The following is a 71,496-nucleotide window of genomic DNA, read 5'->3' on the forward strand; positions in this document are numbered from 1 at the left end:
GCTGGCACAGCTGTGGATGCATATAAGGCAAAACACAGAGCCTGTTTCTGTGACATGGGAACATCAAGAGATGTCAACCAAAACACCAGGAAAAGAACTGTGGAGCTCCATAAATGTGGCTCAAGTTTGAATACAATTTGGTGCCATTTGCAATTAAGAAATACAGATAGTTTCTCTCTTTACTCTTAAAGTTAACAAATATGTTTTTATATTTATCAATCTAAAAAAATAAACATTTAGTCTGATTTGATGTTACAATTAAAAAAGTGTTTTTATCTGAAGAGTAAATATCTGGTTTCAACTGTATATTTGATGATTGTCAGCACAAAGAGGGAGAGAGAGGAACAGAGATGAACAAGAGCAGGTGAGACACACATGTTAGTCAAATGGTTGTTTACCAAAAGTATCACCGTATCACAGGTCCTCATGTATCTCCTACCTAGTGTTTCTTTTTAGGTTTGTTATTTTTCAAATTCTATATTTATTAAGTTATGCAGGCTTGTTTGCACAACAAGGCTAAATAATTATATAAACTTTTCTCAATCTAAATAGTGTACTTTGGTAGAATTAAACAAGTGTAGTGCAGGTCTATGATGATTTTTAGTGCTATCATCTAGTTCTGATTCTGGTTCTGTCTTGGTTAAGTCCTCAGTAGTCCTGATTTTGAACTGTTGTAGTCCTGTTTTAATTCTGGATCAGTTCTGGGTCTGGTTGAATTGGGGTTTAGTCCTCATGTCTTGATACAGCCCTGACCTTGTTCTGCCTTGCTGCTTAATTAAAAAACTAGTTTAAGGTGTCCTGCACATGTGATATATATTTTTCCCTATATGAAGTCATTCTTTTTTGAACAGAGCCTATTAATCTTTCAGTCATTTCTACACCCCCCCCCCCAAAAAAAAAAAAAAAAAAAAAAAATCCCACATGCATACTACTCTTTGGGCTAAGCCCCGGGTGTTTCAAATGTCTGGCTCCGCCTCTGACGTAGATGCTGATAACTGAGTCTGAATTCTTACTTTACTGTTTCTCCAGAACTGAGGGGGGTCAGGAGCGGCGAGCACGAGTTTTCCAGAAGGCTGATGCGGTTGAAGGCGAGCAGGCAGATACGTTTTGATACATCTCTTTGGTTTTTTACAGAAACAGAGCAGCTCCACAATTCAGCTCACCAAGAATTTCACCTGGCAGAGAGAGGAGAGAAAACCTGCCCCCAACTTTTAACTCATTTACTCTTAGTTACAAAAAACAGTGAAGAAGGCCAGAAACAAACATCTGAAGCTCCGTGCTAAGATTTAGGATTATGTAAGCGCACATTTAAACCACAAGATGGCAGCACTCTGACGTCCTTCACTCTGATGCTCCTCAGACAGCACAGGTCACTGTCTTTACCTGTGAGATGCATTTGACATCACTGAGTAGTTTTCTTATCTCAGCATGTTTCACTTTACAGTCCAGAGAATAATCAGCCTTATTTCTCTTTTCTACAGTCTCTTATGTGTCAGCTGCTGCAGGTCAGTCGTGTTTGACAAAATGAGTCTAAATGATAAAGTTTGGTGTAAATAACACGACATAAATACTGTGCACGCTCTTCTCTCTTCTGTTAGGTGGTCAGATCAGATTAGCTGGGTCTGGGTCGACTCGCTGCTCTGGAAGAGTTGAAATCTATCACAATGGCTCCTGGGGAACAATCTGTGACGATGCCTGGGACTTAAAAGATGCTGAGGTGGTCTGCAGACAGTTAGACTGTGGAACAGCACTGAGAGCCACTACAAAAGCTCACTTTGGTGAAGGAACTGGGCCGATCTGGCTTCATTATTTGGGCTGCGCAGGAACTGAAACATCTCTACGTAAGTACGATCATGGAGGCTTTCGGTAACAAGACTGGACATCATGAGGACGCTGGTGTCATCTGTTTAGGTGAGAGATGTTTGGATTACGCACGGTGTGTCAGATACTGTAAACACATGTTTTTGGCTGCACTGTACATTAAACAAATCTGTTTTATTATCCAGCAGTTCAGGTATGAAATGTTTCCTATTCAATATGAATGCAGCTGTAATCCACAGAGAAAAACATCCACTGTTCTCTAAGCTATAAAACTGAAAACAACTTTGTCCACACAGCTATGTTATAATTATGTGACACCTGTCTCTACTGAGAGGGGCCCTGGGTTCCTGTTGTTACTTAGTGCTGATTCCCCCTTTCTGATGCTTGTGAAATGAAATATGCACTAAACTACACTATATGGAAACAAACCACACACTAGCAGGTTAATAAAGTTAACACTGCTTTAGTGACTGATTAGTTCCAAAAACACAAAAGAAAAGAAGTAAAATTAATAAAGTTGGTTGAGCAATGGTAAAGTATTTAACATCAACTGAAACCAAATAATTAAATAATAGTGTGGGCCCACTCTGTCACGGCTGTGGCAGCAGTCATGTGGTGTAGTGAAGGAAGGACCCAAACTGCACTGGCTGTGATGCGAGTGAGCTTTATTACAGAAGGTGAACATAACAAAGTGAGGGCAAAACTAAAACACAACCTAAACTGGGAACAACTAAAGAACAAACCTGAAACCACAGAAACACGGGATGAAGAGCAAAAATGGCACGGAGAATGTTGGGCAGAGAGACGCAGAAATTACACCAGGTTACACAGACGACGCGACAAGGAACACAGGCAGGCACACACTATAAATACACACAAGGTAAGGAGGGAATGACACACCACAGGGGAACACAGCTGAACCTAATTAGACAAGACAAGGAAGTAAAACAGAATACAGGACCTTCAAAGTAAAACAGGAAACACAGGGAAGTGTCCAAAACTCAAAAACACTGGGTCACCGACACAGGGCCATGACACACACACTCTCACTGACACACACACCTTAACTGCAACAGTCTTTCTGTTAGCAAACACCTCGTTGCAGGCCTGAGTTGTGGCTCGGGTGCGTTGGGACTAGGGATGGGTATCGTTTAGGTTTTATCCGATACTGGTGCCAAACCGGTACTTTTGAAATGGCGCTTGAACCGGTGCTTAAACAATGGAAAAAACACAAACTTTGTCCAAAAACCTCTCATGTTTAGCTGTTTTCCACTTTTTCTTTGGTCATTTTAGCCTTTTTGGCCAGGGTGAAGGGAGTATCTGCCATCAAACAAGAAGACAGCTGCATGTAGCTATGATGATGTTTGCTAGTTCACCTTACATGCATTAATGTAATAACGTGGTTAGCCTACTCAACGTAAATTACACTCGAACAACATTAAGCTACTCACGCAGAGAAGAACGGCTGCTGCTGCATCATCATCCTCATCATTTCTGCTACACTGGCAGGGCTAGGGGCCAGGACTCTCCTCTTCGGGTTCTTGGGGGATGTTGCTAACTCCGGGTTGATAACAGGCACCACACCCACAGTAGATGTGCTCGGTGTGAGGTCTTGCAGCAAGCTATCAAATACGGCGCATTTCTCGGCTTTTAAAAAACGCTATGCGTTGCCAGGTGTTTCATCGGATTCGAGGTGTTACCTCCTTTGACAGTATCACAGTATCAGCTTAAAGCACTTGTTGCTGCTGAGTTTGCATCTTTTGCTGTGAAGTACAGCCAGACTTTTGACCGCTTCGCCTTGGGCATTTTTAATCTGTAGCTCTGCTCTAAAAGAACGTACGTACCTGGGCCCGCCCACTATCCTTGGAAAGGTAAAATGATTGGCTAGAATCCAAAGTGTCTGACATCTCAGGAAAATAAAGCACCGAAACGTGCGCTGCTTTTCGGTCTGGTTACTACCGTTTATGTCAGAACCGGTGCCACCCATCCCTAGTTGGGACCTAAAACAACATGGTAAATGGTCTGATTCTTATACATTCTTATACTCTCCCGGAGTACTCAAAGTACTGCATACAACATGCTACATTCACACAAGCACTTTCTCTAACCACATTCACACACATTCATACTCCGATGGATGCATCTGAGCAACTTGGGGTTAGTATCTTGCCCAAGGATACTTGGCATGCAGACTGGAGAAGCCAGGAATCGAACCACCAACCTTCCCATCAGTAGGCGCTTTGCTCTACCTCCTGAGCTACAGCCACCCATAATGACAACAATGACATACACACATGTTCGTTGTGTTTTGTGTTCAGGGGTCAGGCTAGCTGGGTCGATTCTGTGTTCTGGAAGAGTTGAAATCTACCACAGAAACTCGTGGAGAACAGTCTCTGATGATGGCTGGGACTTCACTGACGCTCAGGTAGTCTGTAATGAGCTGGACTATGGAACACCAGTTAATGTCACGCACTTTGGTGAAGGATCCGGAGAAATCTGGTTTGATAATGTGACGTGTTCAGGAAATGAAACATCTCTAACTGAGTGCAGAAGATCTGAGATAAAAAGCAGCAGACTCCATAAATATGCTGGTGTTATCTGTTCAGGTGAGTTACATTAAATATAGTTACTCTGTTATATACATGTTTGCAGAGTGATACTAACTTCTGTGAGATTATATCTACAGCGCTCCCTCGTTTATTGCGGGAGTTACGTTCTAAAAATAACCTGCGATAGGTGAAATCTGCGAAGTAGTCAACTTTATTTTTTACAATGATTATAGATGTTTTAAGGCTGTAAAACCCCTCACTACAACCTTTATACGCTTTTCTCAGACAGGCGTGAACATTTTCACACTTTTCTCTCTTGTTTAAACTCTCAAAGTTCAAACCTTTGTAGAAAAACACGCCCAGTGTTATAGAATGAAAGCAAAGATCAAACCCTGCTTTCAGGTTCAGAACATGAAACAACTGAATTATGCTCTTTGACAAATTTTGGCTCGTTTACAACTCCACTTTTCCACCTTATCTATCCCCTCTTGAAGTTTCTTAAAAAGATAGACAACAATCCTCCCCCTTACCCATACCGCTCCGTTATCAGCGAAAAGTGATTTACCATAACTATCAGATATATCTTTAAAAATATCATTAATCATAACAGAAAACAACGTTGGACTTTCTACACTTCTCTGCGAGGTTCCATTTTTTGTTTTGCATGGCTTTGACACGTGTCCCTATCTTAACTTGAATGATTCTGCCATATAAGAAAGCCCATATCCAATTAAACATCCTTTTTCCTATTCCTACACCATACAATTTAATCATTAAACCCTCTCTCCTGAGCATATCACATGCCTTTCTACATCAAAGAACACAGCAACTTCTTTATTATCCCTGTGTTCCTAATTTCACCCACCAGGCGTAAACCGGATCCATAACCCCTCTTCCCCTACCAATCCCCGTTTCCTTACAGCTCTGAAGATAATACTCAGCCAGATTTCTGCGCACCACTGTTGAAAGTAGCTTTGAAAAATCCCAGGGTTTAACAAGCAGGTATTAAACTAAATAAAGCTTAAACTAATTTTCCTAATTTTAAACTGCAGCGTTTTGCTATAAAAAACAAAAAGCTAACCAGCACAATTTGCTTCTACAACCGGACTGTTTGGTCGCATGGCAATGATGTAAATCGCGACCTCTTCCATTTAAGGATTCACTGCTCAGTTCTGACACTGTAAACTACTTAACAATATATCAGGAGTCCCTTTACCACTAAGAGACAAATCCTAAACAGTTTATGTGTATACATGTTTGTTTTATTTACAATAACAGGTGTACTTCCAATATAATCACCGCTGTATAAGGAAACCGGAGACAGAATGAGTCGTAAATTTTAGCTGAGGAAACCTTAAAGCATTAGGTGTATGGGATGCACATTTTTAATGCCAGAATAAAAATGATCACTTACAAGAATGAAAAAAAAGTTTTTAAAAATTAGCTGTTTCCATTTTAATAAACATGAAAAGATTTTTATTTCGTTTACTGTCAGAGCCATAAGGAACCCTGTAAAAAAGGTGTGGTTGGGACGTTTTATAGGAGTGGTTCTCAAACTTTTTCTGACATGCCAGGGTTCACACACAGAGCCACCTGAACACAGCTTAAACTAGAATATTTGGTTAATAACTGACAACAGTTGAGAACAGCGTGATGATCATATTATTTGAAATGAGTAAATGTGTCTGTATATTAGTGTATTATGCATTTACCTTTTAGTTTTTGTAAAATATGAAAGCCATCACAAAGAGTCGTTAATGGACTCTTCACCCTCCTGCCCTCTGGGAGGCGCTACAGGAGCCTCCGGACTAAGACCACCAGGTACCGGAACAGCTTCTTCCCCACAGCTGTCAGACTCCTGAACTCTGCCTCCTGACATCTGACCCACGTTAAACTCATGGACTGAACATACACACACCCACAATGGACAACTGTACCCTCAAACACAATAATAACATGGACTGAACCACCACTGACAACCACTAGCACTTTATACAGCCTCTGTAGAAACTATCTACACCCTCACTTATCTTAACTGCACTACTGTATAGCTCTGTGTAAATAATCATTCTGTACATACGATAATTTTCAACCCTACAACTGTTTACAACTTGCACAGTTCCCATTTCTGTATAGCTGTATATCCCAGATTCCTGTGAAGTTATTTATTTCATATTCTGTATAGTTTTTCATATTTATATCCTGTTCATAGCCTGTACATAGCTTGTACTCACTACAGCCTGTACATACTTATAGTTATAGAATATTCACAACATACTTCATACCGTGTACATTATAACATAATAGACCCATTTCTGTAATATACTTACATATCTATACTATTGCTAATATATATTGTAATATATCTATATCACTAAAGCACTTCTGAATGGATGCAAACTGCATTTCATTGCCCTGTACCTGTGCATGTGCAATGACAATAAAGTTGAATTCTATTCTATTCTATTCTAATGCGTTAATTAGAGAAATTTGGTGGAATTTGTTGATTGAAAATTAGACTTGTTTTGAGATAAAACTTACTTCATTGTTATGATTTTAGCACAGATTGATATTAATCACTGGATCGAAAGCATCGAACAACACAGTGATTACAAATACGCTTATCCCAACAACGGGAATTTAACCCTAAAAGTCTTGTAAACAACCTTACTCGTCAGTTAAAATGTGAGCAGCTAACAAGCCAATCTTTACCTCGTGTCCTTATTCAAGTCCTTTCACCACAGAGATCAGCCACAGCTTCATCCTTTTTTAAAAAATAATATCCATTTTACATGCAAACCTTATAATAAAACTGTTTTCTTTCACTCTCTCACATGTCGTTTCTCGTCTCTGAATAATTTTAACCGCCTCTTGAAGAACTGGAGCGTCTTCTCAGCAGGTTTGAATCGCTCCTTCTTCTTCTTTGAGTTTGGTTGACAAACCAGCTTCCCAGTGCATTAGCGCCACCTATCGCTATGTGAAATGGCCTGTATCCCTAAGGACCCCAAAGCGCTTTACACATTCAGTCATCCACCCATTCACACACTGGTGATGGCAAGCTTTATTGTAGCCACAGCTGCCCTGGGGCGCACTGACAGAGGCGACGCTGTCGGACACTGGCGCACCCGGGCCCTCTGACCATGTGGTGTGTTTTTGTTTTCTCTGTCACTCTCCTCTCCACTCCACTCACTCTCCACTGTGTGCCTGGGTTGCTATTTAAGTTTGCGAAATGTGAACAGGCTAGTTTGTCTAAGTAACTGGCTGAATGAGATGGACAGTAAATAAGCATGCACAAACACAGAAATGGAAATGAAAAAGAGAGTAGCATGACAATGCAGCGTGTGATCTGGACACAAGCGATGGAGGCACAACTTGTAGAGCTTTGGCAAGCTCATCCTAGCCTTTTCAATCTGGCCTCACAAAATGATCACGACTGCACCAAATGTGAAAAGAGCTGGATGGACATTGCTGCTCAATTATGTTTTTCATCAGCAATTTAGCAAAGTTGATGGTTATGATGGTGTGTGTGTGTGTGTTAGTGAAAGACAGAGAGGGAGAGCGAGAGACAGATTTTGTGTTACATATTAGCTTTGTAATATAAGTTTTGGTAACACTTTATCACCAAGTTCAAATTTGGATGCAAAATGTGAGCACTCTGTGATTCTGTTGTACAGTTTGAGCAGGAGCTGAATAACGCAACTGGGGAAAAATAAATAAATAAATAAATAAATCGCAGTGTATGCCCAGCTTAGCTCCACAAAGAAAATGAGCTAATAGGAAATACCATTTTTTATCAATACATCTGGAATTTAAGAATACCCTGAAATATTTGGTTATATATGATGGATAATATTTCATAATGATCTTTTTGGAGGGAAAGAGGTTAAATGATTTAAATGAACAAAAGATAAAAAGGAAATTCACTCTTCTGCACTGTTTGTGTAGAATGCAAACTTGTTGACTGTGACTGTATATGTTGTTGACAATTTGTAAGGAGGAAATAAAGATCCCAGTTGTTCACTTCCGAGACAACCCCCTTTTGTAAATCTCTAAATCAAAACCACCTCAATGTCTAGGATCTCTACTGAAATTGATATTGTACTGGTCTTGACTAGAGGCACTACATATACCAGATATTATTTTGTGTATGAAATCAGTCAATAGAGGATAAGAGTCCTGGGTTTATATGTTTTATTAAAATGGTTTCCTGGCCTCAAAATGTCTTTTATCAAAGCACAGCTGCTTCAAAATAAGAATTTTTTTGAAATTTGACTAAGACATTAATACATTTCCTCTCTTTATGAATCTTTAAAGAAACACATACACCAAAAACAAAATAGTAGACACAGAAGTTTGTTGTTTCATCTCTTATTCAGACTTGTACACCCTTAAGCGCTCTCTGAAATGGCATGAATATAAAAAAAATCTGCCAACAATTAACAGCATAAATAGAACTTGTAAAAAAATAAATAAATAAAAAAAATTCAACGGAGCCAACAACAACATACTACAGCACACGTGTACCTGACAGACCTGCTTGGCAAACAGAAATATTTTTATATAATAATAATGACAATAATGTATTCTTAATTGTTCCCTGTGGGGAAATTCCTCCCTGCATTTTACCCATCCACTCAGTGAAGCAGTGGGCAGCCACTGGGCGCTGGGGGAGCAGTGTGTAGGGACGGTACCTTGTGCTCAGGGATACCACACAGGAGCCGTTCAGTGGATTTGAATCCACGACCTTCCGATCATGGGGCCACCACTCTACCTACTGAACTATCCCTGCCACTGCAAAATACTCACATTGATTTACAAGAGAAGTGCTGCGGGTCCAGTTTAATCAAGTATTCCAACATGAGTACACATGTTTAACTAACCTGAGTTAAATATGAGTTTATATTCTTCACCATCTGTATGACAGCTTTGGACTGACAAACCTGATATTTTAACATCTCAAGTCTTAACATTATGGGTCCCTTTTATCTTAGGTAAATTTAATTTTGCATTTCTTATTATTTATCAATTTTTGTTAGAGCTACAATTATCTTAATCTGTTATGATGAAAACAAACCATCACTGTCCGTATTAATAACATAAATGTCAGAGAAATCTCCAAAAGTTGATTCTGTTCATCTGGACGTTTTCAGTGGGAGAAACATTTCGTCACTCATCCAAGTGACGTCTTCAGTCTCAGCTGACTGCAGGTTTCAATTTTATAAACAGTACATTTGCATAATGACTGAAACCAGCCCACTGAAGGAACAATGGGCTGGGAGGTCAGCATGTGTCAAGAAATGTCAGAGAAAATTTGGTCAGCAAATTATTTATAGAGCTGCACACTTTTATGTAAGAACACATATCACAATGACATGAAGTCATTTTGCCATTTTGACAAAAGTCAAAATGTGTTCTTCTAACAATATCTGAGTAAGACAGTATAATTACTGTTTGGAAGCACGCTTTGATTACTTTAAGCTTAAAGTTAGGCAACTACAGTAAAACCTTGTACTTTGGTGCATTTAAAAGAGGATTTCTTGAAACATCTTCATGTCATTAGCAAAGCTTTCAAATGCAGCTCAGATCTGTGCTGAAAATGGGAAAGTAGTCAGGAGTCAGGAGGAGCAATGTCCTGAGCCAAGACGAAGAAGAGTTAACTCAAACCAACTTGTTCACCTGTCCTGATTAAAATCTCAGATGTATCAAAGGGGGGAAAAACAGATTTAAAGTACCACCACTTCACACTTTTGAAGGTTGTTTAGAATCAAGAGCACTTTACACCACACCAAGTTGTCCGTTCTCTCTTCTTTGTGAACCTGCAGGAAGGAAATCAAAATATTCAAGAAGCACACAACTACACTGGTCACCCACTGAATGGAGCAAACAAAGTATTTATCTTCTTTGACATAAATCAAAAGGTTAAGACCTAACATCAGGGAGTCATGAAGAATTTGTGATATTATAGTACAGTAGTAAAACTCACCTTTCTTCACACAGTGTTTTTTAAATGTAAGCCCAGCCACAACACCAACAATAACACCAACAATAACACCGATGAGTGCAGCAGCCCATACGGGGAACCCTGAAGAAGAAGAGAAAAAAAATTCCAACTGTGACTACATGTCAGCAACAAACAGCAGGTTTAAACAGCGACCTGAGTGATGTCAGCATAGATAATTCTGTGAAGGAGATGTTCTCACGTCTTAGTGGGTGATGCCATTGACTAGCCAATCAGTGGCATCCAGTCTGTTGACATCACATTTTCAACACTTGCTTGGAATCTTAACCAAGTAGGTACGAGAAAAAAAACAACAACCCTTAAATCTCTGTGTGGCGGGGGCGTGGTCTCTGACCTGCTGCAGAGGAGGGGTGATGCAGTGTGCTCACGGGGTGGAGCGAAGAGCATGTGTGCCTGGGCAGGGGATTAACGTGGACTTGTGTTTTTTGTTGTCAGTGAGAAGCAGAGAGGCAGAAGGCAGCAGTGAGCCACCAGGGGAGTTTCTGTGTCCCAGGCTGAATGAGCAAAAACCACAGTGTATTTGTGTGTGGCAAGTAAAAGGGCTGCTACCCAAATTAACCATCTTGTGTGGCGTATGCTTTGGAGAAGAGTTACGTGTGACACTCTAACTTTGTCTTAGTTGCATTTTCATGGAAGCTTCATCTGGACAAACATATTTATCACCTCACTGAAACGTGTAAAATGAATAATTACAGGTTTATATTATCCTGCAATCCAAAATCTTCAAATAGGATTAATATCATTTGACTCTAATAATTTGTTATGATGAAGACAGTGTCCTATCTTTTAGCTTCATTATAATTTTAATTGAAAAATAAAAACAGTAGAACCAAAGTTGTATTAGTGCCCTTATTTTCTTCCACATGTGTGACTGTAACATTGCTGGGTTTTTACATTTTTTCCCTCCATCTAATCTGCCGAGTTATCACTAAAACACTCAGTGGTACATTTGGCTCAATGAGTTTGTTTTCTTTTCACTTGTGGTTTAGAACATATAATTGTTTGTCATGATCTTATTTCCTAAGGATGTCTTTTTATGTCTTTAACAATTGTGTCACACCAGCTTTTTCTAAATTCATCACTAAATTATTGTGAAGTGTATGAGATTACTGTGAGTGTGTTTGAGTGATTTCACAGAAGAAATGTCTTTCATGTCACTTCATACTGACTCATTCCTCCTCTTACAACCGCATCATTAAAACAGAGTCTGTTTTTTTGTTTTAAATTAAGTGAATTTCTTTGAAGGTTAACCCTAAAAAGTCTCAGTCGTCATCAGTGACCTTAACCCTCAGACTATTAGAATGTGATTTAAAACAACACCAACAACAACAACAACAACTAATTAAATACCACCAAAATAATCACAGATCGGGCTGCCTGGCATTAATGTCATCCCCTCCCTCCAACCAGAGGCTGTTCTGTTGCCCCCTTGTGTCTCTCCCCATTTCTCCCCTGCTTCTCTCTCCTCCTTCTGTGCTCACTGGATCTGGTTGTCTGTGGTTCTCGGTGGTGGGGGCTCGCCCAGTGTGCCTCTCCTGGTGGCTCCATGGGAAATGGTATGCCAAGGTCTGATGGCTTTGGGAACTTCCTCTTCTTTCTTTTCCTTTCCCCTTGATCTAACCCCCTGTGCTATGCCCAGTCCTCTAGAGTTGGGTGGAAACCTTCCACTCTCTCAGGAGGTGGCGAGCTGGATGGGCACTCTGTGGGCTGGGTCATTCTGTGACACTTGTGCCTTGGTTGCACCTGTTGGATCTTGGGAGGTGCCTTGAACACTGGTGAGGCCTTCTTGCATGTTTCTAGCTTGGCATGCTGGTGCCCACAGCGGCTTGGTCTTTGCTGTAGGTTGCAGCTACTTGGAGTTTCTGCTTGTGTGGGTTTCTGTCACAATTCTGTGTGTTTGTGTTCAGGCTCTGATAATTTGGAATGCAACAAACATGAGCCACCAAACTACTTGCTGTTTTGTCTGTCCTTGCTACGGTGTTTGGTTTCTGGATTTCATGGTGGTGTATTTTGCCCTCTTTGATGGTAGATGGTTTTTCAGGATATTGGGGGTGAGATGTTTGTGAGGACCTGCGCACATATTCACGGGGGACAGACGGGGTGACTGATGTCTCACGCTTTACCAGCTGGCTTATATGACATTTCAGTTTGCTAATACTTTCTTTCTTCCTTGCTTAACACTTAAGCCCCCTCCCCCTCGGCCCCATGATGCTGCCATCACCATGCTTCACTATAGAGATGGTGTTGGTCAGGTGATGAGTGATGCCTGGTTTCCTCAAAACATTATTTTTGGCATTCAGGCCAAAGGGTTTAATCTTGTTTCATCAGACCAGAGAATTTTGTTTCTCGTGGTCTGAGAGTCCTTCAGATGCCTTTTGGCAAACTCCAGGCAGGCTGTCATGTGACTTTTACAGGGCTTCTGTCTGGCCATTCTACCACATAGGCAATGTTCCCTCTAATTTTTCATGTGTTTGAGCAAACACACAAACTCCCTGAGCGGTCCCTTGGACCACTGTGAGCGACATCAAACGTGTGCACTGTGGTCACGCCAGCATCCAATCCATCCAAGTCACATGGTTTATTAAAATAATCAAATTACAGCATTTACATTTATGTTAGACTACTTTTAATTGACTGCTTTAGCCCACTTACAATGAAAATGTGAAAAAAAAAAAATTCTTGTTCATGACCTGTGTAGTATGTTAACACTATTGGAAGTAAAAATAACTTGAACTCCAATTTTAAAAACACAACTTTTTTTTTTTATAAAGCCGGCACAAGGGGCCGCTCAGGGAGTTTGTATGTTCGCTCAGACACATGAAAAACTAGAGGAAACATTGATAAGGACGCTTTCATGGCCTGTCAACGACGTTGATTAGCTGCGTATATACGAATGTGAATCGCATTATTGGCTGAACTATGGGATAAGGTGGCATCGTTTTAAGATTTTTTTTGTGCGCAACGCAGATTTTCTGTGCGCAGAGACCGTGCCAGCAGTGTGCAATTGCGCATGCAGCTTAGAGGGAACATTGCTTATAGATGTGATTGATGAAGTGCTGCAGAAATGTTTCTTCTTGAAGAGTTTCCTCTCCACAGAGCAATGCTGAAGCGCTGCCACTGACAGATGACTGATGCCTCTGTGCTCACTGGGTCCTTCAGTGTTGCAGTCACTTTTTTCTACCCTTCTACCAAATTTTCATTTTTCTTATTGAATTGAAAAATTAATTTAATCCATTTTGGAATAAAGCTGTAACAGGACAAAATTTGGAACAAGTGAAGTGAGACAAAGTTTTTAGAATCACTTCATTTATAACTCAGCACCATAAAGTCTCATCTGTTATAAAGTTTAAATTACATTTAAATTAAATGTTAAGGTTTTTCTGACATTGTTATAAAGGTATTTGAGGCTGAGTAAATGTTGATATATCATACAGCATTAAATTATAATGACTGGTACTCCTAATGTTGTGACCCACACAACACACAAAGTTACTGAAATCTATTAACTCCTTTGCACAATATAAATATGGCATTCTGAACAAATCCAACAAATTATAATATGATAAATGGTAAACCTGCACTGTGATTTCTGTAAAGGGATCGATATCTGATTTTACACATGGAAATATGCAGGTCCTGAGCAGTGTCACTCTGCCTGTAAAAACTGCTGTAGAACATATTCTGTCGCTCAGGAGAAGCTATGTATAATCTTTAAATAAAGTCAGAATAAAGCCATCAGTGTTTTGTCTCCTTCTGAAGAAGTCAGTGAAGCAAATCAAATATAAAACTGACAGTTGCAAATTCCATTTTTTAACGTCATTCCTCTTTGACTTTATAATTTCTGCTCACTTTGCACTCCTCCCTATTTCTCTTTTTACATTTCTAGCCTTCATTAATCTAAAAGCCTGTGCCTGCATAACTTGTAATTTCAACTGCTGAAGTAAATTAAATATTTTTAAACAACAAATATTTCTCCTGTACTTCTAAAAAATTAAACATTACATTATTCGATTTTTTTTTTAAACTTTACCATGACTTCTTTATGTTCCTAACAGATCTTTTTGTGTGACTTATTGTGCTGGTTCCTGGAGTTGGGTTTTTTTTTGTCATTTACCTTGCTGACTGGCTGGTATTTTGGACTTTACCTGAGGGTGGTTGATCCATCTTGTCAATGGAAAATTGTATTTAGTAGTCAGTATAATCTTTTAGTGATATAAGTTTGCATATGGTAGAATACTGCATGTAGTTATTTGTATTAGAAAATATTCAACCATGTATACTTAGAGGCATATAATTAATTGTGTGTGATCTCTAACAGGCTGCAGGCTTGGGGTGCATCCCAGGAATGCACCCCCACGTCTGGGAGCATGAGAGCTCATACCTTGTTTTATTGTTTTACGGCAGGATTAACGTAGCTATGTCTGTTTTAGTTTAAGTGCTTCTTTACATATAGATGAACTGCTGGACTTCCTCACCATGTTATCTAGGGTGGGGGAGACTACCCCCTTTCCTGACCAAGGATGTACCTTTTGTGCTCTCATGACCCTTTGATCAGCAGGACACACACACACACACACACACACACACACACACACACACACACACCTACTGAAGTATAAATAAAGATTGGGGCAGTTTCTTAGTGCGAGTCTCAGTCTGGAGGCTGCCCTTGCTAGCAAGAAGTTCTGTGTGTTTCTCTTCTCTGAGTCTTTACTGAAGAAGTGTTTTAGAATATTTTCCCTAACACATCTTTTCTGTGGAAACAGTACAAAAAGTTTCTCATTAGACAAGTGTAACAGACAATGATGCATACACATCAGAAAACAACATGAATTTGAGAAAACAAATTGTGTAAAATGGTGACCAAACCTTTCCAACATAAATGTTCATGATCAAATAGATGAGGTGGCTCATAAAAATACTTTTCATTTACTACACTTACTCCAAATAGTAGCAATTATTTCAGTTTAGGTAACAAGCTCCATGTAAAGTTTGGCTACAATAGGTGACACCGGGAGCCCATGGCACATCCATGTTTTTCTCTGTAGAAACCTTGTTGTATTTAAAATATGTGGTGGTAAGGCAGAGGTCTAACAGTGTGCAAATCTGATCAGACGTGAAGCTGGTTCTGTTTTCTAAAAAGCTGTCTTGTTGTAGTCATTTTCTGACAGTCTCCACTGCCTCAGTTGTAGTTATGTATGTGAAGAGAGAGACTACATCACAGGAGATTAGTTTCATCATGATCCATCATCTCGAGTTTTTAATGTGATGGGGCATGTTCCTCATGAGGGGAGCTAGGATAGTGGTGAGGTCCTTGGAAATTTTGCAGTTAGCTGAGTTAATATTGCTAACAATGGGGCAACACTGGCCAGAAAAAATCCCTCCAAATTGGAGTCTATTAGATAGATATGATACAAACCACTGCATGCACAGTAAAGAAGGTCAGAGATCAACTAGGGAGAAAGACAAAGTCAGCCCTTATGTTGCAGGTTTATCAGAGAAACTCCGGAGATTCTTCTCCAAGCACGACATCCCAGTGTACTTCAGACTCAGCCACACACTCAGACAAAAACTGGTTCATCCAAAAGACAAAACTCCTAAACACAAACTTAAGAACGTAGTGTATGGTGTACAGTTTAGCAAGGAGTACTCAGATCTCTAGACTGGGGAAACCAAACAGCCACTCCATAAATGTATGGCACAACATAGAAGAGCCACCTGGACAGAACAAGAATCGGCTGTACATCTGCATCTAAAGATCAAAGCATCTACATGGATGTTAAAATCACCCACAATAATTATTTTATCTGAGCTCAGAACTAAATCAGATAAAAAGTCTGAGAAATCAGACAGAAACTCTGTGTTAGGCCCAGGTGGACGATAGATGATAACAAGTAAGACTGGTTTCTGAGGCTAAGCTTTCAGGCTTTCAAGTGAATTAAAAGTCTGTCTTGGTCTTTCATTAATTAACAGGCTGGTGTGAAAAATTGCTGCCACACCTCCCCCTCGGCCTTCGAGGTTTCTGGTAGTTAGAATGACTCGGGGGTGTTGATTCATTTAAACTAACATAATCATCCTGCTGCAACCAGGTTTCTCTAAGACAGAGTAAATCAATTTGTTGATCAATTATTAAGTCATGTACTAACAGAGACTTGGAGGAGAGAGACCTAATATTTAATAATCCACATTTCACTGTTTTACTTGTTGGTGCAGTTTTCTTATGTTTAAGTTGGTTTGTGCAGATTTTTATTTTTATTTTGTCTGTTTGGAAGCTGACACAGTCTCTATGGAGATGGGTTTTTGGGGGGGTAGCAGGAGGAGAGAAGCTGCAGAGAGGCGTGCAAGACTGCAACTCTGCTTCCTGGTCCCAACTCTGGATAGTCATATTTTGGGGGGTTTAATAAATTTGTCCATATTTCTAGAAATGAGAGCTGCTCCATCCAAAGTGGGATGATGCCGTCTGTCCTAACAAGACCAGGTTTCCTCCAGAAGGTTTGCCAATTAAATCCCACAACGCTTTTTGGACACCACTCAGACAGACAGCAATTTAAGGAGAACATGCGGCTAAACATGCGAGTCATGGTCTGACTAGGGAGGAGACCAGAGAAAACTACAGAGTCTGAAATTGTTTAAATTTCCATCAATGTTGCCTGCTCTGACCCCTGGAAGACAATTGACTATGGGTGCTGTTGTCTTTACCTCAGGGCTGAGACAGATTTTGGTAGCCCGACTGGAGAAATTTTGCGAGCCCTGTACCTTCATATGTCTCAGAACAGAATCACCAATTACCAGAGTTTGATCCCTGGCAGGTGTGTCGCCAAGTGGGGAAAACAGTTAGATACATGAATGAGTTGGTGGTGTACCTGGAGCTTCTGTTTAAGACTGTGCTTCCTCCTCACCGTCACCCAGCCATCCTGTTTACCTGGCTGCTCAGGACAATATGCTGGGGCTTATGCTACCTTCGGCTGCACCGGCTACAGGGGCCTGGCTAGCTTCGGTTGTTCAAAGCCGTGATGTTAAGTCTCCAATTCAGTAATCCTCCTGCAAAGCTGCAGAGCTGCGGCTACATTTATTACAAGTATCATTATTACTAAAGGAGGCCGAGGAGTAACCAGATGTCTCACACACTGAGCAGGAAAGTGCAGAGGTACAAGTGAAGAGGACACACTGCTAGTGAGTCAGCTACGAGTCAAGCTAGCAAATCCCTAAAGAGATAGTGAGTGAATACTAGGACTATAATTAGCGAGTGAACAAACAGAGTGCTTCAGACAGGGCATACGAAGATTATACTATGAAATAAGACAATAAGACAAGTTTTTAATTAAACTGGGTACACAGATAAGTTACACAAAAACACCACTGTGTCCTAACAGCAACACAAAATGATACTCTAGAGAGAGCCAACACCAAGTAATAGCACCACCCAGAGTGTGAATATGATGCCATTAATGTTTAAAAATGAAAAATAAAGCAGAGTGAGATTTACCATGGAAGTGTTATTTCAAGAGTCTGCAAGCATGCTCAGGTTTAAAAAACACCAATATTTTGATAGAGAAATTAGCTTGGGGCATCATGTAAGAGTTCATAAACAAATCAGTCACAACAGCAAGTTCATCTTCTATAATATACAGTATGTGTTTGCGAGTTTAGTTTTTCAACATTCAGTTAGAAACTGACAGCTTTTTTCCAGCATGCACATCGTCTTTTATGTTCATGTCTTTCCTCCCCGACCACATTCTTAGTGTTCAGTCTAAGCACATATTCACATTTTAGTGTTCACACTTATTTGAAGAATTATATCCCACTCACCATGATGCACACAGATCTCTGAAGAAATCCGATGCCATTTTTCCATCTGTGTGGCTACACAGTGATAACAGCCAGGCTCAGTTACAGTAGTCTGGACGGTGACGTGGAAGCGACCTTGTTGTTCTTCATCCTGCACCGTCTTAAAAGGAAGTGTTTTGTTGTCACTGTCCCACCACTCAACTGTAGGTTTAGGAGAAGCACCTGGAACTTGACACTGCAGCAGCCCCTTTTCTTTAAGTATTGTGACATACGGTTTTGGAGCTGCGCCTGTGAGCACATCATAGACAACAAACAACAGTGTTAACAATGTAACAATATGACATGTTGTCATCAATTGTTTCTACTGTTTCTGCATAAAGGAGTTAGTTTGATAAAGAAAAAGCAAAGCAGAGTACCACCTTAATCCTCCAGCATTGTTAACATGAGTTTTTACTGTAAATAACCCTCGTACCTTAAAAAGAGATGAGTTTGGGCAAATTTGCAGAGAAAGAGAGAATGATGCATTAGAGCAGCTAGTCTATATATCCAAAATCAATTATTTAAATGTATCCTCAGATGAACAATAATACATGATGTTATGCAATGTTATTATTTATTTAACAAAAAGCAAACTAAAATACAAAAAACACTAAGTATACCCTTACTGCATATGCATATATATATGCATATATATATATATGCATATGCTAGCCTTTTAGCCTTTGATCTTCACAGGAGTGGACATCCCACCAAATTCACCTCAAGGTCAGACCATGTGATCCTCAGATAACCTACAATCATCAGATAACCCTTGCCTTGCAATTAATATTAACAGAATATGCTGCTTGCAAACATATGCAGTCTTTTTCAGCTTTGAAAAACTTAATTCAACTTTGTAAACATCAAAATTTTACCTTTGAAAATGATATAAATCTGTTAAATGACCTATTGTCAGAATTATCTGGAATAAATAATCACAATTTTTTTAAATATAATACACCGCAAAGGCTCATTGGGGTTGAACAAAATTTCCAAAGTAATTTTAAAAACTATTTGCACCATAGAAGAAAAACAATAACTGTGGAGCTACTCCATGTTTATGTTTGGGAACATTGATTTCTTTTTTGGGGGGTTTACAGGGTTTATTTGGAGGTGTGCTCCTAAACTTTAGATCAGCTGTAAAACAGCCAGTTTCAGTTTAAGTGTCGTTTTCAATAAATTGCATGCTCGTTTTTTTTGTCTCATTCCCATGTCTTCTTGTTGCATGGTGAAGCTCTACTTGGAACCTTGTTAAGAAAAATTATTTCCAAAAAAAAAAAAAAAAATCATTAAAAATATGATTTTGTGCCCTTTTTCAAGTTGCCTTAAACTTTTGATTGGGACTGTACACTGAAAAAAGTGATATTGTCTCCTTTTAAATATAGCATATTATATTTTGGTATATCTTTTCAATTCAAATGAGTAATTCCTGTCTACATATATAATTCGAGTAACTCCAGAATACATTCCCTGCGTTTTAATCCAATTAATTTTAGTTAATTAAATGTAGCTCAAAATGCTTAAGTATGTTTTTCATAGCCTCCTGCTGGGCCATTTTGCGCATGCGTTAGGACAGGCCACCATTTTGCACGCGGACTGAAGAAGCGGACTCTTTGTGTGCTGCAAGCGGGCTCAAGTTAATCGCACAACTTCATATAAAGGTGGTCTAGCTTCGGTAAGTAAACCTTTTACGGTCGTTTTTGTTTTATTTTTTTTACCTCAGTCAAAGCATGTTGACTCTTTAAGACGTGTGCACATGGAGAAAGAAGTCTAAGTAGTTGTACACCTCTGAACTTTGTCATGAATTTGACTTAAGCTAGCTATGTGCTCTATTAGCTACTGCTCTATTAAAAGAGTAATTGTATTGATGCGTTAAAATGTCATGTTTTTAGCTTAGTTCTTGTGGCACACTTTGTACTAACAAATTATGGAACGAGGCAATTTCTCTGTAGTTAGCTGTAAAGTTCACTGTACAGTCGCCTGCAGTTTTAAGTTGAGAAATCGTCCCTCCCGCCACAACATTGGCATTAAGGAATAGTCGGGCGGGGGAGGGGGCTTCTGAACGCACCTGCACAGTCAGGGGTGCAGTAGGAAATAAGTAGGATTGGCGTTGCACAACGTCTTTTGTGCAGAAAAAAATAATGGTTGTAAACTGTGGAGGAGAATAACTCAGTGGTTGCCAAAAATGTGAGATCAAAAGGCACTGAGAGTGATGTTTGTCAGAACTGAAATTAACTCAGAAAAGAAGTTGCTTCACTTGATAGAGCTGTTGAGTGCAAGACCTGTCAGCGGTCTGGTTTAGCATTTAAAGCCTCGCTACGTGCTTCCAAACCGCTGCATTTAATCTCAGAGAAAACTAACACAGAAGTAAAGCAAGTGTGTAAGTTCATCTCTTTATGTTTGCATAGTATTTCCATGTTGAGCTTAACAACCGATGTATGGAGTCACAGCTGGACTGGCTGTCAGAGTTTTGTATTGTGGGGGAAAGGAAGCGATTTGTTTCGTACTTCAGCTAGAATGAAAAAAGACACAAAGCTGGAGTTATTCGGTGTCTTCATGCTGAACAGCTAAAACTTCTTCCCTCATTCTCCCCCCTCCCTCTCCTGTTGCTACTTCAATCATGAAACTGATCGATTATCAGCTGATCGGCTTTTCTGTCGCTAGTCTCTCTCATTTGTTAGTCACCCAGTTTGCGCTAGAAAGAGGAAAACGGCAGATAAACAACAGCAGCACGTTTAAGCTTGATAAGCTGTTGCTAGAATTTTTTTAATATTACTTCTAGTATCCGCTTATGTTTTCTGGAGCCACAGCCGTAATAGCTGCTGGTCATGATAGTTTGGATATGTGGTGAGAAGGAAACATGAAGGTGAAACCAGGAGAAGTTTTTACTGAATCATTAGAGCTGAACAGGTAATGAAGAAACAGGTTTACATTTTAGGTCACATGAATGAGTTGAAGGGAAGTTATGAACTGTTTATGAGAGACAAATAACACCAGGATCCTTTTCTATGTAGCGGACATCTGGTAACTGTGCAGGGGCGGATCTAGCAAAGTTTTGCCAGGGGGCCAGGTAGGGCATTAACAGGGAAAGGGAGACACAAAGACATAATTTTCTTTCTTATTCTCATTTAAAATGTCTAGCTTTTAATAAATAATTATTCTAAATCTTACTACCAAAGTGGTGATCTGGTTAAATGTATAGAGATCCATTATTGTATGTAGTAAATATTAAGTCTAATATATGCCCTAGTAATAGTAGTACATATAGCACTTTTTCCTTTGGGAAGGTACGCTGTCTGCGCTGTCTGCAACTGTATTGAAGAAAAATGTTGAATCAAATTATTATAGAAAAATAACTGATTTCTGTGCATTAAAGTAGATTACGTCAATTAAGCATTATCAGGCGAAGGGTGCGGGGTGGTTTCCTAATATTTTTGCTGGGAGTTGGCAGTCCTATTAGTTAGTTTAATATTTCTATGTACTGTTTAGAATACCTGAATAAGGAGGATGGTGTAAGTTTTTTAGGTTGATCAGTATTGCTGAAGTATAAAATATTTTGGGTGCAGTGTATTTTTTGCATACAGGTATAACAGAATAGCTTTAATGTTTTGTTTTTAAAACTGAGTATGAACTTATACAAAATGCAGCAAAATATTTATAAAAACAGTTTTATTTATTATAAAATACACTATATCGGATTCATATCGGCATCGGCAGATAATCAAATTTATGATATCGGTATCGGACATAAAAAAGTGGTATCGTGCCATCTGTAGTTTGCACAGAGGCACAAGTAAGATTTGTTTTGTTACAAGGGAGTATCATGAAGTAATGCACTAATGGCTTGGAAACGGTAATTGTTTGTCTTTCTAAAGTTTTTTTTTTTTTTTATTTGTCTTCCTTTTCTGGCAGATTTTCTTCCCCTTATGTGTTACTGTTTATTCAAGAAGATGGTGTTATTTTGGTAAGTACATGCAAATTCCTTACATATTTATCACAACAGTATTTGTCACAGTATTGCAGGGACAAGTTTATCTATCTCATCTTAAGGGTTCTTGTGATTATTAATATTGATATTAATTAATATCAATTAATATATGATTAAATTTCTTTTATCCAGGACAAAAGAAAAAAAAACTTGCAAAAGTGAAATGAAAAACAGGAATTTAGTTCTTGTGAGTTAAGAGGATGCAGAGCATAGGGTTAGATGGAGGTGGATCATTCACTGTGGTGATCCCTGAAGGAAACAGCCAAGAGAAAAAGGATCAGATTGCAAAAAAAAATGTGGTTTGTTTGCATACATGAGTCTTTACGGTACCCACAGGACTCCTGAAGTATAAGTACTCTGAAGTTTGCAGAGCAATTTCAGAGATGTTTGGGGCTTACATGGCAAGCATGTTTTTAGTTGCACATCTAAATTTTCTCTGCTCTCTGTTGCTGATGGCAGAGTTCTGCCCCGCTGACCTCACAGGTGAGACACTCCCACCAGTGGACAAAGAGCACAGGAAAATGTGTTGCCAACCACCTGAAACAGACAAATATCTGCTTTTTAAAACCCTTTAAACCCGTTAAATGGACTGATGCCATTCATTTCTTCTTTGATTAACAGTAGTAACATCCTTCATGCACTGTATACTAACCCATATGATAATCATGCTTTATGAAGTGATGGCAATTGCATTGTAGCATTTAATGAAGAAATAACAAAATAATCATACCAATGATTAAGCACCAGTCGTGTGTGTGTGTGTGTGTGTGTGTGTGTGTGTGTGTGTGTGTGTGTGTGTGTGTGTGTGTGTGTGTGTGTGTGTGTGTGTGTGTGTGTGTGTGTGTGTGTGTGTGTGTGTGTGTGTGTGTGTGTGAGAGATACAGGTAAATGCTGAATTCCAGTGTATTACAACACTTCAACTGGAGATGACCTTCGCGGCACAGTTAGACAGAATTACACCTCAGTTGATGACAGTTTTCCAGAAGAAGGGCGGTGTTTCTGGGCAGAAACTTGCCCACCACTTGCAGATCATGCAAGAGGTAAATCTGAATATTGCAAATTCTATTTGGATTTCTTTTGTCTTAAGTGGCAGGTCACTGGTGAGTCCAATAAGCCGTTTTAGGTGACCAGCCAAGCAATCTAAATTTTGAAATTTAGAGGGCATACTCTGACAACGAATTGTAAAAATGTTTAACATAGTTACTTAAGGAATGTGGCTTTTGTGTTCAAATTCTTATTTTTCTTATTTAAGTTTCTTATTTAAATTCTATTGTGAAACTATTTGTAAATATATTAATAATAATACTATTATATTATATATATTATTTTTTTATAAAAAAAATTACACATTATTGCCAGGCTCTTTGTTCTTGTTCCAATGTTCAATTTTTGTTTCAGTATTTATTTGTAACAGTATTTTTAACCTCCTTTAACCTTATTTATTTGTTTAACTGTCATGTTTGTTGTTATTTAATTAAACAAATTCCACTGAGAAATTCAAAAGTATTAATGTTTTGTTTTTGTTTTTTTTTTCAGTGGGGGGGGCACCATAAAGCATTTGTGCTTAGGGCACCCAAATGGCTAGCAACGGCCCTGCATGGCAGTTCCCTCTGCAGAGTTTAAAACCAAACACACCTGAGCTTACTTCTTCACAAACACAGAAGCAAACATGGACCACGACCTGAAACACGAGTCTGAAGAGAAAAACGGGGCTGAGGACGCTAAAGCCAGTCATGAAGTGGCCACCATCCGGCGAATCTACAGGTTAGAGGCGTTGGAAAAGCTACGTGAAGATGTGACGAGCATCATTGAACACTTCATGGAGGATGGCTTTCTGGAAAGTGACGGAGGCACGAGAGAAAGTGACGGAGACGCCAGAGAAAGTGACGGAGTCGCGAGAGAAAGCGAGTTCAGTGAGAGCGAGCCTGAAATGCTGCCGGATCAAACTTTCCCTGAGGAGCAACCTGTGGCATCGTCTGTTTATCCTGCAAGGGAAGTCGTGACTCTTAGTGAAGCAAACATGGACCACGACCTGAAACACGAGTCTGAAGAGAAAAACGGGGCTGAGGACGCTAAAGCCAGTCATGAAGTGGCCACCATCCGGCGAATCTACAGGTTAGAGGCGTTGGAAAAGCTACGTGAAGATGTGACGAGCATCATTGAACACTTCATGGAGGATGGCTTTCCGGTTTTAGACCGCTTCATGGAAGAGTTTCTGGAGAGCGATGGAGACACGACAGAAAGTGACGGAGACACGAGAGAAAGCGAGTTCAGTGAGAGCGAGCCTGAAATGCTGCCGGATCAAACTTTCCCTGAGGAGCAACCTGTGACATCATCTGTTTATCCTGCAAGGGAAGTCGTGACTCTTAGTGAAGGAAAGGAAACAGTTGCTCCCGAGGGGAAACCTCAGTGCCGTAGCTCCGCAAACGCACATAACGCACACTGCGTAGGGCACCAAATGGCCGGTAGGGCACCAAAAAAAATCAGGGTCGTAAAAAAAAAAAGTAAACCATATTAATACTATAAATATCATATGCATTAATATGGTTAAACAATACAAAAGCAACATAAAACAATTTTCCCGAGAAAAGGGGTGAATCTGCTTTGTGCCCTGTCTCCAGTCTCCTCCTGGTGCCCCCCCACTCCCAGTGGTCTGTTCTATAATTGGTAAACACCTGTTTGAACATGGCCTCGAAACGGCAACAGGAGTCGGGAGCGGAGAAAAGAAAGAAGAAGAGGAAGCGTGATGAAACTCAGGCGTCGCTTGCCGGTAAGGCAATGTTTAAATAATAATAATAAAAAAAGTTCATTATTGTAGCCCTTGCTTGCACACTCATGTCCGTCAACTCTGTGATAGCTCCTGTTAGCAGTGTTCATACTGTGTTAACAAATGTTGCAAATGATTGATGTTGGGTAGTTTGTTTACGTTGTGGATATGAATATAGAATGGACTACTAAAAGCAACTCATCATGGTCACTCAATTGACGGTTTTCAGATAACGTTAGCAATCGTGACTCACGATTGCTAACGTTATCGTGATTCGTGAGACTAGTATTTCCCTCCTCAGGTTGCTAGCTGGCTAACGTCATGCATGCTACTGATTAACCTTAACTTTGGGATAGGTCAGTGATGCAGTCAAGTATTGTTATCAGATTAGACAAAATTACTTTGTATGTTGCTGCATTTCAGGATATCTATAAAGACGCATATCTTATTTATGCCATTGACGTCTGAACACATAAATAGTTCTCGTCTTTCTTTAGGTTCATAGATCAAGGGCGACATCTGTTGGTGAAACTGTAATATGAAACCTATATCTTCCAGTAATATAGATTTCCTACTTGCGCATTTATATCAAATTATGTACAGCATGTTTATATTGCCATTTGCCATTATGAAAATCTATACATGTAAAATATAGTTAGTAATTTTTAAATGTACCAGTGACTTACTTAATTTATTAGTCTTATAATGCAATCTTTTGTAGGCCTACTGTAGATTCAAAATTGTATTTCTGTAAAATCCCTGAATATTTTCTCTTGTATGCAGGGTCAATGCTTAAATATGTTCAAGGAGGATCTCAAGGACAGGATGAACCATCCAGTAGTAGTGCCATCCCTGGACATCAACCACCAGCCATTGTAGACCCTGCAACAATCCCTAGCCAAGAAGAACAAGAACCATCAACCACCAGTTCAGGTACAGTTCCATACACAAGTACCACTGAGAGTCCTGTCACTGAGAGACTATCAGAAAGTGACACTGTGGAGACATGTGTGCCCCCTTCAACCGATCCTGCTCTTTGGCCAGCTCACATTGTAGATGCTGATCGTGTTGAAATTGTGCGGAGAGGTCCTTTTAATGTCAGCTCTGATTTTAATTTTCCAAAGGGGCCTGATGGAAGAGCATTTCACACTAGCCTTAAGTTCAAAATTCTTCCCAATGGAGAAAAGGTTCACCGGAGCTGGTTAGTGTACTCACCGCAGAACAATGCTGTGTTCTGCTTTGCATGTAAGCTTTTCAGTGTGAAGGATATAAAGCTGAGTACAGAGGGCTTCAGTGACTGGTCGAACATCAACATCCGTTTGAGGGGTCATGAGTGTAGCCAAGACCACATACAGTGCATGCTTAAGTGGAGAGAACTGGACACACGGCTAAAGAAAAGCATGGCAATAGATCAACAGGAGTTGACCTTACTAGAGGCAGAAAGGAAAAAGTGGCGAGAGATTCTCAAACGATTACTCTCAATAACTCTCTCACTGGCTTCCAGAAATTTGTCTTTTAGGGGCTCTTCTGACTGTCTTTATGAGCCGGACAATGGCAACTTCTTGAAGGAAGTAGAGCTTATGGCAACATATGACCTTGTAATGGCAAATCACTTGGCCAACATAAAAGATGAAGGTTCCCACACACATTACCTCAGCCCTGAGACACAGAACGAACTAATTCAGATTATCTCTTCAGAAACATTCCGCGCCATTGTGAAGCAAATCCAGTTGGCAAAATACTTCTCCATCATTCTTGACTGTACTCCAGATGTGAGTCACACTGAACAAATGTCAGTCATAGTACGCATTGTTTGTTTCCAAGCACAACCAGATATTAAAGAATACTTTCTTGGCTATATAAATGTGGAGCAAACAACTGGCCTTAACCTGTCCAATGTTGTCCTTGACAAGTTGAAGGAGCTTGGCATTCCATTTGAAAACTGTCGAGGACAGGCCTATGACAATGGGGCCAACATGAAGGGGAAGAAGCAAGGTGTTCAGGCCAGACTGCTACAATTAAACCCGAGAGCATTGTTTGTGCCTTGTGGAGCTCACACGATGAATCTGGTCATAGCTGATGCTGCCAAGTCCTCTCCAGATGCAACTGGCTACTTTGGGTATTTGCAGAAGTTGTTCAATTTCTTTTCCAGTGCCACCCAGCGATGGGCCATTTTAACAAAACGTGAAATTGACACTTAAATCTTGGAGTGACGTTAGATGGGAAAGCAGGCTTCAAAGTGTAACTGCTGTCCGGAGTCAGACAAAAGAAGTGAGGGATGCTCTCCTGGAGGCCAGAGAAGCTGTAAGTGATGCAGTCGCAAAGGTGGAGGCTCAAGTGCTTGCTGAGGAAGTAGCCTCATTTCGATTTTTGATTTGCTCCATCGTGTGGTGTGAACTTCTTACAATCACAAACCAGGTGAACAAGTTACTACAGTCCAGCTCCATGCAGCTCGATGTTGCTGTCAGGCTCATTGACACTGCCAAAAGTAACCTCTCTAAATACAGACAGTCTGGGTTTGATGAGGCTGTGTCAGCTGCCAAAGAACTCTGTGAGGCCCTGAACATAGAACCACAGTTGAAGGAGAAAAGGCTCAGGAGCACAAAAAGGCAGTTTGCATATGAAGCTGTTGATGAGCCCCTCCATGATGCCCTTAAAAAGCTTGAGGTCACATTTTTCAATTGTGTTGTGGACTCTGCTTTAATCTCCCTACAGGAGAGGTTTGAGACCATGAATCAAGTGAAGGAGAAATATGGAGTGCTGCTTGATTTCAGCAAAGTGAATGGGATGTCCAAGGAGGATTTAAAAAAACACTGCACTGAAGTACAGAAGACACTGACAGATAAGGGAGTAGCTGACATTGATGGACCTGAGATGATGCAGGAAATCATCAACCTTCCTCAGCTGCCACCACAGACGTCTGCTTTGGAAATGCTGTCATTTTTACATGACAATCAGCTTCAAGAGGTATATCCCAATCTGTGGATTGCTCTGCGTATTGCACTGACCCTGCCTGTCACAGTTGCCTCTGCTGAGCGAAGCTTTTCAAAGCTCAAACTCATTAAAACGTACCTGCGTTCATCAATGGGGCAGGAACGTTTAAGTGGTCTGGCTGTTATCAGCATCAATGGTGACGTGGCTCAGAAGCTATCATATGATGACCTTATAGCTGATTTTGCAACCAGAAAATGCAGGCGTGTGCCTCTCTAGGCCCTAGAGAGGCACACGCCTGCATTTTCTGGTTGTCAGAGTATGCCCTAGAGTCTAGGGCATACTCTGACAACGAATTGTAAAAATGTTTAACATAGTTACTTAAGGAATGTGGCTTTTGTGTTCAAATTCTTATTTTTCTTATTTAAGTTTCTTATTTAAATTCTATTGTGAAACTATTTGTAAATATATTAATAATAATACTATTATATTATATATATTATTTTTTTATAAAAAAAATTACACATTATTGCCAGGCTCTTTGTTCTTGTTCCAATGTTCAATTTTTGTTTCAGTATTTATTTGTAACAGTATTTTTAACCTCCTTTAACCTTATTTATTTGTTTAACTGTCATGTTTGTTGTTATTTAATTAAACAAATTCCACTGAGAAATTCAAAAGTATTAATGTTTTTTTTTTTTTTTTTTCAGTGGGGGGGGGCACCATAAAGCATTTGTGCTTAGGGCACCCAAATGGCTAGCAACGGCCCTGCATGGCAGTTCCCTCTGCAGAGTTTAAAACCAAACACACCTGAGCTTACTTCTTCACAAACACGGAAGCAAACATGGACCACGACCTGAAACACGAGTCTGAAGAGAAAAACGGGGCTGAGGACGCTAAAGCCAGTCATGAAGTGGCCACCATCCGGCGAATCTACAGGTTAGAGGCGTTGGGAAAAGCTACGTGAAGATGTGACGAGCATCATTGAACACTTCATGGAGGATGGCTTTCCGGTTTTAGACCGCTTCATGGAAGAGTTTCTGGAGAGCGATGGAGACACGACAGAAAGTGACGGAGACACGAGAGAAAGCGAGTTCAGTGAGAGCGAGCCTGAAATGCTGCCGGATCAAACTTTCCCTGAGGAGCAACCTGTGACATCGTCTGTTTATCCTGCAAGGGAAGTCGTGACTCTTAGTGAAGCAAACATGGACCACGACCTGAAACACGAGTCTGAAGAGAAAAACGGGGCTGAGGACGCTAAAGCCAGTCATGAAGTGGCCACCATCCGGCGAATCTACAGGTTAGAGGCGTTGGGAAAATGTGTTCAAAACAGCAAATAAAAAAGAAAAAACAATCTAAATTGTCCTGGATTTGTCTTGTATTTAAATCCACAGCAGTGAACCATGTAAAGGTGCTTTTTGATATCTGGACTGGACTCTGATTGGATGAGTGTTAGGTTTGTAGCTTGAACCTATTCGCTGGAACGTTAAGACAATATAATTACACTGCAAGCAAGACGCAAGTAGGCAAACTTCTTCATGGTACTCGTGCACGGGAGAGATTGGACAGAGCGCCGTCCCTTCGCTTGACCCCAGTAGCTCTCGTCCGTCCTCCCATACACTATCCTTTTATTGAGGTTACATGAATATGCATAGGTTCATTAACATACGACGTCTACATACACACACACACACACACACACACACACACACACACACACACACACACACACACACGGTACTCTTTGTTTGTGTGTGTGTGTGTGTGTTGCTGATCAAAGGGTCAGACATCCTTGGTCAGGAAGAGGGTAGACTAGACCCCCCCCGGTGAGGAAGTCCAGCAGTTCATCTAAACAGAAAAGCACTTAGACTAAAACAGATGTAGCTAGGTTAATCCTACCATAAAACAATAAGAGAAGGTATGACCTCTCTCATGCTCCCAGGATGTAGGTGTGGAATGCACACCAAGCCTCTGTAGCCTGTTAAAGATCACACAACTTATCACTACACAATTGATTATACACCTCTAAGCATCTATGGTTAAATATTTCTAAGCATAAATAACAATCAACAATACAAACTAACAATGAGAGAAGCTGAGCTGGGAGTTGTCTCCAGCTTTTATATCTGCTTCCTTCTCGGCTCGTTAGAGAGTCAGAGATATTTAATGACGGGCGTTCAGAGGAACTATTTTATTACCTCGAGTGAAACTAAGCAGCTACATGAAGGTGGAGAAGGTAAATGTGCTGACCAGTCATATTTCTGGGTAGGAGGAATACGTTACATTTTACTTCCACATTTCTGGAGACGAGCACAAAACGACGATTTCTGCGTTACCTTGATGTGCTTCACGCCGCAGCTCACCAGGCGGCTTTGCTGAAACGGATCCCAGCAGATGTCAAAGATCTGGAGAACAGAAGAATCGTCCGTTATCGGGTTTATGTGAAAACGCGTGCATGCACAGTGGAAGTACGATGAGAAGGAAACACTTTCAAACTCTGTAAAAGATTTTTTTATTGAGATCTGATTGGTGTGTGGTGCTTCACGCTGATTTTCTGTCCCGCTCAGACGGCACCGCCCAGAGGCTTTGCCAGACGGCGGCAAGCGGCGAGGCTTAACTGCAGAGGAAGCTGATTGGTGCACGCTCTCACCCTGTCCGAGTGTCCCGTGGCCGTGGCCAGGATCTTCCCTCTCTTCCACTCCCAGATACACACCGTGTTCTTGGCGTCCAGGCCGACCGAGGCCAGCCGCTGCGGAGGAGAGATGGGGACGGTTACGCATCCAAAATGTCTACAAACAATTTAAAAAAAGAGGCTGAACGTGCAGAAATCTGACAGCTCATCTGCTTCATACGTGCAAAAGCTTAATCCAAGCTGACAGAGGGCGGGGCTCCCTGCTCGATTAGCCTGACGCTCATGTGACGTGTTTGTAAGTGTAAATATAGCAACTCTGCAACATTTCAGATGAACTCAAGTTTATTTCTAACGACCAAACCTTTAAAGCGTTTTCAAAGGTTTGCTTGGAAAGGCTCAGGTCAAACTGCAGTCTTTAAGAATGTCTTAAAGACATAAAGACCTGGATGGCCGCTAACTTTCTGCTTCTTAATTCAGATCAAACTGAGGTTATTGTACTCGGCCCTGAAAAGCTTAGAAATATGGTATCTAACCAGATTCTTACTCTGGATGGCATTACCTTGGCCTCCAGTAACACTGTGAGGAACCTTGGAGTCATTTTTGACCAGGACATGTCCTTCAACACACATATTAAACAAATATGTAAGACTGCTTTCTTCCATTTGCGCAACATCTCTAAAGTTAGAAATATCCTGTCTCAGAGTGACGCTGAAAAACTAGTTCATGCATTTATTACTTCCAGGCTGGACGACTGTAATTCATTATTATCAGGATGTCCTAAAAACTCCCTGAAAAGCCTTCAGCTGATCCAAAATGCTGCAGCAAGAGTCCTGACAGGGACTAGAAAGAGAGAGCAGATTTCTCCTGTTTTGGCTTCCCTTCATTGGCTTCCTGTTAAATCCAGAATTGAATTCAAAATCCTGCTCCTCACATACAAGGTCTTAAATAATCAGGCCCCATCTTATCTTAATGACCTTGTAGTACCATATCACCCTATTAGAGCTCTTCGCTCTCGCTCTGCAGGCCTACTTGTTGTTCCTAGAGTATTTAAAAGTAGAATGGGAGGCAGAGCCTTCAGTTTTCAGGCCCCTCTTCTGTGGAACCAGCTTCCAGTTTGGATTCAGGAGACAGACACTATCTCTACTTTCAAGATTAGGCTTCAAACTTTCCTTTTTGCTAAAGCATATAGTTAGGGCTGGACCAGGTGACCCTGAATCCTCCCTTAGTTATGCTGCAATAGACGTAGGCTGCCGGGGGATTCCCATGATGCATTGAGTTTTTCCTTTCCAGTCACCTTTCTCACTCACTATGTGTTAACAGACCTCTCTGCATTGAATCATATCTGTTATTAACCTCTGTCTCTCTTCCACAGCATGTCTTCATCCTGTCTTCCTTCTCTCACCCCAACCGGTCGCAGCAGATGGCCCCGCCCCTCCCTGAGCCTGGTTCTGCCGGAGGTTTCTTCCTGTTAAAAGGGAGTTTTTCCTTCCCACTGTCGCCAAAGTGCTGCTCACAGGGGGTCATATGATTGTTGGGGTTTCCTCTGTATCTATGAAGCGCCTTGAGGCGACTTTTGTTGTGATTTGGCGCTATATGAATAAAATTGAATTGAATTAATAATAATGGATTGGATTTATATAGCGCTTTTCTAGGCACCCAAAGCGCTTTACAATACCACTATTCATTCACTCTCACATTCACACACTGGTGGAGGCAGCTACAGTTGTAGCCACAGCTGCCCTGGGGCAGACTGACAGAAGCCAGGCTGCCATATCGCGCCATCGGCCCCTCTGGCCAACACCAGTAGGCAAGTAGGGTAAAGTGTCTTGCCCAAGGACACAACGACCAGGACAGAGAGCCTGGTCTTAATGCGTGTTTTGTTTGGGTTTCCACCAGTGTGGAATTACCAAAAACAGAGAGGGCATAGCCGAACATATGAAACAGGAAAGTAATCCCTTTATTTCAAGAAAGTAACTGTATTCTAAATGCCACCTTTTTAAACGGTAACTGTAACAGAATACAGTTACTCATATTTAGTATTTTAAATACGTAACGGCGGTACATGTAGTCTGTTACTGTCTGTGTGGCACACGAATGAACAGAAATGTTGAAAGGTTTTTTAAATCCAACCAGTAAACTGACATGTTCAAACAGTACAGACATCTGTGCCACGTAGCAGAGAGATGGTAGGTGTGAAAAACTGAGAGGTCTGGGTTTGTGATACCGCTACAGTTTCTCTGCTTCTTTCTGTCAGTGTAACTTCTGGTGGGAGTTTTGTGGTTTTACTGCAGTATAAATGAGAACACCAGCTGATGTTTTTTCCTGTGAAGTTGGTACACGAGGCTGGCGTTTTTAATAAACATGTTCCTTCATGTTCTGCATTTTAATGCCATTAACTCAGAGCTCTCCCATCATGACTCCTCATTGGAAACTTTTGGTTTTACATCTACAGGTCAGCAAAGGATGAGTGTCTTAGACTAGAGTGGATGTTTACACACCTGCTGTTAATATTTCCATCTACAGACAGGTTCATTTAGACAGTGACACTTTCATACAGGCCTCCATTATCACAGTAATTGAACAGTTTACTGAAAAACAGTTTCATGGCTGCGTGAATATAGAGGAGAGAAACAGCTGGTGGTCTGAAGCATACCACATCACACGTCAAACATGGTGGAGGTAATGTTGTGGCTCGGGCCTGTACGGCTGCGGTGGAAGTGGGTCACGGTTTATTGATGTTGTGACTGCTAATCGAAGCAGCAGGATGAACTGTGACGTGTGACCTTTGCTCTCCGCTCAGAGTCACGCAAAAGCTGCAAAACTGATCGGACAGAGCAGGTGGAGTATGAGCCAAAGCAAACTGTAAAAGCAAATAAAGTAAATAAATGGGATGTTCTTAATGAAATTATGAAGTTTGACAGTTGAAGATTATACACACGTGTGTTTTCTTCCATATACGGCATTAAATATGACACGTGTGTGGCTTAATGTCCACTGTATTGTTCGCTGCTGTGCAAGAAAGCAGGAAGTGTCTTAAAGCCACAGTTTTCAGGCTTATCTGCAGCTTTCTGCCACTGACGGCTCATTTCACTCTTGTGTGTCTCAGCCATGTGGACACAGCAGACAAACTTCTTCTTTTTGGCCACAGGTGTGCTGAGCCTCAAACACACTCAGCAGCCACAGTTTGTGTGTTTGTGCTCAGGTGGTGAACATGACACGTGCTGCAGAGGTGGCGGGAGCTGAGACGGACCCGGAGCTCGCAGGCAGGAAAGGTTTAAAGAAGCTCTGCTCCTGTTTGGTCGTGTTTTCTCTTTATTTTACTCACAATACTGACGCTAAGAATCGAGGTGATTGAATTCAGAGACACACAATAAACAGAGGTGTTTGAACTTTTAGCAGTTTTGCTTCTCTTTGCTGATGTTTGTGTCACATTTTGGTTTGTGTGTCATTTTCATGACATGTGTTGGTGCTTTTTTCATCTCGTTTTAGTCGTTTTGTTTCTTATCTTTTCTTTTTCCTTTCTTTTGCTTTTGCGTTGCATTTTGTAACTGTTGTGTTTTTGGTTTGTTGTCACTTCAGATTTGTAGTTTTCAGCCAACAGGAGAACAGTGGATGAGTGTTTTGTGTTCTGAGGTGCATGCTCCTCTTTATAAAAACACTGCAGTCTTCTCCTGGTTGCTGCTCGTTTCTTTGTCTCCTCCTGCACGGCTGTTTGTTCTGAGCCTGTTGTGTTAGTAAAGCCTCCGATGGGCATTTCTTCAGCTTTGATCCTTTACAATAAATTCCAGCGAACAGTCGTCCACGTCAGCGGAAGCTAAACCGCAGTCTGCCCAGATCAGCCGCGCCCCGGGAGCTTTGCATACGACGCTGAGCTCTGTGCGTTTTCATTCCTGTGAAAACCTGAAGCCAGTGTGAGCTGCAGGCCATCGGGCCGCTGTCACCGTGCGAGGTGGGCTTACGTCTCCACCACTAAACTGATCTTATTTGCAGATGCTTTCAAATCACATAAAGCTTCTATGAGCCAAAGAAAAGTTTGATTTTTTTAAATATTTACTGGTTTAGTTTCTTTTTTTTTACTAAAGCAGGATGATGATTTCTGGTGAGGAGACCAGGTGAGGATCTCACCTGTGAGCTTTTCTGGCTCAATGAATGATAAAACATTATCATCAGAGGCTCTTACAGTTATTATCATCGTTCTCTAAAGTGTTTATAATGTGTATAAAGTACACAAGTGTACAAAAAACTGTGAATCATTAAAAGTATTTTAGAATCACTCGTTCATGTCGTGTCCACTAAACCAAGGAGAGAACGGCTACATGATCAGACAATAAAATCAATATATAGTCAGTTTATTTTATTTGTTCAGCAAGTTTAAAAACAAAGTGCTTCATAATAAAAACAAATAAACTGGGAGGAAGATGCCGAGTCCTGTTCCTGGTTCTGGTCTGTTCATATTTAAGTCTTGAGGTCCCCGATGTTTTAGCTGTTTCTTGTAACTTTTAGATTTTCTGAGGATTTTGTTTCCTGTTTTTGGATTTTTCATGACATTCATAAAGGTTGTTTTTTTGTTTGTGCAGTTGGTGTCAGATATCTGGGTTTAGCTCCAATTCACCACACACCGTAACGCACACACTCACACTATTTGCATAAAATAAGACAACAACAAACTGTCGTTGACGGTTCAGCAGTTTCCAAAAAGTTGCAGGAAATCTGACAAAAGTATTTTACTTTTTCCAGATCAAACTCCGTCCCTCTGATCGTCACTTTTAAAGCGACTAACATTCAGAGTGAGATGTGTCTGTGAGGCTAATATTCAGTGGTAGCAAACACTGAAATTTATAATTCTGTAAATCTATGATTCTGCTGAAATTCTTCAACTTTATCACAAAAAAATTAAAATTGAGGTGACTGAAAATAAAAGCTGCAGTTCCTCTGACGTCCACTTGGGGCTCCAGCAGTGAGTCAGTCCCCACAGACTCACAGGTTAAAACGTCCAACTTTACAGCAGAAAGAAACACGTTTACAGCCCGATGCAAACTGCAGCTTTAGTAGAAGATGTGATCTAAACTCAGGTGACATGCCAAAGCTGAAAGCTCGGGCTGAAGAGTTAAACGCTGGTGTGAAACTCCCCAGCAGGAGGAGAGGCACCATCAGAGAAGAAAAACAAACAAATCATCAGCAGTCAGACTTTAGGAGACTGACTGTCTGAAAATGGTGCTGTGGCTCACTCAGAACCAGAGGCAGACATATTTGTGGCTGCAGCTTGTTGTTCTGTGTTGGCAGTCAGGCAACTTGAACACATCTAATGCAGCACAACACTGTGCAAGCCTGTTTGACCAAATGCTATTTATAACAAGCCAATTGTTATTTTGGGTATCACTGCATCATTGTTATGTTTGCGTTGATGGAAGGGATCATGAAGACACTGTGTGCTGAGAGCTACAGCGCGATAAAGCAGCCACGCCCATCTCCGAATACCATGGTAACCCTTCAGAGACGAAAACAGAGTCAGTCTTAGTCCCAGAAACAGTCATGCCCGGTCTACAGTCAGTTTAATAATACTGTACTGATTTACTTGCAAGGTCAAATGTTTTCTCTGTAAAGTTTGTTGGATCGCCTTTAGCTTTGATGATGCCATTAAATCACCAGAGCATCATGTTGATAAGCTCATGCAGTGCTGCAGGATCCACCCAGAGATCTTGTATGGATGATGGGAAAGTTGGACTGCTGCAAACAGTCTTCTGCAGCACATCCCACAGACTCTTTAAAGTTCTGCACTCTTTCATACTCTGAGCCTGATGACTGCTCGAGCTCTCAGTTGGAGCACGCTGTGCCATCGATGTCCTGAAGTGTCCAACAGAGCGACTCCAGACCACGACACATCCCCACAGACTCACACAGTGGCCACTAGGCATGATGGGTGCAACACTTTGTTGACCTCTCTTCTTAGACCACATGACCTTCATCCATTGCTCCGGAGCCTTATCTTTATGCTCCCATGCAAAGTGCCTTTTTTCCATAATTAGCATAAGTGTTTTATAAAGGCTACACAGCTGTTTGGGCCCACACTGAGTTGTCTTCATTAAATATGTGGACATGCTCTTCATTATCAAACAGCTTCTGTCTTCTCCTGACATGACTGCTAAAAAAAAAAATGCATAAATCAGCTGAAACATGAATCACTGCAGGACTTTCTGAGCTAATCTGACCCATTTCCTCAGTTAAATCCACGTGGAGATTTTTATTCACTATTCAGGGTTTCAGTGATCGGACATTAATGCTGTGTTGTGTAACACTGTTGTGAGTCTGAATTTAGATCCTAAATAGAGTTCACACCTGCCCCCAAATGCTGAGAAGACAAAGCTTTAGAACAAACAGAAAACCCCCGAAGGAGTCGAGGGACACAACGTTTCACAACAACCCTCGATGGACGGCACGCATTCATCCACCGAACACCCCGAAGGTCTGTTACAGAAGAAAGAGTCAGCAGGAAGAGAGCTGCATCCTGAAGATAACGCACACACAAAGGGCCGGTCTCCAGCGTGCAGCTGCAGGAAATGCTGCTGGAGCATCTAAACAGGACGCGCTGCAGCTCTTACAGCAGGCTACAGCTCGCTTCAGGGATGACATCACAGCTACTGCCTGTTTAAACATCAGCACATCTGTGCTACAGCTGCTCACACCGTCAGCCTTTCACCTGCGAGTCGCTGATCTGTTAACAGCGACGTGTCTGCAGGTGGCATCTTTCACTTTAGAGCGCCATTAGAAAACAGGGCAAAAGACTTCAGTGCAAGTAATGATCGGACATAATAAAAAGCTTCAGTAGCAAACTAAACCCTTTCAAGCATCCCCACATAAGTCTAAGATAATTAATGGGAAGAAGGACTTTCTATAAACGATTATTTGAGCACTGACCTCAGCATAAAAAGGCACTTTCTGAAGCCACTGAACGTTTGGCTGGGAATTCTTTATCTGGGAAGTAAATCAGGTGGAAAAATGGCAACTCGTCCTTCGTTAGGTGACATATAAACTGCTGCAGCCTTAAAAAGTGAACACACCTTTTTATTGAGTCCAGATGGTGACTGTTCATCTCCAATCAGCTGATTACAAACGCAGTAAGAGGCGGCTTCCTGTAATCAGAGGCTCCTCTGCTGCACAGGAAATGCCACAAAGGCCCAGCATGAGATCCCCAATGTTTAACGCTCAAAAACAACAACACCATAAACACTCGTTTATTTATTTTATACTGTGGGTGTAAAAAGTGAATGAAAATTCCTCTGAAAGCTCCTGACGAGCACTTTAGATAAAGGAAATGAAGATAAAGAAGGCTTTCCACAGAGGTATGACTGACATTTGTTTACAGCTGATTTAATCACTGGGTGTCATTAAAACTGAGCACGTGGTTAATCCCTCCGTGCTACTTGTTTTCAGCCTCTTTGTAGTTATTTTGCATCAGTTTTCTGATATTTTGTGGTCGTTTTTATCTCTTTGGACAGAATTAAAGCTCTGAAATACAACCACTACTTAGAAACAGCGCGTTACCCTGACGGGTGGTTTTTGGGGTAGACGAGGCAACACGAGCTTCCCTGCTCGTGTTTCACACTTGACTGCTGTCGCTGGATTCTGTAACACTTGTCATGCCTGAGTCATCCACACTGTCAGCCAAACTTCTCCTCGCAGTGTTTTGCAAAGCTGAAACCAACTACTAACTATGCACAGGTGCATCAAACACACACCTGCTAAGGAGCTCAGCGACATCCAAATAAAATCCCAGTTTCACTCACCAACACTGGACCTGAGCTCTGTTCGTACAGCAGCCAAGTCATTGATCAGCTAATGTCATCAAAAATGTTCCAGCAGCACAAACACGGGGCTCCAGTTAGCTGAGGGGAGGCCTAGCACACAGCTAACAGCTGCAGCCACTAGTGATGGGTCGTTCGCGAACGAAATGGCTCTTAGAGCCGGCTCTTTGACGTGAACGACGCAAGCCGGCTCCTTATCGCGAGCCGTCACGTGGGTTTTTTCTTTTTCTTTCTCTCAGCCTCTCTCTCGCACTTTTTTCCCGCTTCACTCTGCACGCGAGCCTTGTGCTTTACGCTGGGCAGAGGGGGGAGGGGCGGTAGTTACACTCAGTAGCACAGGAACAGAGCCAGAGAGAGAGAAAGAGAGGCAGGGACAACAACATTAGAAAGGTATAGTAATCATCCACAACTATTTTCGGTTGCAGATGATAAAGGATTGAGAAAGTTTATTCATGCAGGTCCATATGACAGAGAATATGCATGTTCTTTTAGTTTTCATATTATAATTTATATTTAATTGTGTTGTGGTTTGCAGTGTTTTGTGTTCTTTTCACTTTAAATTTGTGAAAGGAAAAAGCTGAAAATTTAAATAGTTAAAACTTGAAATGTGAATAGTTGATTTTTGTATTATATGATTTATTTATTACATTTTATGTGGAGTGAATAAATAAAAGTATATTTACGGTGGCCCCTAGAGACAAAGCACATACAAACTTCAAATCACGTACGAACTCTGAAGCATGTACAAACTCCAAAACACGTAAAAACACGTACAAACTCCAAAACACGTAAAAACTCCAAAACACGTAAAAACACGTACAAACTCCGAAGCACGTAAAAACTCAGAAGCATTTAAAAACTCAGAAGCACATAAAAACTCAAAACACGTACAAAAGACAACAGAAGTGCTCCAGGATGCTGGGCGCAGTGTTGAGCCTTTGTTATCTTGTGGCTACACAAGCCAGCAAGTACCAACGACCGGATTTGGTGTGTGGTAATAACAGGTAAATGAACTTTTTTTTAAATTATTTGAATATATATATGAGTGCCTGTGTATAAATACACAAACAATACACACATGCTTTCAATTGTGTAATTTAAGTGATCTAGTAGCTCTGCTAGAAACGTGTTTTGGAGTTTGTACGTGTTTTGTCTCTAGGGGCCACCGCATATATTTATATATAAACATATATAAATAAAACCACTTGTTTTTACGTTAGTAATTCCTTTTGTGCATAATTTTATATTATTGTTAATAATAAATTAATTAAAGCAACAAAACAACCTGAAGAGCCGGTTCGGAGCCGAAAGAGCCGGCTCTTTTTAGTGAGCCGAACCGAAAGAGCCGGATCTCTAAAAAGAGCCGGAAATCCCATCACTAGCAGCCACCTGTCAGTCAAAGAGACCACGCCCCCAGCCACAACCTTTAAGCCTGAATACAATTTAAACAGGTGAGTTCAAACATTCAGTTGTTATGAAGGAGAAAATTATTTATAGGGATCAAAGCAGCTTTCTATCAGTGTTTGGGGTTCTTACTCAAAAATAAATTACTTTTTAAAACTAATTACTGTTACTTTCTCCAGGGAGTAATTAAGTAATTTGTTACTTGTTACATTATTTTTGCGTTACTCTGACCTGTTAATAATATAAACCTTAGGTTACAGTCCTGCACACTCACATAAATCCCTTTGATAATAAAAACACACATACAGTGTTTGTGTATTAACACAAAGCTGAACACAAGCCCAAACAGAAACTTCACTGCTGGCAGGAGAGCTGCGGAGCAGGTTTTTAACCCCACGAGTTCATCAAGTGTAGCTGACAGTTAAAAAAAACAAAGTCTGGGCTGTGAGCCGGCATGCAGTAACCCTAACAAACCAGCATGAGTACACCTGTGACTGTAACAACCAGAGCTGCGTGTGAAACGGCTCACATCTCCACCTTTACATTAATGCTCCCAAACTTTGACTGCGTGACAAATGAAACTGTCTTTATGTTAGTTTAGCTTTACAGCACCCCGGCGGCTCGTGCGCTCGTTTCCTGCACACAAAGAGATATTTTAGTCTCGGTGTTTGTCTCGTGAATTATGGATTTGTGTTCCAGTTTAGGGACTTTTGGGAGAGATTTCTTGGATGATCCATTGTTCACATATCTCTGCAAGCTTTATTAACTTACATTGTTCGTGCTGCGTCCTGTGACCCAGAGCCCCGTCTTGACTTCCTGACAGGAAAACCTTCAGTGCTGAGGCCCAGTGGGAAACACCAAGCCTATGTTTGGACACAGATTTAAACATGGCTGCAACGTTCTCCCTCCACTGACCTGCTACAGACCACAACCTGCTCCTGGTGTCACCCACTCATAGTTTGTAGTTACAACAGAAGGAGCATTCAAAAGCTGTCAATTTTTTAGGAATACTCGGAATAATTTCATTTTTTGTTTTAGCGATGGTGCACAAGAAAGTCAATCTTTAGGGAGCTGAAGGTGGACTCCTGTGGAAGTACAGGAACATCATTCCAACTCCATCGTCTGAGGACATTGTTTACTCTTTGTCTGCACTCAAAGGGCTGCTGGAGAATATTTTTCATGACACCCTTCGCCACTCAAAGAACAGAGCATGGATGATAACAACAGACGTGACACTGATTAAATCAGAAGTAACATGAACAGTATGAAAGGAGGAGTATGGGTGGAGGTATGGTTGACAAGCAGCTTGCAGAGGCAGCAGCAGGTATGCACCTGAAGCAGTTTATGCCTCAATCACACAGGCCTAGAGACCAGTCAGTGACTCCATGGTAACCACTGGTTGCTAGGGAAATGTGTTTATTATTCAGCTGGTGAGTGGTTGCTGGAGGTTGCTGCACCAAAAACCTTGTTGCAGTTACTTTGGTTGCCAGTGCCGATTGCCCGTAAATTGCATGGAAGACACCAACTTCAGCAACCTTCAGCAACCAGTTGGACAATGCACGTATGAGCTCATCGGCTTAGCTGACGTGACTGGCAACATCCCTGCAACCCCGAAATGACTGATTCTTTGTGAAACATGACATCAGGGAGGAAGTAAAACGATGCTTTTCCAAGCACCCTCCAGGGTCTCACCATCACATTTGGACAAATAATCTTCAGGTCTGAAGGAAAGTTCAGACAATCAAGGGAAATTGAATTGATGCATATTTAGTCAAAATGTTTGTTCTTTAACCAATATTAGTTAATAAGTTGGCTGTCATTGCTCCTGCTGTTTCTCCTGTATTATAGTGATGTTTCCACAAAACATTCTTAAATGAAATACAGGCAGGAATCATTTTACTCGGTTTTATGGAAAAACGAACACTGAACTCAACTTTACCTTCATGTTTTTATTAAATTTTGTTCATCTTACAAATTAAAAACAACTTAAACACACAAAATTAACTTCAAGTTCACATTCTCCAGTAATCTGTAAAAATAAAGTCGAAGAGTGTTTTTCTTAACAATGACCCAACTTCATGTATATACAGTTTAATGTACATTACATGGGAAAACATATACAAATAAATCAAATGTCCAGCTGATTTGGGGGCAAATAAAAACAGAAGGCGCCCACTGAATGAGCAGTAAACAAAAGACACACATCAGAACTATTGATCGGTATCAATCCTTATTGCTTAGAGTGATTTTACGTCCTCATCTGCTGCTCCACTGAGGAGGAATCACTGCGGTGCAGAGTGATGAAGAGCATAATAATTAATCATTTATATACAAATCTACAAGCTTGCTGTAAAACTGTGCAGCGGGAGGAACGAGCCTCCGTTACGAGGAAAGCTGAGGAACATAAATGTAGATTCTCGACACAGATCGTCTCATCCGACGTAAACAAAATGCCCTACGACCCTACGACCCGACTTTCCCAGAACATGACGAGCACCACGAAACATCCTGGCGTTGCTTCTACTATTCACAGCACAGATCGCTCCCTGTGCCGAACAACGAAAGTAAAACTGTGACCGAGACTAACCGAGGCCGCTGGAGACAGGCTGTCGCAAATGTGACTGCAAACCTTAAGGCAGGATGATCAAGGCACGTGTTGTCGTATTCCCAGGAGCAAAGGTTACTAAACTTCACTTTACTGTTTGTGACTGGATGTGAGATTTCTGTCAGGCTGCGTATTTCCAGGTTTGGGCTTGTTGGAATAAACTGTAGAGTTCAAATTGATTAATCATCATTAGTTTGATTGAATGATTGTTTCACTTATAGTCACGATTAAACAATAATGATATGTTATCTTTAATCTTCTTAAAGATTCTCATTGTCATCGCTTTAACAGTGCAAACTGAATATTTTGAGAGATTTTAATTTTTCCCATAATAAAAAATCTTATGTTTTACTTAGTGGTAGCACATGGCATGACTTGTTTACAGAGCAGAAACAGTCGACTGTCAGAATAAAAGTCTTTGTTTGGTGGGTGACTCACTGATCCCTTCATTTACTTAATGAGAACAAAAAGAAATGAAACAAAAAATAACCTCAGATTCAAACTTCTCCAATAAGAACTGTGGAAGTCGCGTCACAACATGAAACCCAACAATGTGATCGTATTAAACTGCAGAATTTCAGCAGTATTAGTGTCAATGATCTTTTTTTAAACCGTCACCATATTGAGAGCTGAGCCCCAGGCTGGGATCCAGTCAGATAAACGTTAGTTTCCATCTGAATGTAGCATAAACGTTCACTAAAGGCGAGAAAAATCTCTGTGGAGGAAACAATTCTTCAGCCCTGTTATTACAAATATTATCATAATCTTAAAAAAAGAACAATAACTGCAGAATCCTAAGTTTACCCAAAGGAAGAATTCAAACTGTTGCTCAGGAATGTCGCCGAGTATAAAAATGTAAAGAAATGCCCACATGAAAGCCTCTGGAGTGTTGAAGGCAAAAATTCACATTTCGATGGTTTTCACGTGTCAGCAAACAGTCAGTGGCTTATCTTTGAAACCTATTTCACCTATGAGAACATATTTACTCAGGTAGTGACTGTAGTTGAATCATGAAGTGCAGATTTAGTAAAAGTGTGATTTGTTTGGTAAACTATGACCTCAAAAAAAGCCAAAAACCTCTCGTTTGATAAACGGGAAACCACGCAGAGCCAAAATGGCTCCTCAAGAGTCTTAGTTTCCTGTAGGGCTGAGGTCTGAAGACCAAACTTGAGCAATTTCCAAGATCTCAGAGTCTTTTCTTTGTAATATAAGATACCAGATGAATGTTCCGGAGTCACAACCTCTCTGATGGTTGGCCTTCCAGTCTAATTCGTGCCCTTGAGCTCAAAGCGGCTGTACACTTGCTTGGGCTTCATCTTGTTGTATTGGTTCACCAGGTCCAGCTTGCTGTGGCCCAGCGTCATTCGTTTCTGGTCCTTCCGGCTTATTATACCGACCGGAGAAAGCGGCGGCGGTGGACTCTGCTGACTCTCCGGCTCAGTTGGAGAAAGGTCCGGTCCTCCCCAGGGTGAGCCGTGAGGAGACGGAGTCCTCCGGAAGTTGTAGGCGTCCCTGTCTTTAGAGTTGGATGACAGGAAGTAATCTGAAAGCTTGTTGAACATCCCGCTGGGGAGCCTCTGCTTAGGCGGCGGTTTGGTGTCATTGACTGGGGAGGGTATTGAGGAGGGGAAGAGATCTTGTTTGTGATCGTACAGCCCCAAACCCTGAAACTTAGTAGAGGTTCCACCAATATTTCCCCGCAAGACATCTGCTGTGTTGGGTTTGTTCCACTCGATACCCATCGCTTGACCGTAGGCCGGTGGCGGGCGATCGGGAATTGGGGCGAAATTGATTCCCCCATTAGCAGAGCTTCGCCCTCCTGGTGTAGGGGTCTGTCCTCCCGATCGGTCGCTCAGTCCTCTTCTTTCAGGGCTCAGGTGGGAGCCAGCTGCAGCCTCCTTATCATGACTTTGCGTGACCTTGTAGACCGTGTTTGAGGACATTCCAGGTGCAGCCTTCACACTGGAGATGCTGTTACTCGATTGGCTGCTAGAGTTTTCGGAGCACCCCTTGTCCCGCTGCCTGTGGAAGAAGAAAAGTTAAAAGTGGCACACTGAAGTTCTGTTGATTTCATAGAGAGATTATATTTCCATCATGATGTCACATAAATCAAGTTTCAAAGAGTTTTTGCGGCAGCTGTCATTCACATAATTAACTCAGGAAAAAAGCTTCTGATGAAACTTGGAAAAAACTAAAACCTTGACAGTAATCAGAATGAAAGCGTCTCCCCTTACAGCGAATACCTTCTTACCTTTCAGACAGTAGATCCAGCCCGTGGCCTGGGCTGAGCCCCAGAGCCAGGCCGGGGGCAATCATGGGAGGGTACGGTGGGTAGTACGGCATCCCGTCCTCCTCCGGGTTGTAGAAACAGTCGATGATCTGGGAGTCGGCGTACAAACAGCGAAACTCTCGGTCAAAGCTGTCAGCGATGCGCCCCGAGAAATGCATCACCATGTTGCTGTGCACCTGAGCCGACAACCAGGTGAAACTGGAGAGAAGAGGTCAAAGGTTAGAGTCAGACATCTGCCTCCTCTGTTTTTTGGATTTAAGCATACATAACAGAGTACAAGGTGTGAGATGGATGAGCTATTGAAATAGAACCACACTCTTCCCCATAAACTTCCTTCACATCCGATGAATGAAAATCAGGTCGAGCGATCGGCATTTTGACCGGCAGCCATCGCAGAAGCATGAGAACAAAGGGACATAACCTGTCCTCCTCTGAGGGATCGAAAAATAGCAACCAAGCTGAAAAATCCAGATGTGCCTGAGAAGATGACCCTGAATGGAAGATCTGCCGAATGCAACTTAACTCAAGTTTTGGATTTTTTTCCTGAGACCTTTATGAACTTTTGGACTTGAACTATTTTACTGCTGATCTGGTAAATGGCCTGTATTTGTATAGCGCTTTACTTAGTCCCTATGGACCCCAAACTGCTTTACACTGCATTCAGTCATCCACACATTCACACACTGGTGATGGCAATCGCACTGACAGAGGCACTGACTGGTACTCAAAGGGAACTTACTATAAATGCATTAATGTGTGTTTAAGTAATAAGTATATAACAATAATTATTGAACTATATGTGTTTAAAGACAGAAAGGCCAAAGTGAATTTTAGGTGCAGTCGCCTCTCTGCAGGTGCTGGACGGCAGCAGCTGAGATGGATTTGTCAAAGTTCTGATTTGAACCTCGCTCAGCAGCATTTAGCAGTATTTGATGCATCAGTTATGTAAAAGATCAAATCACACTCGGTGCAGCTGCCGATTACCAGGTGGCATTTCAAGTACAATGAGTTCACGCAGATAAAAATCAGAAAGTGAAAGCAGTTCTGGATAAGAGCCTGAATAGATCGAGGCTTGATGTTTGTCATGTGTGACAGGTTTTTCTGCCATCATGTGCATGAAATCTCAAAATTATGAAACACAAACTGAGGCTGAGACTCAGTACCTCTCAGCTGTGTCTGTGTAAATTATCTCCCTCCACCTCCAGCTGATAAACAGCCCTGCAGTGAGTGTTAACTATTTCCTGGATGATGATGAGTCAGTGCAATGACTCATCAGTTTATCAGCTGGCGAGAGGTGGACGCGAGGTGCACGAACACCGAAGGCGTCTAACTGAGCAGCAGACACTTTACTGCATTTATGTGCAGGCGAGACAAAGGTTCAGCGTTAGACGACCACACAGACGTCTGAGTTTTAGCCACATTACAAGTCACAAAATGTACCAGCTGTTTACAGATACACAAAGCAGGGTGAGTGGGTGGATGGATGGTGCGTTAGCCGAGCACCAGCACACCCTCATCAACACCAACCATCATGATACATGTTTGTTTAAACAAGCTTTAAACAGCATATTGTTTAACAATAATACTCATGTTAGAGCCAGCATTACTAACATACACTCTGACCGGTCTGAGCTGCTAACAGCAGGGGCCTTTGTTTTGTTGTTAGCCATTTAGCTAATCGCATATTTGCTACTTTAGCCAAACTAGCATTCGTGCACATTTAAACCCTGCAGAAGGACTCGTTTTCAAGGACACCTCGTACTTCTACAGACACAAGTTAATGACACAGAGTCTGTATCTGTTTCATCTCCATAAACAGAACCTGTAATACATTACTAGACTTTGTATTGTGTATTTAAATGACAGCAGAGTGTTTGGTTGAAGAGCAAAGTGCCAGCTAAGTTTGTCCCTGTAATATCTGATCTCAGGCCAGTTGGCAGATTTGATTCTGATTTGCACAAATGTGAACCGGACAGCATCTCAATGATATCAGAGCAGGTGTAATTCATAGTTGATTCACTGGCATCTTCAAAGCAACACAAAGAACTTTAATACTCATGGAAACTTAAAAGGAAATTTACAGATTTACGAAACCGATTCTTTTCTGATTGTAATCAAGCCATTACAGACTTGACTGTGTGAGAACAAAGCAAGACAACCTCAGAGGAACCTGCAGGACGGCGTTCCTCAGCACTAAACCACTCAGTGCTCAGCTATGTTTGATATGATTCATCTGAATTCCTGATTAGTTCTGAAGAAGAACAGCTCAGAGCACACCTTCATTATCTAAACACCCGATACACATAAATGGTAATTTTACTGTCTTCCGGTTCAGATCATTAAAGTTGTGGTTTAATTAACAAACAAGTCATAGAACTGTAAATGAGGTCGCGTTAGGATGCTCAGCCGTTTAAGATGAACTGTTTCCAGTTACCTGCTGCTTCCTGGAGCACTTAAAGCCTTTGTGACAGTGCACCTGTTAGCTGTTCAGGTGATAAATGTCTATACTGAAAGCATTCAGCCTGAACGTGCTTCACAGGACTTTACCCCCATTTATAGCTTCATAAACAAATACTACTTCTGAGGACCATAAAGTAGACTGGAGCTAGTGTGTTTCTGTTGTCTGATTGGCCGTTGTTGGGTGGTTGCCTCTGAGATTGCTGTGTTGGGGTCTTTTTGGTAATATTTGCATAGTTTTTTTGCTGGTTGCTGTGGATCTCTATTGTGTTGCTCTTTACTGGTTGCCTTACTTGCCCTTTGAAATATACTGGTTTCTGTTGATGCTTAGGACATCACGGTCTCGTTTTAGCTTTAAACGATTTACTGCAAATGTTATATATTCTTTGAGATTAGCAGATTCAGATATTCTCTGCATAATATCTGGTAATCTGTGTTGATATTTGGTTCTCAAACAAGCTAATCAGTTTTACAGCTACAGGCTCGGCGCTTCCCAGGAATCAAGTTACTTTTATTTGATCCAATATTGAAGTGATAAAGTTTGTAGTAGGTGTAGCAGAGGGGGTGACCTCACCCTTCATTCCACAATCAGCAATGGAATTAGAAGCCTGTCAGCCTGCGGGACTCCGCCCTCTTACCTGCTACATACCTGAAGCAACACTTAATCCTCCCAAAACAACACTGTGTGTTGCAAAATTAGAGTTCCTTTGAATGTAAAAGACAAAACAGAATCAATTTAATGAAACAAGAAGCAGAGCAGGGCAGAGGTGAAAACATAGAGAAGGAGACGAGTGTGCGAGTGAATGAATGAAGGCGACACACCTGAAACAGGTGACTAAGGTTAAAGAACGAGTATGAAAATATTTCCACTCAAGTATGTTTTGCAAACTATGAATGTTGAGCTGACTACGTAGAAATCTACAGGAAAATGGAGTACGGTGTTCAGAAAGGATCAATCCCGACTTCGTCCTTTGGACAGCGTGTTTCCCCAGACTTCACTGTGGCGCTGCCTTTAAGATTAGATGCAGGGAACAAAGACCTTAAAGCTCAGCACAGATAATAGGAGAGGCTTTAAGGTGACTGCAGTGTGTGCCATGATGTATACATACCTGTGTACAGGAACTATGACCTAAACAACGAGTCCAAAAAAAGCCTTAACTAGCTCCGTACAATCAGCAGCTGTCTGCAAAGTTAACTCAATATAAATTTGTCCCAGAGTTTTACGAGCACCGTGCAGCTGCGTGACACAAAGTCGTTAAAATCACCAGAATTTTACAGCACAAACTGTCCACCAGCTTCACGGCTATATTACAGCAACACACACACACACACACACACTTTGAAGCACATCACAGGGACTTGTAGTCTTTTCCTTGAGACTTAAACAGTCCGAGTCGTCTACAAGAATTTAACCATTTAAATTTTGTGGTTTAATCCCTTTAAGGAAGACGAGTCCCGAGATTTACAGACTCAGTGCAACATGAATAAAACAAAAACAGCTAAAAAAAACCCATGGTGCTCCGTCTGAGCTGCGGATGAGTAAGCGACAGCAGAATTCACACTAAATTTCTGCTTTGAAACTTTCCAAACACGTTTTAAGCCCTTTTTCAAGATGAAACACTAAATTCTGCTGCTAGAGCTGCTCACACCTCAGTGCTGCTGTAGTCATCTATGTTTCAAACCCCACTAAGAGTCAGGATATATATAGGATATACAGTATATATTTATTATAAGTCCAAATAAAAATATTTGGACTTATAAATAAAGCCCTGCGAGAGATTATAACTGACAGGTAAATGAAATAAGCAGCTTATATCAGGCTCATCTGCAGGGCGACAGTTTTATTCTAGCACTCCAGGTTGTTGCTATCAAGGCTGACGAGCGCACGGCCGTTTGTGAGCGTGCGTGGAGAGACGATGCGCTCATCAAACATTTGCATCTCCTAAATGGTCCTGCCTCTTTGCGAGTGGTTATAGGGCTGGCCGTGGCCGCCCCGTGGCTCTGCTCCTATGGACGGTAGGCCTGACTGATGAAAAGCATCACAATCTAGTAAATAATGATCTTTTTCAGCAGTTTAAAAAAAGAAGCATCAATGAGGTCTCTGCTGGTGCCTGCAGCTCTCATCCTTACCCACCTGCTGAGTGTGTCGATGTAATTACAGGTATTACTCAGGTATTCCCACAGCAGCTCGTGGCCTACAGTTGCTCAGCTGCACAACGCGAGCTTTGTCACGCTGCTTATCCGATCAGACAAACCCATCACGCCGTCCGAGCTCCGCCAGCTTCCTGCTGTAATCTGCTGCTGGATGCAAAGTCGGTGCGAGGCTGCTAAAAGGAGAACGGCCCGCTCGGCTCAGCTGACATTAGACACGTTTTTATGTTTGCATTTTATTCCTGCTGCAGTTTTTACCTTTTTACTACAGCCAAGTAAACGCAAAGCAACATTACACGGGTATAAGACCATCGCAGCTGCCGCGGTGCTGCTGTTTGCCTTTATTTAGTTCAGTAAGACGTCCAAACTTCTGCTTCTCTCCGAGCCTAAGAATGACCGACCGTTTTATCCCTCTGTCCCTCAGTCGCATACAGTGAAGATAAAAGATGGACGCGGCTACAGTGACATGACACACGGGTTAGTTAAGTCTTGGAACCCTGAGCCGAGCGTTTCAGCTTTAACTTCAGGAAAGTGCTGCAGTCCCACATGTTACAGAGAATATCCTTAAAGCAGCTTGATGCACTGACTGTGTGCACTCAAAGAAAGACTGAGGAACAGGAAATATGTCAACTGCAGGAGGAAGACGATCTTCATTCGAAGAGCAAGATTTGTATTTGGTTCATCTTTTAAGGACTGTGTGTGCTTGTGTGTGTGTGTGTGTGTGTGTGTGCGCGCGCATGTTCCTCACCTGTAGGATCCGGCGATGACCTCGTCACAGTCGATGATCATGAACTTCTCCAGGACTTGTCCGGTGAATTTCTTGCCGCTCTTGGTGCAGTACGTGTCGCCACAAACGCTGCGAACACGCATGTTCTGCACACACACACACACACACACACACACACACACACACACACACACACACACACACACACGAGGAAGATGAAATTATAAACAGCAATTTCATGGATCCAGAAACAATAAGCTGTTGTTCTTGTAAAGACCATAAAACTTTTAATTTGACCTGAAATCTCGTTTCTCAAACATGGAAAAAGTTTCGACTCTTTACAGACGAACCAGCAGAACAAGCAAGAACACCGACTTCATCACATCTGACCGACAAAGTCGTCACTTTGAGATGTAAGAAATTTTACGTCTTTTTTTCACTATTTCAATGATAAATACATTAACTGGCAAAAAGCGGATGAATAATTCCAGCTTCTAATGGGACTTCTTACAGGTTCAGTCTCATTGTTATTCTCTTTAAGACTCTAATGTCGGCCTTTGGTGTGCCCCATCTTTGAAATAAGCTGCTCTGGCTCCGCCTCCTTTAAAACAGCTTTATTCTAACTGGTTGCTACAAATAAATGGAAGATTTCTACAGTAGGTGGGCGGGGCTTCTCAGCTGTGCCTGAAATGACCATATTTGGGATGTTTTCTTTCTATGACATCCTGCAGAGTCAGGAATGGAAAAAACTGCGAGGCCCGAGCTCTGGGGATTACGTGCAGTCAGTTCACTTTCTCCTGTTTAATATGAGCGCCTGAGGGCGTCGCTCATGTTTGCCCCTCGCGGCCCTGCAGTCAGTGCTGCTGTGTGCTGTACTTACACTGAGGTGAGAGTTCTGAATATCCAGCGCGGAGCACATGCCTGTGAAGTGTCCGAGGTTCTTCTCGTCCAGCAGGATGTAGACGGGGACTCTGCGCTTGTTGGACGCCTCCATGAGGTCGCAGAGCAGGTCCACGTCCGTGAACACGTCCATCACCACGGCGATCACCTGCAGGAAAGCCAGACGTTAGCACAAAGTGTTTAGTGGACATTTCACGAGCCTCTTTATGAATCTGCGAGGATCACCCTGACCCTCACCGCTCAGGACCAAAGGTGTTTCAGAAGCTGCTGACTGAACTTTGTTCTTGTTCCTGTGATCTGAGTTTCCACGCACAGAGCAGGTTTACGGTTATTTCCTCTCAGGTTTAAGATTTCACTGTCTCTTGAAAACTCTCCTGTCGTCTCTGATCCATAAAGCCGACCTTTGTTCAGCTCGGCCTCTCAGTCACTGAGCTGTCTTTACTGACTCTGGATGTTGTATAAGTTAGAAACTCCAGAATATAGGCCAAACTGTGAGGGTTTAATAGGTTAGAAACTGGAGCAAAGTGAAGAAATTATCAGAAAACAATTAACTGACGCACTGCAGCTTCATCAGTCGAGTTAAACTTGAAATAAAGCCTGACTTCTCTCTCGGGGACGTCCCTGCTCCGGTCACAGGCTGCAATGACCTTCGTTTTCGGTGCTTCTCCTCCGAGTAAAATCCTGGATCCAGATCTTTCCTGTCATGTATTTTTCAGCTTAAAATTCTGAAATTCAGCTTGTGGATGAAACCCGAGATAAACCCGACTGAAACGCAAACGTGTAGATCTGTTTAAAAGTCAGCTTCTGTTTGTGCTGTGTACCAGTTGATTACTGGGGTCTTAAAGAAAACATGATGACTGATTTTTTACTGTTTCTAAGCAGATTTGAGGTCATTTGTTTAAGTTTTTAAGTCTGTTACACTCCATGACCTGTAATTTAACTGCCTCATGCTGCTTTTTGTTTTTCATGTCATTTATCTCCTAAAAGTTTCAGAGGTCAACATATGTTCAAGTTATCCATGTGATACAAGCCTGCACTCTGCACACACTCTGGGAGGGGATATCCCTAATATGGTCATCTCAGGTACCGAAGCCCCACCCTCCTGCTGTTCAGATCTTCGAGGGGCAGCCAATCAGACTGAAGTTGACTGAAATAGCTCGTTTCAGGTCGGGTCATGCAAAGCTACACCTGGCCTTAGTTTGTAGGTTTAACACACAATAATAACATGGACTGACAACCACTAGCACTTTATATAGCCTCTGTAGAAACTATCTACACCCTCACTTATCTTAACTGCACTACTGTATAGCTCTGTGTAAATAATCATTCTGTACATTCGATAATCTTTAATCCTACAACTGTTTACAACTTGCATAGTTCCCATTTCTGTATAGCTGTATATCCCAGATTCTGTAAAGTTATTTATTTCATATTCTGTATAGTTTTTCATATTTATATCCTGTTCATATCCTGTACATAGCTTGTACTCACTACAGCCTGTACATACTTATAGTTATAGAATATTCACAACATACTTCATACCGTGTACATTATAACATACCATAATAGACCCATTTCTGTAATATACTCACATATCTATATTATTGCTAATATATATTGTAATATATCTATATCACTAAAGCACTTCTGGATGGATGCAAACTGCATTTCGTTGCCCTGTACCTGTGCATGTGCAATGACAATAAAGTTGAATTCTATTCTATTCTATTCTATTTAGCCCGAGGTAATCAGGCTCAGGTTTTAATCTGTTCCTCAGGCTAAAACTGGAGGTCAAAGGTCATTCACAGTTACAACCCTCAATGCTATATCTGAGGAAATCAGGTCAGCTGAGTGAGTGACCTGTGAGAGACGCTAAAGGTGAGCGGGGTTAACATTTTCACTCGTGGGCCATCATCATGAAATTTCTCTGCTGATTACTGACGTTAGAATTATTTCTTTATGCAGGCCAAGTCTGCTCAGCTGTGGAGCAAAGGACAACTCTCTGAAGTCAACAGGGACAAACTGCTGTTTGTTTACTGCTTTGAGCCCACTGGAGGTGTTTCATTGACTGCTGTTTGAGCAAAACCAAACACTGTCGGGGGGCTCTGGGTATCTGACGCACAGCTTCAGAATTTTCTGACATTTTTTGATCTAAACAATAAAAAAAATTCCATTTAAATACAGGAAGTAAAAAGCGTTCTTGGAAAAACTGAATTTCTCAGAAGAGCACTTTTATTAAAACAACGTGCAGATTTGAGTAGAGCTCACAGATTTATGACCTATGAAAAGATAATTGCAGCTTCACAGAGTCTCCACAGCTGGATTAACCTGTTCTGTGTCCCCGGGGTAAAGCCGTGCTGCTCAGGCCCACTGATGGTGTTAAAGTGGGAGGAGCTAAAACAGCTCGTTTCAGGCTGCACAAAGGCCCAGACTAAGATACACGAGGCTTATTTCATACTGAGAATCATGCAAAGCTGCTGTAACAGAGCCCAAGGATGAAAACCTGCAGCAGGATGGGTTTGCATTAAGGCTGCACCGTGACATTTTCATTTTTTAGCTATTTAAAAACATTTATGAATCTTTTAAAGTAAATGAATAAAAATAATCTCTCACATCTTCAGATATCTTTAAAATCCAAGACATTTGATTTATTTTATTTTATGTGGGACAAAGAAAAGCTCCAGATCTTGTCAGAAGGTGCAATAATCACAAAAACCTGTAGATAATCCTATTTGTATCAGCTGATCAACTAATCAATAATCCATTTAACTCCAGTTTGAGTTAGATTGTGTCTGAAGAATTCACTGTAAGCTTATGTAATAGTATTATCATACCTTAAGTTTTGCAATATTATGATATTTTGTTTGTAAGGTGATGTAATGAGATTACAATGTTTGACTGGTAGTAAATCGTTAGTAAAACTGGTAATGACTTTTATCTGACCCAGCTGAACACATGCATCTGCCTTTAATGAGCTGCTGTCATTGAAACAGAGGGACTCCGGGGGTCCGGGCCCCGGGGCCGCTGCACACTCTGCTTTAACTTAAATTAATAATGAAGACTGCTGCGCTGCTCACCTGCAGGCCGGATGCTGCAGGATGGTTTTACTCTGAGCCAGGCCTGCGTCCTGATTCACTTCATTTGCATTTAGGTTTATCTGTCACTAAATTAAGGAGGTCAAAGTTCAGTTACTCTCCTAATATGCTGAAATGAAGCGAAAAGAGCCGTTGGAGGAACAAACGTGCAGCTCTGAGAGCAGCTGTTTGTCTGCTGCATCAACCAACTGACGAAATGCATCCAGAGTGTCATTTGATCTGAAACCCGCTGAGTCGGCACAGACGTGTGGGAAAGAGGTCGGCGTCTGAGAGAAAACAGCTTCTCCTGCACGGACGCACAGACTGGTCAGGTTCATGTAAAAAAACGCCTCACATTAAACACGTCTATTTATACACACAGGAGGAGGAAGTGACTCACACGCAGCGCGTGCCCGACTGTCTGCCAACAAACCTACGGAGCTTCTCATTTGACTGTTACGTGATCGCTGATCGGGAGACGACGTGCAAAACGCTCTGAATGTAAAGTTACAGAAAGTCTGAGAAGCGGCGGAAAACTTGGTTTAAGGGTCTTTGATCTGTCGCCTCGTGGTTGTTTTTGTGGAGGTCACGAATACAGCAAAGAGGTCGGGGACGCCGGGGGGGTCAGCGGGCGCCGTGCGGGGTCAGAGTCTCTGTTTAAAAAGAAGCTTTACACTAGAAGAAGAAATACCAACAAACAGATGCCAAAACTAAGCGATGGAAACCTGCTACCCCACACACACACACACACACACACACACACACACACACACACACACACACACACACACACACACACACACACACCATCTGCAAAGAGACAAGAGAAACAAAAAAGGAGAAAAAGGCTGCAGCGTCAGTGCAAGATTATAAAAGCTACATAATGAATAAAAAACAGCTACTCGACAAGGAAAAGTACTGCAGACCAACACAAAGGTTCAAGAGTAACACAAACCTGTCTCACATGCCTCAAACACAAAAGACGACTTTAAAAGAGACTCAAAGTCAGCGAGAACGAAGAAAATGATGCAAATGTTAAACAGACACAAAAGATGGAAACTACACCGCAGTGTGTGTGTGTGTGTGTGTGTGTGTGTGTGTGTGTGTGTGTGTGTGTGTGTGTGAGACAGAGCTCGGGGGTTTGTTCCTAAACAGCGGGCAGTGTGACAGCCAGCCCTCTGCTCCCTGGACCTCGAGCAGCCGGCCTCGAGCTCACAAGCTGATAAGAAGAGATCAAAGATGGCGGGCGGGCCCCGGCCTGCTCGCGCTGTTTGTAAGCAAGCCGGGTGAAAAATGCTCCAGGGACGGATCCACGCGGTGAGCTGCACCTCTGTTACTCCAAATGAAGACTTTGTCCTGGTTTCGAGCCTCCACACTCGTGCGTCATCATTAAAAGGACAAAAATGGACAAAAGTGCAAAGATTTTTTCCATTTCTCGACTTCAGCTGCCAAACGACGTGTCAACAGCAGCGTCTCAGCCTCAGTGTTATTACCGTGTTGAGCAGCGACTGTAACGTTTGATCTAATCTCAGCTTCAAGAGGAAATTCAGCCTGACTTTAGTCAGTTATAATGATTTCCCTTTGTTCATTTGACTGTATTCAGGCTTCATTTCCTTCTTTGTTATCATCTCTTTGAAGCCGTTTCACTGGTCGCATTATTGGCACGTAGCACTTGTGTTGACTCCGTCTGTGCGCAGCACTTAAAGCTGCTCTGATCAGCCTGAAACGTGCAGCACAGCTCAGGCTTACAGACAGCGCTACACTGGGAGTAATAATGGGCAGAATATGTCTTTGAGCGCAGAGCTGCTCCACACACAGAGTGAGGTCACTGATCCCAGCTGCTGACAGACGACTGTGTTTACACAGTGCGCCACAAACTGGTCTAACATGCAGAGAGCGACATGCTTTGGATCACACTAAACATTTAGCTGCAGTAACTCAGCTTTAAAAAAAAATCATTTTGCACATAGTTTACACTTGAATATGTTTCCAGCTCTCCACATCTGAAGCTTTTATTTTGTCCTGTCTGATGTTTTCACAGGTTTGAGGTGGACACAAAGTGACTGCTGAGAACTTGGTTGGACTTTATTTATAAGAAGCTTTTTCACAGTGTGTTATGAACCCCAACGAGAAAGCTGCTGCTTTGTTTCTGTGACTTATGTCAAAGGTCACCAGGATAAACTCTCCTGGTCCAGCTGCAGCTTTCAGTCTGAAAAATGCAGATTTTGAGACAAAATCATTTCCAGCTTGTCTCTAAAGAATAAGAATAAATAATCCGAGTTTACAGATGTGTGACTGGACTGTGGGAGACTATAAGAGCACAAATATTCAGACCACTGTGAGAACAAAGCACACACTCATCAATAATACAGTCTGAGCTTTGACCTCTGCTCTGCCGTGACTGACCGATCAGCTGCTGGCTGCTTTCAGGAATAATCGACTAATCGATGCAAAGCGGCCTCCTGTTTCAGGCTGTTTAATAAAAGATCGCAGACAGAGATGATTCTGTTTCCGGTCCCTCAGAGCGCTCTTACCTTCTTGGCCTTGTTGATCAGGGACCTGATGAGGTCTTTGATGTTGTGGCTTTTGTCTCTCTGGAAGTAGATCTGAGTCTCCGACGGTCCGTATCTCGTCGGTGTGTCCGGCCAGCCGAGCTCCAGCATCGGCGGCTCCTCGTCGGACATCATGGGGAAGTAAGTTCCAGAAGTTAGCTCGGACACGGCGTCCCCGTCCCCGAAGTCCCGGTCCCCGGGCCCTACGCCGTTGCTGTCGGAGCCGCCGCACGTCTTGCTGGCCGCATGCTGCGTGATGTAGTGGATCTCCAGCGGGGAGAGGAAGTTCACCTCCCGCTCCTCGGTCAGCACCTTGCGGTACTCCTTCTCCCCGTGCTCCAGCAGTGCGTCCGTGGCCAGCCGGGCCGCCTCGTTGTGGCTCAGCTCCAGCGTGGAGCCCTGCCGCCACGGGTTCTTCACCTCCTCCAGGCGGGTGGCGAGCTTGCCCAGCGGCTTCCTGCCGTTAGAGGCCGGCCTCAGGCCCTCGGAGCTGATCATGGTGCTGCTGCGGTCAGCAGGTGCGGGATTAGGCGGGTACACCGGGTCTCTGACCCCCCCTCCCCCGGGATTTGAATAGAGAAATAAGGTGCGCGGGGAGGTCGGGGCAGGAACTACCTGCTGCTCTGCTCCGGGAACATTGAAGAAAATCCCAAAGTGCGGATTATGTGAGACCACAGCGGGCAGTAATCCGCCCCGGCAGGAGGCTGCAGCCCTCCGCTTAATCACTCACACAGTCCTGGGAGTTAAAGGCGCAGTTCAGTCCTTCTCTGAACAGTCCGAGCCCGCAGCAGCTGCTGTGTCTGCTGCGCCCTGACGCTCCTAATGGTCCCCCCTTCTCTGGTTCCCGGTGCGCTGAGCAGGATGTGAAGTCCCAAGAGCCTCTTCAGCGCAACGGCCGCCTCCTCTCCCTCAGCCCGTGTGTGTCCGTGTGTGTGTGAGAGAGACAAAGTGTGTGTGTGTGTCAGTGTCAGGTGTGCAGCTTCTGTTCACCTGGCTCTACCTGTCCCGTCCCCGATCTCGGACGTGGACAAGCACCTCCCATCATTCCCGTTGTCAAGCCAACCGACTCACAATAGGTAACCCACCCCTTTGAGAGGACTTTCAAAATAAAGCTCCAAGAGAAAGCGGGAGAGAGAGAGAGCGAGAGAGCGCTGCAAATAAGTAGTTTAGTAAATTAACAAAACAGTAATATATATACGCGTGAAAACGATTACACTGAAACACAGCTACAACAAACATTTGAAAATAAATGTTAAAATAAAAAGATGTGATATAAATTGACATACAGACCAAAGCAATAATGAAAAAAAACTTTTTCTCATTGATATCATCTTAAATGTATCAATATAATGGGACAGAGCTACATATATGATGTATATGGGAAAAATCTGTTATAACAGATAACCGCAATAAATGATAGAAAACCTAAAAGTGATTGATATAAAAGATAAATGAGGAAAAAAGTCTAAAAAGATTCACATGAGCTAAAATTTATGGGTAAAAGTAACATTAAAAAGTGATATATCAGTCTTACAGTGGACATAAATCTTCTGAAATAAAGCTAAAAGTCATATAAAAAGTGAAATGCTATTTGATATAAAAGTTGAAACACATATTTAAACAGTTGGAATAATGCTCGGATGGTTGGATCTCAGTTTCAATCCACATTGAATTCACTTTGAGCGCTTATATATTGCGTTTCTGTGCTTTTATTTTGAAGGGGACATTTCCCTCATAGTGTATCTCCCTGATAACCGCGCTAATTTTGTCCCTGTGATGTGGCTTTAGCTTCTTTTTGTTAGCAGGAGTTTAAATAAAGTTTCCCAGCAGCCAGTTGATTTCCTTCACAGTGGAAAGCTTCATCCTCTGGTGTGGGAAGTGCACACCTCTTAGAGGAAATATTGTTTTCTCTCAGTCTCACAACTGATGTGTGAAATGGAAAACGCTCCCCTGAGACTCCAGCCCAGGTAGCTGCTGCATGAAAGCTGAAACTCCAATTCACCTGAAAGCTCACACAGGTCCCTGCAGACTTTTACCTTCTGCAGAGTGCACAATAAACATGACATGTGATGATTTACGGGAGGGCATCGGTCTGATTATGTGTACTTTACAGCAGCAGTCTCCAACCTTTTTTGCGCCATGGACTGGTTTGTGCCCAGCAATATTTTCACAGACCGGCCTTTAAGGTGTCGCGGATAAATACAACAAAATAAAACCAGTACCGGTACCGAAAAAAAAAAGATTTATTCATAACACACGTGAAAAGACCCAGGAAAACCGAGTTAACGATAAAAACGATAACAAAATAACGCTGAAAACCGATAAAAACCCTGAAAACCAAACATTTCACACCTGAGCCTCAACTCTCGCGGCCCGGTACCAAACGACTCACGGACCAGTACTGGTCCAAGGCCCGGGGGTTGGGGACCGCTGCTTTACAGCACGATGTATGCACAAACTGATAGGATGAAAGCCTCAAGTACCCAAAGCTGCAGTTCCTCTGACGTCCAGCAGAGGCTCCAGCAGTGAGTCAGTCCCCATGTTACACATTTACAGCAGAAATAAACATGTTTACAGCCAGATGCACAAACAGTTTGGGCTCTGCAGATAACGCCCCCTTCAAAACAACAGTTTTTAAGTGTTATAAAGGGGCGTGGCCTCTTTAACTGACAGGTGGCCTTAGCTGCTAGCTGTGTGCTAGGTTTCAGCTCAGCTAACTGGAGTCCCTGAACCCCACCTGTGGATTGTGTTTGTCCTTTTAGAAGCAGTTATTTCGAAGCCTCTTTCTATTTTATTTCAGTCATAACAAAAAAATAAATAAAATGCATGTATAGAATCACTAGAACATGTTTTTTACAGTCACTCCAAGTGATCTGCAGTTGCTTTATGTCATTTTGAGGACATTTCTGTCATTTTGTGGAGATTTTGTTATTAATTGTGCAGCTGTTCCGTTTCTGTGGGTGTTGCAAGGAACTAATCCTTATTTTAAATGACTCTTCTTTTCCCTGTGATTTGGTTATAAAGTTTTAAGATTTTATTTAACCCTTTGAAGTCATTTTGGTTTTTAAGCACAATCATTCCTGTGATTTCATTTCCCATTACAAACATTTTTAAGTTGTTAAAAACAAATAGAAAATGTGTTGTGTGGAGAACGATTGACAGATGTAACAAAAGAAACAAAAAGTTGAGAACAAGGAAATGATTTCTCTAGAAGGTCACGGTCCTTCCAGAGAACTGAGCGGCAGTCTTTGGGTATCGTGTTACTTTTGAAAAATTCATCAGAAATTAAAGCGAATTACCTGCAGGAAAGGAGGCAGGAAAGGAGGCAGGAAAGGAGACGTCATTTTATTCATTCTGACAGGCTACATCCATCTTTTGACTACAGTTTGTGATTATAAACACACCTGGTACCCAGGTAGCTGCGTCCTCACATCCCTTATAGGAGCTTTGTGTCTTAACAAAGGCACAATCATCTTTGAACATGTGAAGATGGCATCTATATGTTATCTGGTGTGATTTTTCATGATTTCACTGAAAACAGCAGAGGAGGAATCAAACACTTCACTTTAATGCTGCTGGTCTACATCATTTATCTTTTTAGTCATTTCAAATCTGATTCTGTGATTTTGTTGGTAGTTTTTTGTGTAATTTTGCTCATTTTTGTTACTTTGTTGTTTATCTTTTACAGTTTTCATTATGAGCGTTTCTGTGTTTTTCTAAATGTGCGATCTTTGTGTTGTTTTTTTTGTTGTTTCATGAAAATTTGTGTCTGGAAGGTTGATGCTCTGCTTCTCTGTGATGTGATCTGCATCTCCTACTTTGTTGTTCTGAGACTCTTTGTTGTTGCTTTCCATCTCTGTATTGTTGCTTTGTGTCATTTAACAGAGTTTTGCATTATTTTTATACTTTCATTGAACATTCTGGAGTAAATTTGATCTCATTTTAATGACTCGTTTCATCATTTTATCCTTTGTTTTGAGGGTGCTCTAAAAATAAAAAAATACCTGTGTGAGGAAGGATTGAGAGACGTGACAGAGCAAACTGAAAGCTGACACAATAACTTTAGTTTCATTATAACTTTACGTATTTCCAGAGAAGTGAGCAGCAGTGTTTGCATACCGTGTTTCTCTTTAGAAAATTCATCAGGTATGTGATTTCTGAAACGAAGCGAGTTCCTGTCAGGACGTCGGAGCACAATGAGGGCTCACCTGTGACTCTGCTCCCCTGGGCAACGGGACATGAAATGATGAATGGATCAGGTTTAATAAAAGCGTATTTTTCTGCCATAATGGGGTCAAACAGTCGCTGTGCGCTCACGTTTCTTTATCACAGAGAAGAAAGAAAGCTTTTACAACCACCTGCACAAATGACTCAGTCTGTATCCGCGACTGGACGTAAACATCCGTGAGGAAGGCCCCCGTGACTTCATGTTTGCCCAACTAGGAGGTGAAGATACTCAAACCAAACATCAGCGTGAGGCCCGAGGTTCTGTTTGACATCATCTCTCTGCACCATTTGAATAAGTAAATACGCTGCTGCTTTGTACAGACTAACACTGGCTGATTTGCATGCAGTCTGTCCAGGTCATGAGACAGGTGGAGAAAAAAGCCAAACTGGGCCGACAGGTTAGCCTGGAGAGAAAAGATGTATTAACCGCAGTGTGAGGCGGCTCAGTCATAAACCTGAAGCTGGCACTCTGCCTGCAGGCCGTGAAAGTAGGCCACAGCCCGGTTTCAGTGCAACAGAAGGAGCTCTGTTCAAACCTGAGTTCCAAACTTTATCTTCTCTTTGAGCTCATTCAGACGTTCAGTCAAATTATGTCAAGTTAAGACTGAGTTTTTGATGTTTTCTTGACCTCTTTATTATAAGCTCAAAGCTGACCTTTGGTCTGAGCTTCACATCAGACAAAGGTCAGTGCAAAGGTCAGACGAGCAGACGAACCCTCTGTGTGCTGGATGGGTTCATCGCGCGGATCAACACATCACCTTCCTGTCACTTATTTTTTAAAAAGTAAGAAATTATGAATTTTTTCCATCGGAAACAAAACTCTCGTTAGACGCACCTGTTTACACACAGTCACCTCATGACTCAGGTGAGTCAGCAGGGAAGTCGCTGTGCCTGAGTCACAGTAAAGTCCAGAAATCATAATGGAAACAAGTTGGAGGCTCACATGTTTTATGAACGTTAGGCTGAAACCACTGAGTCACAGGCGCTGAGAGGTCGGCACCGGCCTCGGCAGCTAAATAGGGAAAAAAAAAAAATGGAACGATGTGACAAACATTACCAGCCGAGCAGCAGAGGAAGTGGAAGGACTGGCTTCCAGTAACATAAAGCACACATCAACACATTTTCACGAGTACAGTATCTTTATTAGTGATACGTTCGTGAATCAGCAGTCAGGTTTTTCTTCTTTATTGTGCTGATTGAAGATACGAAAAGTTATCACATGAAAAAAGAAAACGAAAATCTAATTTCCAAAAACATTTCCTTTTATCCACACGCCAACTCAACGTTCAAGGTTATTTGTTTGTTTTGAAACACAAGTTCATAAAAAATTGGAAACACAACAATTAAAGCAACAGTTGCAAAAAAACAAAATGAATATAGAAACAATTATATCAGGTAAACAAAAAGTGACTGAAAATAAGAAAAAGCTGTCAGAAAAACAAAAAAATAAACGTATAAAATTGAGCAACTTTAATCAAACCTCCTTTAACGCGCATCAGGCCACGTGGCTGCTCGTTCATTTGAGTCAGTAGGATGATGACTTGGTGAAGTTCTTCCACAGAAATCAGTTTTAACAAAAAACTTCAAATTCTGAGAAAATCTGAATGTTGGAAAAAAAAGTAACAATTTGAATTTTGAAAGTACACAGGATTAAAGAGTCCATTAAAACAAACAGATGGAAACCAAGAGTGCGTCTCTGTGGACTGAACCTTACACGAGATGCTGGTAACTCTGGGATAGAGTTCCTTGTAACGAGGAATAAATGTGATTATTTCCTCAATAAATTCACTGAACTTTCAGTTTGCTTAGAAAAAGAACAAAAGAAAAAATAAGAAATGTTTTCAAAATGAAATCAAAGAGTGACGTGTGATTCACCGTCCTCACAAACCCAGGAGCAGCTGTGTGGTATGTAAAGCAGCCATAGATGAATCTTGTGTGACGCTGCTGAACGACTTCTGTGACCTTTAAACTTTTAGCTGGCAGTGACTCACAACCTCTCCAGACATTTACCTGTAAAGGAAGGTTTGCATGCCTATTTGCTGGCGTTACGCAGACGCGCATGTGTGGTGATAAGCTCGGTGAGCGACAAGAGCATTTTTACTCTGCCACACTTTGATGGCTCATCTTTATTGTTGTGCCAGCAGCTGTCGCTCGTCCTCTTAAACGGACACCAGGTGAACCTGTCCTACCAGCTCAATAAGAAAACACATTCCACAGAAGTCAGCTGGTTCCCGGACATCATATTGTTTTTATTAACTTCAGGAAACTATGAAATTACCTGTGAACGCTTACCTCATTTCCAGCTCCACAGTGTTCTTCCTGGACTCAGTTTAGCTCCTCCCCCTTACACCAACATTACATTGTTAAGAAGCTACGAACAATTACAACAATTAAACAAATAATGTCAATAATAATTAATTTGTAATCTACCGTTTACAATATGTTACGGCCAAACAGACCAATCACAGTTACTGAGGAGCAACAAAGAGTCAGATTTCTCAGTTTACGGCGTAGGGTCAAACTGTGAGGGTGATGCAGACCGTTTGCTTCCTTTTATGGCCACGCATGAACACTGACGTCTCATTTCTTCAGCCTTGTTCCATCTTTCAAATCACACTGCAGGTTCATTTATGTTTGTGGGTGAAATCTACACCGTGGGTACATCAAACACTTTGAGACTGTAGAAGTAACTTCAATCAACTCACAAATAGAACAGATGAGAAGAACAGAAGGAGAGTGTCACGATTAGCTTTGATAAGCAGGCAGGATGTAGGACGCAAACACGCGAGGTTAACTGAAAACAGAAGCTTTATTGCTGGACACAATACTAGATTTAAACAAAACCTAAAACAAGGAACTAGAAATAACTATGCGCATGGAGGAAACACACAGCAAAGAGGGAGTACGACGCGACAACGGACAGAGGAAAACACAGGGTTTAAATACACAAGGGAGTAATGAGGGACTAGGAAACACGAGGGAAACACAGCTGGGACTAATCTGACCAGACGAGAGCGGGAGCAAAACGAACACAGGACAAGGAACTATCAAAATAAAACAGGAAACAGAAGACAGGCACTTGACAAGAAGACGCAGGAGATGAACGAACACGGAGGCGAGGGTGACTCGACAAGAAACGAGGAACACAAGAACAGCCCACAGAGACTAAACACAGGCTGTGATAAACACTAAGGGAGCACTGTGACAGAGGAGCTACACAAGGCTGCAAGCTTAAAGTCAAGGAGGCAACAAACAGATGATCTGAAGTAGAGCAAAGACCACAGCTGCACACTCAGGAGGGACTGCAAAACGAGACGCAGGTGGAAACATTTGGAGCGGCACAGACACAAAGTAACCACAAATGAGATTAACAGGATGTAACTTTCATTAAACAGAAAACTTACCAGGTCTCTGGAGAACTTCAAGACATGTTGAAGAGGTCGTTGAGCCATTTAAATCAGCTATGCTGGATCAAGGACACATCTAAAACCTGCCGGACCTCAAGGCCTGGAGTTGGACACTCCTGGAGGAATGTTTCTACCATCAAAGCGTCTAACGGAAAAAGGAGGCCTGACACAGAACCGTTTTATCAGTTTTAATAAAGCGCTTAATGTGAGCTTAAGGCATTTGAAGCCCAAAACAATAAGAACAGACTGAACTCCGCATATCAGGTTTTTAGAGCGTATTCTTGAATGTCTGAGGTGCAGCTCCTCTTTGTGCTCACGTCACTTCGAATGAAAGTTAAATTCTGGGAACTGCTGCGTCTGCACAATTTCTCTGGTTGTACAAAGAGCTGCAGGCAAAACAGACAGAAGCTGCAGCTAATGCTCAGCACAGGTGAGAGACGTTTGTGCTGGCTGAAAACACACATGTGCATTATAACAACACATTTGGAAAGCATGATGGAAGATGTTTCATCAAAGTACTCTGCAGAATGTCTAAATCTCATGATTTTTATATTTGAATAAAGTGCTGCTGCCTGTGGAGTCGTGAGCCCGACTATTTCCAGGAATCTTATCATCGCAGTTTCCAGTTTTTATGCAAACCTGAACCACACGGCGTTGTCACTGTCCTCGTCTTTCCCGTGTATTTCTAAAAATATGTTATTCTAAATAAATGTACACGGACACAAAGAGGCATCCACTAAAGTATTTCCAGTATGTTATGCTATTCATACTTTACAGATTTAGACCATTTTTCTTTCTTTAGATTAACTTTATAAATAGAAAATCTGTGATGGATCAATGCAGCTTAAAGGACCAGGTAGAGGAGACCTTTTCTTTTTTTCTTCCTGTTCTAGCTCCTGAGTTTTGATTCTCGGACTTTTACTCTGCCTTTAAACATATGATTTAAACCTTAGACTGTATATCAAAGATGGATATAGACAATATGACATCATCCATTTTTTTCAAATTTGACCCTCTTGGCTCCCCCAATGTTGGTTTTTCACGAGATGCTCAAGTTATTAGCTAGCTAGCTAACTTCCCAGAGTTTAAGTCACCAAAACTGGAGCTCAGGCTTGTTGTCTGTTGGCACGGTTACCTGCTCAGCAGCCATATTATTGGTCAGATATGTGCATTTAAATTAGACTATTGTTACTGAAGAGGGAAAAACTGTGTTTTTGTATCAGGCTGTAGACATGTAAACTGTAAAGCAGTAAATGTTCCTCCTCAGGTTTGCATCACCAGCATATCTATGAAACCCCGAATGAGACGTTCGCTAACATCCCTCCACATTGTTTTAATGTTCCTGTCTCTATATTATCACTATCACATTATCACCACACAACCTTTGACGAGCTGGAAGAGCTTCAGTGTCGTCTGTCTGAAAAGTACTTTATCTAAATCATTGAACTGGCTTCCTGAATCTGAAGATCCCGACTTTTCATAACAAAGTTGAAGATGCTTCCTAAAAACGGATTCCTGGGAATTTTAAACTGGTCTTCTTCTTTAGTCAGTTTGAAATAGACACTTTGCAGGAGCGACACTAGAGCAGCGTCCTCGGCACAATTCAGTCCACAGGATGCAACGTTTAACGTTCCACTCTAAACAGACCTTTCACTGTGTAACTACTATGCTAACACGCTAACAGCTTCACATCCTCGCCACAATAATTGAAGTTATTACTTAAACACACACACACACGGTGTGGTTTAACCCGACTCTGCTGTGAGAAGCAGGAATTCTTTTGGAAAACTGAGTGTTGATGTTGCAGTGCAGGTACGAGGGATCCTCACAAACCTTTGCACCAAAAGGAAAACTCCCAGACGTCACGCTGGAGTCAGAGTTACATAAAGAAAAGACCGAGGCAGCGACTCTGACACTGTGGCTGAGACAGCGTGAGCATGAGAGTGAAACACTGAGGCAGGAACAATGTGGACGTGAAGGCGGCTCTTCCAAAGCTCTTTGTTAGAAACAAACTGGGCAACATTTCAGAGGGATTAGAGATTTATTAACAATCACGTCTCTTATCCTTTAAACACACACCTCCGGATGATGTAACGCCCATTAATTCATGCGTTTTGTCTAATTAATAGTTAATAGTTTTTCTATAATCAGTTTGTTTTTGACATTGTTTCAAAAAAACATAAAAACTTTGTTTTTTATGTTTTCATCTCAGCGTTCAGAGCATTAGCTAGCATACAACACCATGTAGTGTGTTCCACTTTGACCTGGTGGTGGCAGTGTTGTCTAAACAAGATGAAGCCCAAACCCAGGAGCCTGTTTATTCTAGATTATTGGAGTATTTGGTGGCGAGCGCAGCAGCATCTTCTGTGAAGATGAAGATGTAGCTGAGAATGTGTGAAGCCAGATAATCTCTCAAATTTTCTCGAGAAAGTTTTCAGGAGGCGGAGCCGTGACTTCCAGAGGCTGATGGGAGCTCTTGTTGTATACGCCCTGGGTCTCTCGGTTGCCTCTAACGACCTGCGGACAGATTTCTGTGGGTCAAAGTTTCTGAAAATCCAAAGGATGTGAGACTAAAGCTCACTCCAGTGTCTCAGAGCCTCACCTCTGCTCCAGAGTTTACATCCGCTGTCATTTCCGCCGGTCTCGCGCCTCTCAATTTTTGTAACCTGAACATTGTGCTGCCGACACCACGGCGTGGTTGTGTGCGTGATTCTGTTGGTTTTACCGCCGTTTTAATGACATATCAGCACAGAAGCTCACAGAGTCGCAGATTTCACAGAGAGAGATGCTGCAGCATTTTGAAAAGACCAGACTTTGTGAAAAAAACATGAAAGAAATCTGCAAGTTTGACTTCTTCTTTTGTATAACTGCTGATGTGTTGGCATTGTCTGAGTGGCGACACCTATGGTTCAGGAGAATGTTGCAGCGAGCATAAATGGATGTGGGTGTTGATAACGTAGCAATCAATCCAGTCCCACGGTGGGGCTTTAAGGCTGACATCCAAACACCTGACGGGGTTTAAACCTGTGTTCCTGTTCTTTTCATCATGACCACTGGTCAGGGTTGGAACATTAAACAGGTAAATGTTTAACGTTCAACTGTTAAAGAACTCTACCCAAACCAAGAGAGAGCAGTCCACAGTTTCCTCCCCTGGAAGCACAGCCTCAGACTTGGAGGTACTCAAATAAAAAGTCTCTTATATGTAATGAAGTCCTTACAGTCAGCATCAGCAGGGCACTCGATTCATGGAGAGATCCGACCCCGTGAACTCTTTACTGAGGCTAGAGTTAGCCAGCTGTCACACACAGCCATGTCGAGGGCTGGTCTGTTAACTTATCTGAACGTTTTTATATTTACTAACTTTATCAGCTAATGGTACAAACTAACCATCACCAGCTCAGAGTCTCAGACAAACATCAGAAATCTGAAATATCATCAATAACAGACGGATTTCCTGCTGCTGAGCTTTTCAGTGGGCAGTAATGAACGCCGCGTCTTCCTCTTTAGTTCAGAGAGGCTATATGAGGAAATATTCTTAGAGTAATTTGCTGGCTGTCAGTGCTGAAGCAGAGGGAGGGGGGGTTCACACACTCCCTCATTCACACTCATTTGGGAACAGCCATTAACACCCACAGTGTGCGTTCGCAGCGACGTTCGTGTGCTGCTTCGTTCCACCACACAGGCAGAGTTCCTGCACTGTGCATAACACAGAATCACTGATGATCGTTGCATAATAACAGACAGTTTAAGTGTTTTAATCAGCTCAGGTTGTGACGTTCACAAACTGGACTTGTATCTAGTGGCAACGATACTATTTGCCAATAAAAGCAGTGCTTTGTGTGATAACTAACACCTCGATGTCTAAAGGAAATTCTGAGGTGTCAAGTTTAACCCTTCTGTTTTTCTGACAGAGGTTGGTCTCATGTCTGTGTAAACCTCCCACTCGCTCTTTTTTCAAACAGTCCAAAAAGTTTCTTTTTTATTTCACTTTAAACATAAAGCTTTAAGTAATCGAGAGAGCGAGTTACAAAATGACTGTCCTGAGCTTTTTTAAAGGCCGGAGACTTTCCCTTAAAGGCTATAACTATCTATTGTTCTTAGTTTCAGAATGATTTATTAACAGGTGAGTTTTCTGAGCATTTTCAAACAAGAGGCAGCGCCAAGTGGAAAAAAAAATGTTCCAAAACCTGCAGTTCCCCAAATATCCACCAGAGGCTGCAGGCTCCTGCAGTGAGTCAGTCCTCATAAGCTGTGTCCCAAAACCTAGGCCGCATCCCTCAGAGGACCCGGCCTTCGTGGTCTACATGGGTCAGGTCCTTCGAAGACTGGGAAGGCCGGAAGTGAGCGGCTGTGAAATGGGACGGTCTAGCCTTCAGATTCGCGTCACCGCTGTCTCTGTTGAGTTTAATAAACTCAGCCGTCTGCTCCTTGCTATCTAAAATATATCAGGACACTGGAGTAAATTCTAGACCATCTCACACTTCTGTTTAGTCAGTTTTCTTCAGCTGTGTGAAAACCCTGGAGGAACCCACCCGAGGGATTAATAAAGTTTTATTTTATCTAATCGAATCTAAACTATTAACTTTGATCTCAGCCAAACCGATTTGCTCCGGTTTTGTGAGTAAAGTTATCTAAGTGACTTGTATATCATGTTTAACCTGAGTATCGAAAGACCACAGGGGTCTGAAAGTGATGTGACGGGAGTTCCCTGTTCTCGGCGGCTCTAGTGACCCTCGAACCCCCGGCTAGCTATCGAGCTGGTGGGTAACAGGGATGATCTGATATCGTCGTGTTGGTGTTGTTCCCAGATCATCATGAAAATGTTGTTCCAGGTTCAACATTGCAAGTGACCAATTACACTGTTGTGACGTTATTCTTTTGCGCGCCAAGCCATTCGTGCATTTATGAAATTCCAGTGTTGCAAGGACAATATCAGTTCTGCTTACCGTTTATTAAAGGGTTAGGGTTAGGGTCAAGGTCAGGGTCCGTTGATCGGCGGACAGAGGCGGTTTCTCGCAGCTTAAGTACAGTTTTTTGTTTTACGCCGGTTTTTCACGAAGTCGCAAAAGTATGACATCACAACATTTAGATGTGCAACGATACACAAAATTCATTGTTCGGTTCGGTTCTGGGGCAGCACGGTGGTTAGCACTGTTGCCGCACAGCAAGAAGGTCCTGAGTTCAATTCCACCATCAGGCCGGGGTCTTTCTGTGTGGAGTTTGCATGTTCTCCCCGTGTTTGCGTGGGTTCTCTCCGGGTACTCCGGCTTCCTCCCACCGTCCAAAGACATGCAGCTTGTGGGGATAGGTTAATTGATTAATCCAAATTGTCACTAGGTGTGAATGTGCGAGTGAGTGTGAATGGTTGTCTGTCCCTGTGTGTTGGCCCTGCGACAGACTGGCGACCTGTCCAGGGCGTACCCCGCCTTTCGCCCTATGACAGCTGGGATAGGCTCCCGCGACCCTGAAAAGGATAAGCGAATGGATGGATGGATGGATGGTTCGGTTCAATACTTTGGTGTCACGGTTCGATATTTTTTCGATACAAAAAAATGTTCATGCTTTTTTAATTTGTCATTTATTAAAATTATAAATATATATTTTAACTATACTATACGCTTCTTCTGGGCTATATTCTCAGCAGCATATTAAACATATCAGGTCCCCATAAGGAGAATCCTGTGCTAACGGCTGTCTAAATGACTCGGGTAAAGTTTGTAGCATGCGTGCTTGTTCTTTTTGTCTGCTTCCACTTGTCTTTGCACTAGGATGATGTCGGTGTAAATGTGCAGTCATATTCGTTGTGTTCCCACTAGTGCTGTCAGCGTTAATCTGAAATGACGTTAACGCCACAACACGGCAAATCTTCGTTAACGAGCTATCGCAGATCGCCCCGTGCATGGGGCTGGACGGCGTCAACACGTTAATGAGCTAACTGCGTTAACGCACTAGTTCCCACCCATGTAATTGAGCATTGCGTGGCACATCCAACATACTGTTTTACTTTAGTCCATGACGCGCTTACCTTCAGGGTCATACGTCACATGAACACCAAAATAGTTCCAAACGCCAGATCTGAATGAGGGTGGGGGAGGTTCAATTTGCCATGTTGCAACGAGCTTAGCTTCTGTCTTGCTAGCTTGCGCTGTGCTCAGTGGATCTGCGCTCGACAGTGCAGCCTAGGCGGATAAGTCGAACGCAGATCCACTGAGCTCTCAACACAGACAGCATCGTCAGAAGAAAAGTTGATAAAATAAATTAAAAATTTTGTATTGTTCGATACATATGCGTACCGAACCGAAAGCACTGTATCGAACGGTTCAATATCGATACGAGTATCGTTGCACCCCTAACAACATTGTGATTGGTCACTTGCAATGTTGATCCTGGAACAACATTTAGTATGATGATCTGGGAACAACACCAACACGACGATATCAGATCGTGTTGGGTAGATAACAGACGTCTCCGAAAACATCAGAGCACTTTTGCAAATATGTGATGTCTTGATAAACCGAGCAGATATTTGAAGTTTACACAGCTACATTCTTGCCTGAAAATATCTTAAAAGTTTATTTTGTGACCCAGAAAGAGTAATAAGAGTAATATTCAAATTAAGTAGCTGCTTCCTAGGAATTCCACGCTATGAATTCTGGGATAGATTGGGCCACGAAGGACACACCCGACCCATCCTTCAAATTCGGGGAAATGAAGGACGCATTTGTCAGCTGCGTTTGGAGTAGCTTTTGAATTGGCTGTGACGTAATCAGTCTACAAATGCGGCCTTTGAAGGATGCAGCTGAGGTTTTAGGACACAGGTATAGACTCCCCTGTTAAAATGCATTAAAAGTTTAATGTAGGAGGATGAATTTTTTGATCCACATGGATACTGAAGTTAGGGGTGTGGCCACTTTCACCAACAGGTGTCTGTACACAGGAAGCAGGAAGTGATGTCAGCTGGGCTTCCCTCCAGGACTTCAGCTCATTAAACTCACCCTCTCTGCTGTGTTGGCACCGTTTGGAGCACGTTTAATGGAATCTTTACTAAAATGATGAGACTCTAGCATTTTATTTCATCAACAGGCTGTTAGCTGAAATGCTAATGTCGAGGCTTCAGTATGTCCCTCTTTATACCTGTGTATGTTTTAGTGGGACAAAGCTGCAAAAGTTTTTCAGGCTGCCTGCTGTATTTTCCATGTGAACCTGGGAAGACGAGGAACCCGAGAACACAGGAAGTACATCAGCACGTGAGCTCTTTCCCCAACATGTCAGCTCCGTCTATAATTACTAACTCTCGTTTCTGTGTGATCTTCGAGGGAATGTTCCCGGCAGAGCACCGTCAGTGTTTTACAGTGAGCGTCTCCTG

General features: G+C 42.0%; 3 protein-coding genes and 2 long non-coding RNA genes across 7 annotated transcripts; 3 read left to right on the forward strand and 2 right to left on the reverse strand.

The window, feature by feature from the left end:
- Positions 1–8,547: 8,547 nt before the first annotated feature.
- On the reverse strand, positions 8,548–33,067 carry LOC146710390 (echinoderm microtubule-associated protein-like 6). Its single transcript, XM_085458005.1, has 6 exons — positions 33,033–33,067; positions 30,553–30,691; positions 30,239–30,307; positions 18,199–18,465; positions 10,354–10,452; positions 8,548–10,186 (listed from the first exon to the last, which is right to left on the reverse strand). The coding sequence occupies exons 1-4, from the start codon at positions 33,065–33,067 to the stop codon at positions 18,280–18,282; spliced, it is 429 nt and encodes a 142-aa protein (XP_085314131.1). The 3' UTR covers positions 8,548–10,186; positions 10,354–10,452; positions 18,199–18,279.
- LOC146710391 (uncharacterized) lies at positions 19,798–24,890 on the forward strand. Of its 2 annotated transcripts, XM_085457809.1 has the most exons (4): positions 19,798–19,891; positions 22,129–22,180; positions 23,089–23,244; positions 23,741–24,722. In XM_085457809.1, the coding sequence occupies exon 4, from the start codon at positions 23,874–23,876 to the stop codon at positions 24,720–24,722; it is 849 nt and encodes a 282-aa protein (XP_085313935.1). In that variant the 5' UTR covers positions 19,798–19,891; positions 22,129–22,180; positions 23,089–23,244; positions 23,741–23,873. The 2 variants fall into 2 exon arrangements, with proteins under 2 accessions (XP_085313935.1, XP_085313936.1); XM_085457810.1 differs by lacking the exons at positions 19,798–19,891; positions 22,129–22,180 and adding an exon at positions 24,826–24,890 and having other exon boundaries at positions 23,021–23,244; positions 23,741–24,669.
- On the forward strand, positions 24,890–27,746 carry LOC146710392 (uncharacterized). The gene is made up of 3 exons (XR_014920606.1): positions 24,890–24,974; positions 25,755–25,904; positions 27,687–27,746. It is a non-coding gene; the product is annotated as an uncharacterized LOC146710392 (long non-coding RNA).
- Positions 33,068–38,531: 5,464 nt separating the features above from the next.
- LOC146710393 (uncharacterized) lies at positions 38,532–53,524 on the forward strand. 2 transcript variants are annotated; one of them, XR_014920607.1, is made up of 6 exons: positions 38,532–38,726; positions 49,998–50,080; positions 50,315–50,383; positions 51,858–52,036; positions 52,648–52,748; positions 52,836–53,524. It is a non-coding gene; the product is annotated as an uncharacterized LOC146710393 (long non-coding RNA). The 2 variants fall into 2 exon arrangements; XR_014920608.1 differs by lacking the exon at positions 51,858–52,036.
- On the reverse strand, positions 41,670–57,553 carry sack1c (scaffolding CK1 anchoring protein C). Its single transcript, XM_085457808.1, has 5 exons — positions 56,479–57,553; positions 50,851–51,018; positions 49,992–50,116; positions 44,597–44,833; positions 41,670–44,367 (listed from the first exon to the last, which is right to left on the reverse strand). The coding sequence occupies exons 1-5, from the start codon at positions 56,992–56,994 to the stop codon at positions 43,611–43,613; spliced, it is 1,803 nt and encodes a 600-aa protein (XP_085313934.1). The 5' UTR covers positions 56,995–57,553; the 3' UTR covers positions 41,670–43,610.
- Between the last annotated feature and the right edge of the window lie 13,943 nt (positions 57,554–71,496).

The sequence above is a fragment of the Copadichromis virginalis genome, linkage group LG5 (genome assembly GCF_057382275.1).
Source record: "Copadichromis virginalis isolate Kocher_CV1m ecotype Utaka linkage group LG5, C_Virginalis_male_GT1.1, whole genome shotgun sequence".
NCBI classification, from domain to species: Eukaryota; Metazoa; Chordata; class Actinopteri; order Cichliformes; family Cichlidae; genus Copadichromis; species Copadichromis virginalis.

Coding starts and splice junctions, on each gene's coding strand:
- LOC146710391 (XM_085457809.1), top strand. CDS start 23,874: ATGGACCACGACCTGAAACACGAGTCTGAAGAGAAAAACGGGGCTGAG.
- LOC146710390 (XM_085458005.1), bottom strand. CDS start 33,067: ATGAACCTGTCTGTAGATGGAAATATTAACAGCAG. Junction 30,692..33,032: donor GATGGAAATATTAACAGCAG/GTGTGTAAACAT, acceptor AATTGTTTGTAG/ACATTTTGGATGCGTAACCG. Junction 18,466..30,238: donor GCGGCGTGAAGCACATCAAG/GTAACGCAGAAA, acceptor ATGTGCTCACAG/GCGCAGCTCCAAAACCGTAT.
- sack1c (XM_085457808.1), bottom strand. CDS start 56,994: ATGATCAGCTCCGAGGGCCTGAGGCCGGCCTCTAACGGCAGGAAGCCG. Junction 51,019..56,478: donor TGATCAACAAGGCCAAGAAG/GTAAGAGCGCTC, acceptor GCTTTCCTGCAG/GTGATCGCCGTGGTGATGGA. Junction 50,117..50,850: donor TTCAGAACTCTCACCTCAGT/GTAAGTACAGCA, acceptor GTGTGTGTGCAG/AACATGCGTGTTCGCAGCGT.